Source organism: Rhipicephalus microplus, chromosome 1 (genome assembly GCF_043290135.1).
Source record: "Rhipicephalus microplus isolate Deutch F79 chromosome 1, USDA_Rmic, whole genome shotgun sequence".
Lineage (NCBI taxonomy): Eukaryota > Metazoa > Arthropoda > Arachnida > Ixodida > Ixodidae > Rhipicephalus > Rhipicephalus microplus.
The window spans coordinates 290,128,312-290,200,400 of NC_134700.1; the positions used below are offsets into that span (position 1 = coordinate 290,128,312).

At 43.3% G+C, this 72,089-nt stretch overlaps 3 protein-coding genes across 3 annotated transcripts; 2 read left to right on the forward strand and 1 right to left on the reverse strand.

Annotated features, from left to right (window-relative positions):
• Positions 1-15,689: 15,689 nt before the first annotated feature.
• On the forward strand, positions 15,690-34,543 carry LOC142762995 (junction-mediating and -regulatory protein-like). The gene is made up of 7 exons (XM_075865115.1): positions 15,690-16,108; positions 17,300-17,460; positions 20,857-20,943; positions 21,301-21,396; positions 23,582-23,875; positions 33,678-33,853; positions 33,946-34,543. Exons 1-6 carry the CDS (start codon positions 15,880-15,882, stop codon positions 33,762-33,764), a joined length of 954 nt encoding a protein of 317 aa, XP_075721230.1. The 5' UTR covers positions 15,690-15,879; the 3' UTR covers positions 33,765-33,853; positions 33,946-34,543.
• A 16,169-nt stretch (positions 34,544-50,712) lies between these two features.
• LOC142767360 (endothelin-converting enzyme 1-like) lies at positions 50,713-52,851 on the forward strand. Its single transcript, XM_075868870.1, has one exon. It carries the CDS (start codon positions 50,713-50,715, stop codon positions 52,849-52,851), a length of 2,139 nt encoding a protein of 712 aa, XP_075724985.1.
• A 2,078-nt stretch (positions 52,852-54,929) lies between these two features.
• On the reverse strand, positions 54,930-56,180 carry LOC119165670 (membrane metallo-endopeptidase-like 1). Its single transcript, XM_037417771.2, has one exon. The coding sequence runs from the start codon at positions 56,178-56,180 to the stop codon at positions 54,930-54,932; it is 1,251 nt and encodes a 416-aa protein (XP_037273668.2).
• Between the last annotated feature and the right edge of the window lie 15,909 nt (positions 56,181-72,089).

Sequence of the window (72,089 nt, forward strand, 5' to 3'; positions counted from 1 at the left end):
TGTCGCTCTATCTGATCAGAGACATAGAGCTAAGTTAGAGCTAACTGTAATTACTTTGTTTACGTCATACAAACGTTCAAAAGACGAGAGAAGCGTGACAATTCAAATAGCCACGAAATACTGAAGGTGCATATCGAAGGAGGTATATTACGACTGAGCATATGCCAAAGTTAAGTAAGCACTTTTCACAAAGCGCAGAATACTGCAACACGCAAGTATAAAAGTAATTGCACTGTCGTAATTGTGGAGAATGTTCAACTAAAAATTGGCCATCACGACAAAGCATATGTCATTGAGGTTAGTTTTGAATTATATACGTGCAAGATGCAACACTCTCTTTGCGCACCGACCAGAAACAGTGAGATTGCTTTCAAATAATAAGAATAAGCAAAGAAAACTGTGAAAGAATATTCCTTTACACCTGGACTCGTATTGACAAAACACACTTTCACTACCGGCAATACTCGCAAGAGAACTTTTCAGCCAATCCTGATGACTGACGTAATAATATGGTAGGCAGATTGCCAGTGAGGGATAACATGTGCGAAAGAAAGTTTCATGAATTCGGCCCCTGTTTGCTTTCTGCGCTAACAAGCTTGGATGGAGAAAATGTAATCACATGTCGAGCAAGAACTGCGACAAGATACAGGGAAATTTATGTTGGTCACTTCTTGAAATGTTAGAAGAAGGTGCTTATAGATTCGACATTTGAATTTATGTCTGGACTTATGATGGCATATTAGCGCAGCCTTCGCACTTTAATCAGCATTCTGCCTATATCACTGACTTGTGACGCACATGTTAGTAACCATCCATACTTTGTCTGATTATGGTTAGTGCCATTATAAGCTAAGAACCAGTTGAAAAGATTGAAATTCACAAAAGATGCTTATTTTGCATTGCCTGTTTCGTTTAATGTTGAGCGCGGTATCACGTGATATTTGAAATCCAGCTAGTTCTCGCAAGGTCCAACCATCCACAGCTTCGACTTGACGTTGTGGTCTTCGAGACGGAACTATAAGTTTGGCAATGTTAGATATACGCTATAAAATGGTCTAATACGTATCTTGCGGAAAACAATAGATCACAAACAACTTGCATGTAGCTTTATCAGGCGCCAATAAAATTCTTGCATCAGTGCATGCGGTAAGTTCTTTTATTTTTAAATTCCAAAATCTTGTACTCAGGCAAAGTAATTCATGGCACCACAAGCACACATGCAAATTGGCTTCATGTATAAATTTTATCAATAAATCCTTCAATGGTTAAACAGGCCGTGAATCGAGTGGTCAAAGTCCAATGGACGGCCAGACCTGAAGCCGGTGGTGAACAGAGGTGGCACAGATGGCTTAACTGTGAACCTGCACAGAGGTGGCGAAGATGGGTTAACTGTGAGCTTGCACGAAGGCTGGGAAAAAGGCTAAACTGGAGGCCTTGTAAGGAGTGGGGTTCGACGGGTCTCGTTACGGTAGCTGGCTCCCCCTTTCTGTCCTCATTCTAGCGAGGAGGACGTACTCTCACAAGAAGGAGCGTAGGTTTATTTACGCGGTGGAGGAATGAGTGAACGAACGTTTTTGTACACAAGTCTTCGGTTTTTATGGCCTCTCGTCTCCCAACACTGAGGCCTTCAGAAGGCGTTTACAAAGCTTCCACGAATCAGGTGTCGATGTCTCAGCGTTACAAGAAAGGGAGAGAAATTGGGCCGCATGATTGATTCCTTAGAGCGGAGAATGACCGAGATGTCCCATGGGGATGCACCACCAGCGCACCACAGATTGAAGATGTACCGGCCCACGTCTCGGAGACTCAATTCTGTAACGCAAGGCGAGGAGATATAGTCCAAACGAGGGGCGGGGAAAGGTTGGCGCTCTCGGAGCGGATGGTGACCGCTATCACAAACACCTGCAGGTTGCAACGCTGTGTTCAGGTGCTGGATCGATAAGAGCGTCTCCAGCTGTGTCATCTCATGCGGTCAGACATCGCGAAAGAAAGAGATGTTCATGATACCTCCGGGGGGGGGGGGGAGGGTCCCGTACCCCAACCACAGCGAAATGCTTGGCCCACTCGACCACGTGGGGGCAAGCACCACTCGGAAAACGTGCTGGTTCCATGCCTCCAACCAAGTACTGATACCGGGGAGGCAGTGTGCCGGCCGACAAATTCATTCACAATGGCGTCTGCCACCGTGAACCAAACTTCACAGCCTTTGCAAGTCTAGAGCTATCTATGCATTTATTTCCTCTGTTCTATTGGCGGCGTTTCATCTCTCTCGATGTGTATATTGTTGTACAGTACAACCATGTTTACATTGACGGCCATCACTTTGTTGTACTCCTAACATATAGACTATTGACAATATCTCATCTGACAGAACTCTGCCTGCTTTAAGTTGTCCGGTATTAAATACTGTTGTAGACTGCCTTGTACTAAATCCTTTTGGCGCTTTGATAAGCTGCATATCAAAGAGAACGTTTTTTTTACTACCACTTCTCCGTCACAATCGCTGGAGGAACTTTAGTCATCATTCAGTAAGCGCATATACACTGCGTGACTGAATAAAATATGGCAGCCCTAAATAACAAGAAGTAATAATTAAAAAAAGCATTTGTTAACAATGCTACCGTTGAAGTAAACGTGCGCCGTATCACAAGAACAAATAAAGATGAACATTTTCGTAAGAAAACTTTCCGGCCAATTACGATGTGGGACATGTCGTTAGTGAACCCGGCTGAACGGTTAGATTGCATTTACGCAATAAAAATGGGTAGTCTCGGTCCCATAACAGTAACAGCGGGAACATTTACTAACAATTTAGGAATAAACGATAACATAGAAAGTAATAAATTACCAAATTTTTTATTAATTATTGTCTTGCTCACAGAAAGAGCCCGAAAAACTAGGACTAAATATTACATAATTGCTTCGCAATACGCAGTCCGTACAAACACGAATATTTCGCTACCACGACGAGTCTTAATCATCTCAGCAATCTCTCAACGCTTCTGCTTGCTGCTCGAATATCCAAAGGCCTGGCGCTGTTCTTAGAGAGCGCCTCTGTTTCCACACAAGCTCCAGCAAACGTACTTGCGCTTCGTGTCTTCAAGGCACGCCCCCAAGCGTGTCATGCAGCGCCAAAGGATCCGCTTCGGCAAAAGGCGTTCATCTCTTTCCGCTGAAAGAGACCAAGGTCAGCGGAAGCACGCCTGTCATCGCGTCTCAACTTATAGCCGCTCCAGTTTCCCAACAGTACATATCTCTCTGTATATATACACGTCTGGTGCACTCTACAAACACTCATTTCGGTGACAGTCGACATCACACGCTTCACCGAGCACCTCCGCCGAGATTTTCGATTTCACCCACCGACACGATAAGTGTTTGCTGCTCGTTTCCAAAGGGCGGGGCGATAGAAGCCGCGCCGCGTTTGCTGGAGGTTCGTCCTCGAAAAGGCGCGAGTGGACATTGCGGAAGCACTGGTTAGACAAACGAAGAAGAAGCTGACAAAAGACAAAAGAATAGATGCGACCGAATCTGGAGGAAATGGAGTTGGCCGTGAACATTTCTCGAATTGAAATTTCGTTTCGGATGTCAGACGGAGGATTGCAATCATAGTAAAAAAATAGAGGACTCAATGTGAGCGACAAACAAGTCCAGATGATTCAATAAGGTTAGGCGTAGCTGTAGAAGGACGCAGTTCTATAGCAAAATTGACAAGAGTAATGTCGGAACGTTAAAGCGGGGGCCTTTTCTTGTAGCAACTTTCACTGGTTTCGTATGACTGCTGTTGCTAGCGGTTACCGGGTTGGTGCTTTTATCAATAGTTGTGTTCACAGTTTTCACACGAAGTTTTTAGGGACGTACATCAGACATTATCGGACGTGAAATGACACGTAAGTAAGGCTGTATGTTCGTCTTCCTTGACCGCCCTTAAACGTGTTGTTCTTCTTTCGTAGTGATGAACGCAATTGAACATCCCGTGCAAGAGCTATTCGCATACCCCGCAGTCGAACCCAATATTTGCACCCCTAGATTCTGATAGGTGACTTCTGACTGAATGCCAGTGTTGCTAGGTTGAGTTTTTTTACTACTTATGACAAAGAGAATCCTGTGAAAAATGAAAGAAAAAAGTAAATCTGATCCAGCGTGGACTGCTTCATCGGTTTACAAATACCTTTTTTTTCCCTGGCGCAGTCATCTGGCTAGGTCAAGGATGATGGAAGTTGCCATCACAAAATTTTAATGGTGCTTTACATCCCCCAATTTTTATGTTTATAGATCAGGTTTACTGAATTCGCCTTTGTGTTTTTTCTGTAATCAGGACAAAAGAATTGACTGGTCATTTTCTTATAGCTTGTCGTCGATTTGAATTATTGAGTAGGAGCATACTAGCACCACCTCTGCAAAAACTGGACCTGGTTTTTCCTTCGCTTTGCTTTCCTCGATACATGACACGTACCCACTTTGGGGGATTGGCCAAGAATGCAACGTAGAGACTGTTAAATGTTATTTTAGGTAAGCTATGAAATTTAAAAAAATAAAGAAACGAAATGGAAATAATACGTCAAATATTCAATTTAACTACAAGTAATATTCTTTTGAGCCTGTATTCCAGATTGCCGTAATGATCTGACAGGAATAATTTTGAGAACTTAAGTTTTAACTTAACAAAATGGCGAAGAATTTTACATGCTTGTTAAAAATGGTATTTGTTGAGTAGTTATAATGAAATTACACATGGCATCAAAGGCGTCCTTGTGGCTGTATCCCACACCTGAAGCACCGAAGCTTAAAACATTTTCCTTCGATAAGGTCAAGCCTATTTTTGTAAAAGGAGTAATTAGATTTCGAGTTGTGATACGAGAATATCTTGCACATGACAAAAAGTATTGTGCGATATTTTCCAGTTTTCCGCAGAATTGGCAGAGGGGTGATATCGTCGGACCAGCCCTGTACCACTGAAAGTTTAATAGGGGGCACATGACATTAAAATCTGGCGATGAGCTCTGATTGTCGAGAATGGCTCCACTGCGATTTCTGTGGATATTTTAGGTGATTATATCCCGCACACGTGGTTATTGTTTCCATTCTATCTGTAAGGATAGCTGATCTTCTAAACCTGATTGCGGTGAAGTATTCTACCACCGGTAGAACCTGATTTATTGGGAGTTCTAGCGATGAGCGAGCTAAGACGTCGGCTATTTCTTTTAAATGTTAACCCACAGTGACCTGGTACCCATACTAATTTCGGGTACCTCAGCTGAGATATAACTAAAGATCGTAACGTCCTGATGGCACGAGAGGTATGAGAATTTGTAAGAGCTGTGCATACTGAGAGTGAATCAGTAATTATTATTGCTCTGTTTTTATTCCTCGGATGTTTTCGCAGTGCCATGATGACTGCCATTAGCTCCGCCTCAAAAACAGGAGTGAAATCGGCAAGCCTCACAGCGAATGACCAGCCAAGTGATTGGGAGATTATTCCTACGCCTGCCCTTTCCTCATTGACGGAAGCATCTGTGACTATTATGTTACGTGTCTGTGTATGCTGCAGGAAATCTGCTAGGCTGTTCTCTAATAATTAGCGGGATTTAAATTTAGATTACAGAGGAAAGATCTCATCATATTCAATACTAAGAATATGGTTTTAGATATCAGATGCAATTACGTCACTAAGGTTGACATTTATACATGTCAGTTTCTTTTGTACATAGATTATCCGCGGTGTGTGAAAACGAGGCCAATGAGCCAGGAAGAACGAATCTGGGTCACTGATGAAAACGTGTTCAGCTCTTCTCACTGGTAAGCTGTAAAATTTTAGAAATGTCTGTACTGTTAACAAGCGGAATCGGCAGAGCAATGTAGGCAGACGCGCTTCCTGATGAATAGCATTAATTGCTGTAAACCTAGGGAGCCCCAGGCACAAGCGCAGATCTTCCGGTTCCAATAGAACCAGCGGCTTAGTTTTGTACGTAGGTCCTCCTGAAAACAAGACACATCCGAATTGTAATATTGGGCGCATATACATTTCTATACCATTAACATGGTGTCTCTACGTTGACCAAATTTGTGATTACTCATTCTACGCAGCAACCCTAAAGCCCATTGAGCCTTAGCCTGCAACAATTAGAACGTCTTCTCCTTTCGTTTGGGCCCCGCCGCGGTGGTCTAGTGGCTAAGGTACTCGGCTGCTGACCCGCAGGGCGCGGGTTCAAATCCCGGCTGCGGCGGCTGCATTTCCAATCGAGGCGGAAATGTTGTAGGCCCGTGTGCTCAGATTTGGGTGCACGTTAAAGAACCCCTGGTGGTCTAAATTTCCGGAGCCCTCCACTACGGCGTCTCTCATAATCATATAGTGGTTGGTTTTGGGACGTTAAACCCCACATATCAGTCATCAATCCTTTCGTTTGGGGCAACTTCTGTGGGGTACAGCCACAGAGATGTTTGCTTTGCCGTGCAGGACTGTTTCACTACGTCTAAACGAATCTCCGGCAAAGTTTGGCATAGATAATGTTTCTCATTACTAGAAATTGACACTTTAAATCAGCAACTAATTACAATTAATAAATTGTGGACGTAAGAATAACGTAATGCTGTTATTATGAGAAGAATTCAACTTTTACTCTGCCAATCTCCTCTTGTGTGTGTGTGCCATGTGCGGAGGACAAAATAAAGAAGAACTCACTTTATCATTAACATTGTTCTGATTATCTATTTAATTTAAAACTACAAGCTCTTGGCCTTTCCCCCAGAGGGGTATGTGTCATATTCTGTAAGGCTCGAACAAAACCAAACAAGGAGCAGACGTTAACAGCAGACACCTTCGAATTCTGCAGTTTAACGTCTTTGCGATGTGCGCTGGTATTGTCTTAACATTTTACAGTTCTGTCATTGGATATATGCGCGAAGACGACGTTGTAATCTAGGACCACAAAATAGTGCACTGAATATCGTCCATGTCGAGGTCTGCGGAGCAGCACAGCGATTATCGTTCTCAGCTGTCATAGCATCTTCTATCACAGTTATCTCAATTAGGTACTCCGTGAAAGAAGTGGGACAACATTTTGGTAAGTTTTAAATGCGGTGAGACCAATATAAAGAAGTGGGATTAACGATGGCGTGAAAGAAAGAGTGTACGACAAGAGCGAACCGAAGTTCGAGCTCTCAATCATTGTCTTTATAAAATAACAATACTTTTTGAAATAATTATAGGATCTAAAACACAGAAGCTGCCGGGCCACTGATACGCATAAAATAAAGCTTGGGTTAGCAGCGCGACAACGGAAGGAAGACACTCCTCCACAGATCCATCCATCGGTCATTATTCCAAAGCGTATGGAGGCCCGTGTGTCTTGTGCGTGCTATAGTTTCAAGAATATGCGGTTGGACGTTGATTGATCGTTCGCAGCTGCGACACTTCGATTTAAAGGACGGGATGTACGCATCTTTTATGACCGCGTGTCTAGAGTAAAGAAATGGAAGAGTGAGAAAAGATCAAAGGACACTTCTTTGTTTACTGTTGGGTTAGAGGAGTGACAGCATTTTTAGCCATGGTGAAAACCTCTTCCACCCACTCATAGTGTCAAGATTTCCATTAGCGACGAGCAAGAAAGTATAAATCTATGCTTATCATCTGTGGAGATTCACTCGCTGTAAGCAAACGTATGCGTCATTACACTGAGAACTGAAAATACTTGAATTGATGTGCAGGCGAGCTTGCATGTAAGAGGCAGCTACGAAATGCTCAGATAATCGCATTTCCAGCCAAATGCACATTTTACGGGAAGCGTGGTCGAAGACCAGAAGCAGTTGACAACCGACCCACTGGGGCCGCCTAATGCCCTTGCTTCAGTACATAAAGAGCGCTTCAACATTGTTATTCTTTTTGACAATCCACATGACGCGGTTTGTCTTGTACTGTGAAGGATTGCTTAGAGGTTGTTCTCTTTTTTTTATTCCAATATCATTGTCAAGCACTGTCGTTAACGGAGAGTGTTGGCTACCTCCTTCCTAAGCAAAACTTCATTGTTCTTCGATAAGGACTGTGGGGTCTTGCATCTCAAGAGTCACGGTATGGTTATTACAAAAGCCGCAGTGAAGGGCTTCGTGAATTTAAACCGCCAGATATTGTTAAACGTGCACGTAAATGTAATCACATGGGACGCTAGTATTTTGTCTACAGATACAAGCTTGGCCACAAATTTGGGCTTGATGGTTCTTTTTTTTAATCCAGTTCTGCGTGTGGTAGCTACGCTATCTTTTTACATTTAAATAGGCACCCGGCAATGGAGTTTAAGAGATCTGATGGTAGCACCAGAACGCACAGCCTAGCGAGTAGACGCAGGAAAACCGCATTTGCCTATGCATATTATTTTTTTTTAGTTGAGAGCAGGGGGGGGGGTCACGGCTTGTTATGTAAGCGCCCAGGAAGCCTTTTTTTGAAAACGTGCCAAAAGGTCATCGACACTTAAGCGTTCTCCAATTCTGATCGACTATAACATTAAAAAATATTCCTTTACATGAAAGTGTGGCTTAAGGCAAAGGGTTGCACTCATGAAACACAGTCGTTGAAAAAAACAAACTAGCATGACAAAACGAACATGCTGGTGGCTGTCACAAAACGAGCGCTCAAAAACGGGCGCACCACCGAATTCTCGTGACGAAGCGCCGAGAGGTCAACGACAAAGAAATGAAAACAAGCATACAGGGACTCCCCGGGCGCCCGTCCTTCTCCCCTCGGAAGCGTGGGTTCGCAGACGAACCTCCTCTCATCGGCGCCCGAGCAAGCCCTCAAATGTTCTAGATGGAAAGGGGCGGGGTGATGCCGGGTCGAGTCCGTCGCGGACGGCCTTCGAACCGTCTCGCCCTCTCCCCAGCCTTCGCTGCGTATCGCGCCGACGAAATGAAGAGAACTTTCTGGAATCTCGCGCGGAAGGTATTTAATGGAGCAGCCGAGGTGAGAGATCAGGAGAAGACGGAAGTTAGTGCCAGAGTGCGTAGGGTATCGCGCCGTGTAGTCGGCGAAGGTTTTGTCCGTAGTTACAAAGCAGGAGAAGATTTCCACATGAGGGGTGAAGGCTCGAGCTACAAGCAAGAGCGTGTGTCTACCGCTATCGAGCGAAGACGCGTGACAACAGCTGCGTGTGTGAAGCCGACGTCTTTCCGGCAAAGAAGTTTGAAGCTTGGAGAGTGGCCAATTGAAGACGCGAGGTTTCCTGGAAGAGAAACTTCGGCGAGGTTTCCTGGAAGAGAAACTTCGGGGACAGCGGAACGACAACAACGCTGGACTTTGAGTGAGTGATTCTCGGAAGAGTATCATCCAGACTTTTGTTCCAAGAACTTTGGACTGAATAGGTTTTCTATCTCTTTAGTCTTTAAGTGTCTTGGTTGTTCAATGCATGCGACTGCATTGTAGTGTGTATTGTTGTCTGTGTCCGTTGTTTCGAGTGTGGCTGATTGTAGTGTGTAGTACGTTGTTTGATTGGAGACATATTGTACTCAACTATTGTGGAGTGTGCATACTTGTGTATTGTTTTGATCTGTCATTATTGAGAATATAATTTTGTTTTGTTTATCAACTCTCGGCTCTGACTTGTTTTTTGAGCCACAGCCGGCGTCCGCTGGCGCGCCAAAAAGGACAACTTCTAAATTGTCCACGCTTTCGTGGTGCGGTTTTGGGGGCCGATACTTCGGCCCCTGGAATTAGCCCGGCGATCGCCTCCCTAATTAACAGGACTCGTGACAGTGGCCTCTTGGTCTGTCTGCGCTCTTTTCAAGCTTGGTAACCCCTTCAACTTTGTCATCCAATTTTATAGGTCAACCAGTGGTCAAAGTAAGCATTTGGTGTTTTCCCTTGGTGTGGCATGCTGCATCTCATAACGAGTTAAGCTTGCAGTTGGGGCCCTTTCTGGAACTTCGCGAGGTAGCAGCTGAACGTAGCCGTGCGTTGCGCCTCCGAGCTGACGACGGGCGGCTCGGCCCGCGTGTGCGAGCCGAAGCAACAAAGGAGCTCGAAGAGTGGGAAACTCGAGCGCAGTCAGCCAACGAGGCCACGCAACACCTTTACCAGGAGTATTATCGGCGCACCATTGATCTTGTTTCAGGTCAGGGGATTTTTAGGACATTTCACTAAAGTGACTGAATGCCTTATTTCAGGTGTAGGCGATATAGCTGATTTTATGCTGCTCAGTTAACACTCCTTCGGGCTAATTTGTGGATTTTATGCTACTATTAGTTTGTGTGTGCCTTCACCATGTGTCAGTGATGCCATTTAAAAAATGCTGTATAATAAATGCAAAGCCGGCATCCACACATGATGGCAGTCACTCTCATATAATTGTGCAGGGCCATTTGTAAACCCTCAAGTAATTTTTTTCGTGATATCTTTGTTACCCCGTATAATATTTTTATCTCTGTAGCTAAAAATTTGTACTGAAAACAAAGAAACAAAAAAAGATGCGCAAAGTTTGTACTAAGTTCCACAAAGCTTGGCAGAGCTGAAATGTGGTAATACATAGATTTGCTATCCTGACTCATTTGTTGTAATTGGGCAATTGCGATATTGCTTTTTTTAGTAAAAAACTTCCAATGTGTCACTTTTCTTGTCATTTAAAAAGTGGCTTTTTGTGTAACAGGAAACGAACCTTGAGATCTTGAGATAACTGGTATGGATATCACGTGCAACAATGTGCATAATGCAGATTGTTAAAACACAAAGGTCTAACCTTATCTGGAGATAATTCTCCAACACCCTCTGTGCACATGATGTAAGCAGTTTGTTGCATGCCACTAATGTGCATAAGGCTGTGTGGATATCGGAACAAAATGAGGTATGGCTTCAGCAAAAGATGTGCACGAAGGCTTGCTCATTGTATGAGCATTAAACTTTATCAACATTTTGGAGTGCTAGCTGACCTGGTGGATGCAACTGGCATTTTTTTGACATACTTGTCATTTTTAGTTAGTCTGGCTAGTCCACTTCATTTCTCGTTTTTTCGCAGAATGCTTTCTATAGCTTACGTGGCCTGCTGGCTTATGAGTAAAAATAACATAATTTTATCAGACAGGTGTACTGTTTGTTGGTGGGAGGACGTGGCAATGTCAATGGTAAATTTGGTCAAAATGTTTGCCCTTTTTTCAATAAATTTTTTTTCTCCAATTTTGATACCATGTTTTACCTTGGGGTTAATTATTAGACCAGTATACGTAAAAGAAGTTGGGAAACAATCATTTTACTGGTAGGCTGTCATCAGAAGGTATGTGAGAAATTGGGCTTTAGAAAATGCAAATCTCCAGCTTCCCTTGGCGCAGTGTCACCATATTGGCACCATCATAAAAAGGACAGATCGGAGCTTAAGATAGCTACAGAGGTGCATTGCACCAATGAAAAATAAAGCCAGCTTCCTTCTGAGTTCTTTTTCTTATCTTTAAGCTGCATTTTTTTTAGCTTCGTTTTCTCAGCTTTAATTTTTTGAGCAGTTGCTGTAAGTCATCCCTGTGCCATTTCGCAACAAATGAAGATATAGCAATTCCATTTTCTGCACTTAGATTCTGAGACATTTGTTAGTGCTGTGAAGCTAACCATATTTGTGTGCACATCATACAGATTTTTATTTTATTTGGCTTTTTGTAAAAGGTGTTAGTAAGACAATATGCCCAGGACATTTAAAAAATCTTTTTGTGTGCTCACACAATTATTGAAAAATAAACCAAATACAGTAGACTCTTAGTAAATGGAACCTGAAGGGACCGGGAAAATATTTACCGTTTAACAGGAGTTCCGTTTACTGAGAGGTGAATATGAGCGCAGAATACAAGCCCGAAACCAAGCATTGCAGAGGCAGCAGTTCCGTTTAACAGATTTCTGTTTACTGAGAATCTACTGTAAACCAACTAAAGACGTTTTGCATTACAGCACAGAATGGGCCCTTGTGAATATTTTATGCAAAAATTTTGATAAGCTCATCTCTAATTAATTAATTTTGGGATGACGATGAGAGTATAACAGGTGTTGTAACTAAAGAACTACACTGGTTTCAGTTATGATATCAGCTTAACAAATTACATCTGTATGGCAAATTTTGTCAGATAATCTGCATAGATAACAAGAGCAGTTTTTATTGCCACATCCCCACTTAATGCTATGATTGAGTAGCAATTGAGACCATGCCACAACAAGCATGAAAAAGGAGCTGAAGTTGCTTTGTTATATCTATTTGTACACTTTAGTTGTTGCTTGCCCTTTCAGCCAGTATTGCCCTTGTGGTGACACGTATCCCAAAGGAGTACGGCCACTAGCGTGGGTCCGGTCTAGCGAGCCGCAGGGCACGCGTGAACCGTCGCCGTGGCGAGAACACGATACTGCTCAATGTCGCAACACCTTATTGTCTGTGGCAACTCCAAACGCAGTACAGCCATTGCAAAGGTGCGGCGGGAAAGCAAATAGGCTTATTCACGCCACTGGCATAAAAGTACTACACAGGGTGCCATGAGCACGTCTTCGTTGTAAAGATTATCCACGGAAACACCGGGACCAAGGCCCCGTTGCTCGAGCGAGGGCAAAGGCGCTCTCATTGTCTTCGGAGAGATACGGGTCGGCGTAGCCTGGCCATGCACTAGGAACCCGCACCACTCTTCGGCCTAGCGTTCGGAAGGGGGGGGGGCGACATAGGGTAAGCGTTCACCGCGGGTGCAAGGCGCTGTTGGCGAAGTCCTAACGAGTTTCACAGGGAGCTGACGGACGGAAAAGAAACGCGTGCTTACCCCCTTGTCGTCCCCAGAGAGGTCTCTGCTCGCTCCCGACTCAGCGCGCGAAAACCTCTCGGGAGACTTCGTGCGCGACGCCACAGTCAACATCCGCTTCCGGGTGAGGGTGTTAAACGTCACTCTGCTCTCCCAACGTGGCAGACAGCGGAGAAGGGGAGACATGTCGGGACATCAGAATGGCAGAAAAGGCGGCAAAGCCCGCGCAAAGGCAGCGGGCTAGCCTCAGGGCAAGTGCTGTAATGTACGCGGATGACACAGCGCTAGTTTTCACCACCCCGTCACTTCATACTGCGGCACATATTTTAAACGACGAACTTTTAAAAATCAGCGAGTGGTTCACAACAAATAGGCTTACTTTAAACACCGATAAAACCAAATATATAGTTTTTAAATCCCCTTGCAAGCCTGTAGAATTCACTATGGGCAAGCTGAAGATCAATGATAAAGAAATAGAAAAAGTCGGTAGGATCTCATATTTAGGCGTAATGCTGGACGATGCGTTAAACTGGAAGCCCCATTTAGACACACTGGGGAAGAAACTTTCCTCTGTCTGTTTTAGCCTGACCAAAGCTCGACAGCATTTTGAAACTGATATCTTACGCAACATCTACTTCTCTCTGTTCCAATCTCAGATAACATATTGCATCAAGTGTTGGGGATTCACCCATCACACATACATCAAGCACATAATATGACTACAAAAGAGAGCCTTGAGAATAATAAACCATGTTACCCCTCGTACACCCTCTCAGACTCTATTTTCCAAAACCGCAATAATGCCCGTGCTTACGCTACGGGATTATTGTATAACTCTCTTGGTATATAAAATAATCTGTAACAACTTCCCCTTTCCTAGAACTATTTTTCAAACACCAGGTAAAAGTAGTCGCTCTGCCTCCGAAGGCAAATTTTTAACCCCCCTCTCTAATAACACATACGGACAACGCCGTCTTAAGTACGCCGGGGTTAAAGTTTGGGATGATCTCCCGTCATCCGTTTTACAATCAACCAGGGTAGATCAGGCGTTAAAAGACATCTTTTTGCATCACACAACATCCACCTTATCGAAGAACAAAAAAGTAGGAAAATAACATCAACTTATAATACCTTGTACATGTTTTTCCTACTGCTGCTGTTTTGGGGACGATGATAAAAATTGCAGCCTCTACCACTGACGATGTACTGCAGTCCTGACGTGTGGTCTTCTGTATGTGTGTTATTGCAATGAGAACTATACGCAGCTGTCTTATTTATAGTTTTTGTATAAAACGAGCGTTTGTTTTTAGCACTGTTTTATCTCGAATGTATCTTTCCTATTCATACACATGCTTTTTATGGACAATTATTGGAACACCTGTATATACTACATTTCCCCCCAAACATGTGATTGTACATACATAGCCCCTGATTCATTTGTATTATGTTTTGAATGGATCCATTACTAACCAATAGGCTAAGGATCCAGACATTTATGCATGTATTTGGTGAAAATGAAAAAGAGACAATAAACAATCTTGAATCTTGAATCTTGAATTCCCACACCCTCCAACAGGAGGAGTCAAAAGTTCTTGGTGAGTTAAGCGGCGCCACTTAAAAAATGTGCTCACATTTATAAGGCTGACAGCTTCCAACACTGCTGAACAGCGGAAGTAGTAGCAGTGGCACGCTACATGATTTCAGCCTATCTGGCACTAACTGTTCATTAAACCTTAATTATGTACTTTCTGTAATATTAATCTATAAGCACATTTGCTCCTGATTGTGCTTGTATTAGAATTTCAAGAAAAATGACATTTGCTGAATAAATCAATATTAGTTCATTATAACATTGGCCAATATAATTAGCATTAACAGTGTGCATAACATATTTTCTTGCATACAAGCCTGGTCAGAAAATGGAAAAATGTGCCTTAAAAGTGTGGTTGTAGGCTGTGCGTTGGGGTTATAGGCAGTTTTTTTTTGTTAAGTTTGGGGAGCCTAATATGTGCAGTGATAGGTTATATGCGAGAAAATATGTAATATTTGCTTGTTATGTTTTTCTTATGTCAAAAACTAAGTGATACTTAGATATAGGTTATTCACTTTCATGCCACTCAATGCTGCCATCGGAAATGCTGAAAACAAAGAAAAATGTGGAATAATTTTTGCTGCACAATTGCCTTAAGGCTGTTGCACTGACCGAGTTCCAGTTGTCTGAGCTGTGTTTGAAATTTCATTGTGTAAATTTTGTGCAGAGCCGAGAAACAGGATGCTTGAAGACCAGACAAAGTTCGGTCGGTCGACGTTTGAACTGTACGGTATGCAGCGCCTTCAGAAGCTGGAAGTGTTTGTCTGCCAGGAGCGGCTCAAACTGCTCGCTGCCATCAAGATCACCCGAGAGCTGCAGCATGGCAGAATCACCAAAAGGGTGAGCTGCAAAGAAAGGAGTTTTGTATTACATGTGCACTTCAGAGTTTCACATGCTTCTCAACATGCACGTGAAAGCACACTTGATCCATCACAGTGTCCATGATATCATGGAACAGTGCTTTCAAAGCAGGTGATACCTGTCATATATACCAAAAGCTTCAGTTTACATGCGTGAAAAAGTAAAGGTGAGGAAAAAAAGTGGAGAAAAACCAACTGTTGTGCTAGCAGCCTCCTGAAAATCTGCTAGCATTTATCTTTTTGCTACATCAAAGTTTTAGTCATGAATTTATAGTAGCTTTCTCTTTACAAACCTTTAGGGCTACAGAAATGACAACATTCGTAGAGCATGTTCGGAAACATCCCTTTTGACTGTTTGTTGTGTGGAACATCTTGCATAACCCCCTTTTTTTTTTCCTAATATAATATTGCCTTAGCATGCAAGTTGGAAACCACGGGAAATTTTCAAACATTTCCTGGGCTTTCTTTTAAACTTGTGAAAAAGAGGTGTGTATGCAGTAGATAATATGTTGCAAATCATTGTGAGTGTAATTGTAAAGCCAGTAATTAGTTCAAGAACTATGTACTCAAGACTAAGGGCTCAATTACAGCACTGCTGACTTGTTTAGGTGGTTGGTTACAACATGCAATTCTTTCACCTTTCATAGAAGGCCTTTTCATAGTAATTGGCTTGAAATTCTCCTCACATTAATGGCATGTGAGAAGTATAGCAGAAGAGGGAGTGTAGTAGAATGTGCAGCATGTCTTGTTCTGCTGCAGCTGGAACAGCAGGCATTGCGCGGTCAGTGCACGCTGGAGGAAATGGAAGAAGAGGTGTACCGTTCTCAGCTGGGCATATTCGATATAAGCTTGGAGATGCTCAAGGAGGAGGAGGACATACTGCGAAGACAGAAGGACATCCTCGATCGCGCTTGGCAAGGTAATAAATCCTCGCACTGCTCATGCGTTGTGTTAGTGTTGATCAGGTACTTCAAGAAAGCACAGTTGACGGTGTACCGAATTTTCCTTTCTGAATAAAATGATAAAACTGAGTCCTACGTAATCTTTTTCAGTTATTTGAGTGCCTCAGCTTTAACTGCATCAAAATGGCAGCAAACCAGTGCCCTTGTTTTGACTTTGGGCAATGTGGTGCGATGTCACAAAATGCACACATGTTGGAAACTGTTTAAAATGAAGAGCTTCAGCTGCGATGTTCATGCTGGCATAAAACTCGCTTGCTACTTTGTGATGAGTGAACGATCAATTGCCAGCCATTTTTTTGCTGGTGAAAAAATTGTGCACATTGTGGTGTTGGGATGGTAGTGCATATTAAGATATTTAATTGTTCAGAGCACGTTTTGATATTTAAGACATGGGTGTATTAAAATGTGGCCATATTGGAAACAAAGTCTCGAATTATTAAAATTCAGGCTTTTATGCTGCTCTTAAACGAAATCGGTACAATATTTACATGGTCGTAAAAAAATGCAATGATTTAATAGACACTTGCTTGTTGTTTTCTTGATACTTTTGATAATCTGGCATTTAGTTAATTTGGAAATTTTTTGACAGTACTGCATTTCAATGATGACCTCCCTTAAGTTTTTCTTGGCTTCATTGCTTGTTGGTTTCGTATGGTTATACATAGCTTGCCATAAATGGGCCGCTCAACCAATTTAAATTTTTATGTTCATAGGTAGCGTTGCGCCATTTACTATGCACCCCTCTTTTAAAAGAGAACTGCGACATTCTAGGCTGCACCTTCTTGAAAAGCATAGTTTTAGGCAGCTTATATATGCAGTAGCCTTTCTAAAATATTTTGCACCTGATATATGAAGGAATGCATCATGAAACATATCAAAAATTGACAAAAGAAATGTAATGGAAGCCAAGAAATTCAGCTGCTATAGTACTGCTAAAGATCAGATTGAGTCATGAACATGATAACCAGCATCGACTCAGCTATGTGAAGTTCCTTTTATGTCTAAACTACAAGATAGATTTTCAACCTGTGCGTGCAGACCTAGACATACAAGCTGTTAGTATTGTATAAGTTTTTCTGACAGTGCTATGTTATTTGGAATCTTCAATTTTTGACAATACTTTTGGTTTGGACTTTGGTTTGATGCAGAGGAGCTGGATGAGGGCATCTTTTATGATGCAGTCGAGGAACGAGATCAGATTGAGGATAAACTTGAGATGGAGAACAGTGGCCCCATGTCGAGGCGAGACCGACTCAAGCTTCGTCTCAACAGGCTTTACAGAAAGCGAGCCATCCTCAGAAACAAGCGGGTAGGTGGGCGTGCATTCCCCTTTAGGTATCTGCCTGCAATCAGCCGTTTGTAGTGGTAGAGAAGCAAGCTTTTCTTTGTATGTCAATAACACGGTTGGTCACAGTTGTTGCTCCAAGGAAACAGTGGGGAAACATGCTGAACTCATGGGTAGGAAGTGTGAAAATGAGAGAATAAATTGGTTTGACTCTTTCATTATCATGCAAAAATGGTAATCTTTCATGTGTAGTTTCGAAGGTAGTTTTTGTAGTTTGGAACATAGTCTAGCACGCATCGCAGCATATCAAGTTATGCAAAATTAAATGCTTTTTCCCAAAAAATGTAAGTGTTAGCACAACAAATATATTTTGGAATGAATAAAAACATAAAGAGTGAATAATTTTTGGTTGCCAGCTGGTAAACAGTGTAATGAAGAACACTATATATGCAAAAATATTCAAAACGGAAAATTCAGAATATACATTTTCAAGATAAATGACCCAGGAACTGTAGAAAAGATATTAAATATTGTACAACATGTTTCTATTGACATAGACTAAGAAAAATCAGAACCGAAGTGCTGCTACATTTCTCATGCCAGGCAGTGAAGCATTGCTTGGTTTTTTTGTGAGACACAAGTGACATCGTACACGTTTCTCAGTAAATGTATTTATTTATTTTTTTTGCGATGAGAGTTTGCAGGTGTTCGGCTATAAATGGATACCCGTGATGCAAAAAAATTTGATGTCCAATAAACTTCACTTTTTCGTGTAGCATCACCTCTTCCCATGAGCCACCTCACTTCGCATAGGTTGGCTTTCCAATATATGCATCCAAGCATATTTCTTTGAATTTCTGCACATCGTATTAAAAAAAAATATACATGTATATCGTGCGCGGTCCTGGAACGTCTCATACTGCTCCGTAGTCAGGGCTAAAATGTACTCTGGTGGCCCTGTCGTGAGGAGAAGCTCTACAGCCGACGCCAGCGTATCGCGCCCCAGCGGCATGTGGACCTCACACGTAACCAGAGTAGCTATGAGATTCTGCGCAAAGGTCAGCAGCTACACACTTGCGGCAGAGGAGACAACTTGAAGCCGTAAAGAAAAACCCACGGACAGCTGCGGATGTCTCAGGCTGATGCAAAACATCATTGCCATAAAACTTGAAGCTGAGGTGCTGTCATCCTCGAACTCTTCGTCCTCACTCAATTCAGGTGCACTTGCAAGACAGTTTAAAGTGACACGTGCTTTTTATAGCACAGTTGCACACGCAAGTGAGCGTGACTACAATGCCATTGGAGCGACTAGAGACACTAGATGCAACCCTGTGTCTGATATAACAATTTAAACGAAATCAAAGGTGTTGAAAACTGTATGAGAAGGCCACCTCCACACTTTATACATGCGGTGGACCTTCGGGAATATTTTTTGTATAACAAATTTTCCAACTCCCAGCAAGAGCTTTCCATAAAAAAGTTGGCATAAATGTCTGGCAATTATTAACGCTCAACACTGTCAGATTGCGAAGCTGACACCTTAATTTGATATGCGACTTGCAAAGGCTCTTTTGATTACATAACCTTGATGTTACAGTTGCATAAAAATGAGGGGCACACACTTCTGTCAAGTGCGCTAGTCAAGTGCATTTTCCCAAGACACCTCCATTGGTATGTGCAAAAGTCTGTCAAAAATCACTATGTTGCCAGAACAGGCAGATTGAAGTTGATTCTGAAAGGCAATTAGAAGGACTAATTACTAGGAAGTTTTTGATGCTCGAGAAACAAATTAAAATGCCAAAATTGGCAATCCAAAGCATCGATCACCAGTGATCGATCTGAATAGGCATGATAACGAGAGAGTTAATTTCTAACTTATCAACTATAAATGTGTACAATAAAACAGCCTTGTATTGTGTGGTCTGGGTGGACAAGTGTAATTTGTCTTTGTTCTTGGTCTCTTCCTATGTTCTTGACTGTTAACAGATTAGTCTTCCTCCTCTCATTTTGTATTTTAAGCACTTCATTAGGGCAGAGTTGAGAAACAACTTGTGTGTAGTGCTTCACACATGTGCCTTTAGCAAGTGTAATGTATTTAAAATGAGAACAATGTGCCTAGCAAGACTTCCACGATGACTGGCGTGAGTTAGGGGATATTCTGTGGATGAATTGCAGTTTGCCGAGTTGCGTTTATGAATTTCCATTGCAGTTGCTCAAGTGGTGTTGTAATTGCAATCCTTTCTTTGCATCTCAGACCCTTTGGGCAGTCCTAGTAACCTGCACTGGCAGAAAACAACAGAAAAAACTTCATGTTTGTCAGGGCTTCTAGCATCGCCCGTACTTTCCAAATCTCAGGCTTAACTGTACATGACTGCCTTTCATAGTCATGGCCACTGATGTCTGAGGCTGTGTCATATGTGACCTCTCCTATCTGCTATGGGTCTTCATGTGTGAAACAAACAGTACTTCAAGATAAGATCAGATAAAGTATGAAGAATGGTGAACTTTGAAGGAAAGTTGGGCAAACCATAGTGCAGGGTCTTGGCAGGTCACATGCTTGAAGCTACTGCATCAGAGTGTTACATGTGTGACATAAGCGATTGAATTGTACAGCCCAGAATACAGGACGAAAGGCAAGAAGCATGCAGTCCTGTATTCTGTGTCGTACAATTTATTACATTATAAACAAAAGCAACTAGCCTGACTTCCTGCTCTGCTATGCATGTGACATCTTAAGGCAAGAAAGTAAACTAAGCGTATATTTGGTTTATTTTTCCCCTTACTAATATAAACTCAGTCAGGTAGGCCAGTCACCTGTTCGTCATTTATGGTTTGCAAGTTTGGACACCCAGCTACCAAATGTTAAGCGTTGTTAGACATTTTACTGATAAATTAATATTTTCAGAGCTATGAAATATAGTAGAAATTTCTACAGAATATAAATTCAGCTTGTTCCTCATCTTTCTTCACTTCTAGACATATCTTTGCATGCTTTGGAGCAGTTATGAGAAAATTTTTATGTCTCAATTATGAAATAGCTCATTTGTAAGAAAGGCGTAATATAGGGGGTATCCTTGATCCGCAAGAGGGCAACACCATTGCCACGCCATTTTGAAGGTCCGTTCATGTGCACCGTGCTGCTGTCCATGTTTTGGCATGCAGAAAGTGTTCCGGAGGTTTCAAGCATCCATGTTGCTGTGCAGATTTGGAACACAGCGTATGCAGCGAATTTTATGCGTGTGTGGCAAACATGCAGACCTTAAAATGGCGACCCCCAACGCTAGCGATCCTCGTAGATGACGTCAAGTGCATAACCCCTATACCAACATTCCTTTCATCGGTTAAAAATACCAGGTAGTCAGAGTAGAGATTGTTAGTAATTTCCTAGTATCTCTTCCCATTTTGTATTTTTTATTATAGAAAGCCTGCATTGCTGAACACCAGAAAAAGGTAAAGAGAAAGGGAGAAAAGAAGAATCGTATCAAGCAGCATCACGCTGTCCATATGGTAAGTTTGAAACATATAATTTGTAGAGATTTAAGTTGCTATGTGCATGTTATGTTCTGCTTATGCATGATGCGATGCAATTTGACAAATGAGTATTAAAACAGATATATTTTTTGTAGGTTAAGGTTAACTTTATGTCTGTTATTGTGGCTTTGCTTAGTTTGTTTTCGGTCATCAGCCTTGAATTTTCTAGTAAAAGTGTACATTTATTTGTCTTGCCTTTATTGTGTCATTAGTTTTTTTTTTGGGTGTGTGTGTGCATGGGTGTATCTGTCCAGCTTGACTGCTTTGTTCTTGTAGTTTGCCTGTTCACGGGCCGGTATTTGTTGATGACTGACATGAATGGGCATTTTGCAGAGACGAGAAGAGATACGCAAGACGTTGGAGATGAATCACGAACGCATTGATAGTGAGCGCAGGAAGACACTGGAAAGGCTCAGGGAATACAAAAAGGTATGTCAGCAGGTGTTACAGCTGAAGCAGTGCAGGTGTAAAATGTGGAGAGCTGCGAAATCAATGTAGAATATTTTTTTTTCATTTTTATTGGTGTATGTAGTTGAGAAAATTGGTGAACATTCAAGCTTCATCAGAAAGATTTGGAACGGAATAGCGTTTTCTGCAATACACGCTCTTCATCGCAAAATCATAGGAGGGCAGTGTCATCTTCCCATAATGCTCATAACCGCAGGTTGCAGTGGTTGCGAAGTGCTCTAAGAGCAGCGACAATGTCAGCGGAACCCTCAAGGTCTTAAAATACTAGTGCATATGCTCATTTGCTAGGTTCTCTTTGATTCAGCTTTAACTGCTGAGTCATTGTGGCTGTTAGGCCTGTATGGGATTTCACCTTCGCCCTGTAGGCCTAAGCTCAACTTCCATCCACACCCAAAATTTTTTCAGTTTAATTACCTTGCTTGCAGGAGCTCCGCCAAGTAATATGCCATCAGTCTGAGCATGTCTGTTATAAGAGTTGTCAGTTCCGCTTGGGGGATTCTTTTTTTCACTGGGTCGCTTGTCGAATTTTCCAGTCGCTTGTCACATTTTTTGGGATTATTTGCACTTTCCTGCAAATATAGTATAGTTAATTTAGTCATAATCTCATCACCAATGTGTGCATTTGTTGTTGACTAATAGTATGTTTGTTGATGACTGAGCAGATGAGTGCATAGGCAAACGCAGGGTTCCCCATTGAGAGGGGCGAAAATTCATCGCAGCCCCCTCCCCCCCACTCGTCCAGCGGGTGCGGCTGCCCCCCCTGAGCCCATGGTTGAGTGTTTGACCATACATTAGGGGCAATTCATGTAAACATTCAGTCAAACAAACGTTGAGGAAAATCACAAGTAAGGTTAGTCATGCGCTGGCAAATGTGCCTTCAACCAAATGGAGAAACTACTCAAGCAACAACGTTTAGTAGTAGCTACACTATATGCTTTTGTTCATGGTACATAGTTTTTTTTCAGCACAAGGCAATTAGGTGATTTTTCAAACTACCCTTTGTGAGTGACATTTAAAGAAATAATGATTAGAATTATTCTGAATAATGGGAAAATACATTGCGTCTACTCTTTTGGGCTTCTTTTAGGGGTGAAGCACCTTAGTCTCGACCCCTGTTTGGTGTCCATTGTCACGGCTACATTATTTGGGACAACCCTCAAGTATAGTGTACAATATAGTTGAAACATATGTGAGACACAAAAAAAGATTTAATAATAGTCTTATATTAATCATAATTGCGAAAGAACAATATAAACACCTACAAGCGCAAACCCTTTATACTAGTCAGCGACTCCGACGTATGGAGCTCGAGAGCTGGCTTCGCCTACTTGTCATGATTCACTTCGCGAGATGCGGGGATTTTTTGTGATGAGTATTCACTTATTTGCTTGGTAGCATATGGCAAAACTGCCTGTTGCTATTTTTAGCATCCATAAGAATTTTTTGCTCATTTTGACTATGGCAGATCTTCTGCATCTTAACACTCTAGCGGTAATTTGATACTTGCGCTTAATATTGAAAAACGATTTCCTGTAGCGTACACTTGAGTAGTGTATATTCATACGTGATCAGCACAACTTAAGTGCAACAGCCTACACTAGTTGTTAAGGAAGCAGTTTAGAAAAAATTAAGGCAGCAGTTTAGGAATGTTGGGATCCTTAGATGTTCATCAGTGAGAAATATGAAGCTAAGCTGAATTTATGTGTTGGATTTCTGGATTTGAATGTCGTTGATCTCGCTGGGTTTCGGACTTTAGGAATGTCACTTAATGTAGTGCATTTGGTGAGCCGATAAAATTCGAGACACACAAGACTGGCTGGCTATGGTGCACTGAGTGCGTGTGCTACCTACTTGTGAATTCATGGATAAAGACACTCATTTGGGACTACTGAAAAAGTTAATGTTGCATACTAGAGCAATTATAGATGCAACCTAGTGCAACCTTGCAATCACCAACTGCTGTGCTGCACTCACTGTGTTTAGTTGCATAGCAAGCATACGTCTTTTATAATCTTGTCATCTAATACATTCATTGCAAAAAGCAAGTGGCATAGTACGGTAGTGAGATTAGTTTCCGACATTGTTACAGCAACTGCTTTTGTGCCGTTAACTACGCATGACTTCATATGTGCTCCAACTGATGCAGAAATATCAAAATGGCAAAAGAAATGCTGATGGCACTCTGCTGGAGCCTAGTGAAGAGCGGATATCGAGGTCACCATCTCCGAGGAGCCCAAGGCAGAGCTCAAAACTCCAGAATGGCACTGCAGCGGACAAAAGAAAAGCATTCAAAAACTCCTCCGAAAACACCAAGACCAAGAAGGATGACCTGTCTCTGCCTGTACCCCCTTCATTACCACCGCCTGCTGTGCAACTCCCACCGCCACCACCGCCTCCTCCTCCACCGCCTCCGCCACCACCACTGATGCCAGCATTAACGGTGAGTCCGTATTGCAGTGTATCTGAAAAACAGTTAGGCCTGGGAGAGCATAGGTATTATTTGTAGTCTTCAGCGTTAATGTTGCAGTAAGAATGTAAATGGAAATGAATTAAAGAAAACAAAATGTCTCCCTTTCTCTTGGTGGGATTCGAACGCACAATTGGCAAAACGTGTCCAGTCTTGTACCAACTGAGCTACAATAGAAGGCGCTTCTATATCCATTTCCTTGGGTAAAGAATTTTTGTATATGTAACCGCTTGAAGGGTTAGACAATGCCTCCCGTTGCCAAGGCAACAAGTGGGGGACCTTCTTTGTGGGAAAGGGTACCATGGGTCACATGATTTTTGCATGAGGTGGAAGCTGACCAATGAACCCTTACTAACCTAAGGCCGGCCTGGGTGAGGCCCTTTCTGTGAAGGAAGAAGGGGAAATTTTTTCGGTGGTCTGATTTCTTCTGCGATTTGTCGTTAACGTCAGTGGCGGGAACTCTCCTGCAGAAGATCAAAAGCAGTAAGCAATCGGTGGTAGCAAGCACGGGTACTTGCATCGTAGGACTTGCAGTGGTATTTTATTTTCATAAGGTGACCCAGAACCTCAAAAAGGTGGCAAGCAGGTATGATCTCCTTGTTCTTTCTGCCCCCGTAAAGCCATCTCAGCTCTGCCCTCGCACCACTGCTGAAGGATCCTCAGGCTGTGGTGTTAAACATGCTTCGGCTTACTCTAAATGTGAGGCCGGAGTTATCTACCAATTCCCCTGACTTGTGGCAGGTATTACGTTGAACGTATGAGCCATGCAATATGACCGTATTCTAGTGAAAAGAAAAGAACTCTCACGTGTTCCTGCAAACTGCAACGTCTGCAAATGCTAACCACAATTTTATGAGGTGATGATCCTGGGTTAGAGCAAGTATTACACAGCATGTGAGTAACTAGAAGCCTTTCATACAGGAAAACCCCCGTTGATTCAGACTTCACGGGACCGGAGAGAAAGTCCGAATTACCCGTGGGCACCAACTATCACGAGTACGAACAAACCACTTGAAGAATGTCTCCTACACCATCAGACTTTCATTTCTTAAAAAGTCTGTGATAGCAGTTTGCTTCACGAACGCAATGTGCGACGCAGTCACAATTTTGCGAAGTTCCTGCAGGTGGCTTAGTCTGCGCACACTGTCTGAGGAAAACATGCACATGTCCTCCAAAACGGCGAACGCATGCGCAGCCTCTGTCATTATGTGGCGTCGACGCTCGTCAGCATCACTTACATCCTCGTCAGCCGATTCCACTTCGCTGTCCAAGACTTCTTCAACGATATCGCTGTCGGTCACTGTGCCGGCCACGGCAACCAAGGGGCACATGAGCTGGCATGATGCTCACATAGCGGCCATCTTGCTCTTCGCCACTTTCCTCACCGGCCACCACACCCGGATTAGCAGCGTCGTGCACGAAGGTCATGCCTAAAGCAGTTTGCGACTACTGCAGGCTGTGTGTTGTTCCACATGTATGTCAGCATTTAGATTGCGCTTAGCAGGCTTACTTCGTACTGCTTGCCTGACTCCATGCAGAGCAACATCCGCTCGAGTACCTATCGTTGATAGCAGCTTTTCACGAACTGTATGATTCCCTGGTCCATCGGCTGCAAGGGAAGCCGTTGTGTTCAGAGGCAGAAATAGCAGTTCAATGTTCTCGAGCCCAGACACATTTGTGTGCGTACTACAGTTGTCTAGCACGAACAACACCTTCCGAGCCTTGGCCGCAAAGCGGCGGTCGAGCTGATGCAGCCAGGCTTGAAAGAGTTCGGCAGTCATCCAAGCCTTTCTGTTGAACCGGTAGTCGACAGGCAGCTGCTTAATATTCTTAAAACATCTTGGCTTCGCAGCCTTCCCGATCACTAGCAGCGGCAGCCGCTCTGTACCGGTCATGTCAGCAGCCAAAAGAACTGTCACGCGCTCTTTACTTCGTTTTTCATTGACGCACAGGTTCCCCTTAAACACAATTGTCTTAAATAAATAATAATAATATTTATTTGATCTTGACAACTTCAAGAAAGGTACAGGAGCTAAAGGCGAGCAACGCCTGACAGGGGCCCCGGTACCCGTAACATGTTACAACATCATATTACATGGCATAATAGTAGTTCATTGGCAGTAAACAAAAATATAAAAAATCGTTACACATTTGATATACAATGCATTAGGAATACAAAGTCTTTCGCATTCGTACGTCCACATAGTTACTGTGCTATTTTTTTTCTTTTTTTTTTTTTAATAGACAGAGGCATAAGATAACAAAAGGAGTATTGATATCAGCACACAATCAAGCTCAATCATACGCATGGAATGCAATAGTATACATAGATACATACACATACACCCATATATATATATATATATATATACATACATATATACACACACATATATATACACATACACACACATATACATACACATATACACATACATACACACACATATACACACACATATATACACACATATATACACCTACATACACATATACATACACATATATATACACACATATACATACACATATATACACATACACATATATACACACATACACACACATATACCCACACACACATGTGTTGCAATAGTCATTCTCTCAAAGCCTGTGCAAGTAACAGTTCCTTCACTTTATTTTTGAATGCATTTCTAGTCGTGAAGAATTCAATATGACCTTCTAGCTTATTCAGGATCATTAGTACTTGGTGGCTGGTTGTTTGTGTACCATAGTTAGTCCTGGTTTTTAATGTTCGTCTTCTCTTCAGTCTCATGTCGTATGGGACTTCATTACTGCTGCTGTCGTCTAGATATAGTGCATTGGAATGTATATACTGCAGTAGTTTGAAGTCATAAACTTTGTTTGCTTGAAGCATTTGATATTTTAAAAATAACGGTGACGTGCTTAATTGGTACCATGGCCCCTGATAACTTTCATAAATGCGCAATATCATTTTTTGTAGACGAATAATCCTATTGTAGTTGGTTTTTGTAGTGGTACCCCAGACCAGTATTCCGTAGCATAGTCTAGAGTAGAACAATGAATTATATAAGTTTTGCTTCAACCAGATAGGTATCAAGGGTGCAATTTTATACAAGCAGCCAACAGCTCGGGAGAGTTCAACAACTAAATTATTAACATGAACGTTCCACGAAAGATGCTCTTGGAACCAGACACCAAGAAACTTTTGCTCTTTAACCCTGGTTAACTCATGCCCTTGGAAAGTTAGAACTATTTCCCGGCTAAGTTGTTTGTTCAGAGCACGAAATATGACATAGTTTGTCTTTGCTATATTAAGCTGCAGTCTATTTTGGCCTAGCCAAGTCGAGAGCAACGCAAGGTACTCGTTGGCCTTAGTTTCCAAATCAGTTAAGTCTGTGGATTTAAAAAAAAACATTAGTGTCGTCGGCATACATAATAATTTCAGGAGAGTTTGCTATAGTTACAATATCGTTAATATAAACAAGAAATAAAAATGGCCCCAGTATGGACCCCTGAGGAACTCCTTGTGTTAGCTTTAGTTTCGATGATTTTGCGTTTTGTATTTGCACAATTTGAGAACGGTGACTCAGATAGTTTTTAATGAGCTCTAATGCTACTCCCCGCACCCCATACCTAGATAGTTTGTCGTATAAAATATTATATTTTATGGAATCGAAAGCTTTCTTCAAATCTAGAAATAAACCAAGTGTGAAATTTTTGCTATCTATGTTCGTAAGTATACTATCTTTGATGTAGCACAATGCTTTTTCAGTTGATCTGTTTTTCCGAAAACCATATTGGCTATTAGAAAGAATTTTGTGTTTGTCAAAGAAAGAAACCAGTCTTTGGTTAATCACACTTTCAAATATTTTCGACATAATGGGGAGGACCGATATCGGTCGGTAATTTGATAAATTATTTCTAAGGCCACCTTTAAATATAGCTGTCACCCGTGCTACTTTGAGTTTTTGTGGGAAAACACCAGTTGACAACATGAGATTAACAATGTGAGCAACTGCCTCCGAAATAAGGTGGGATACTTGTTTTAATTCTTTCGCACCAATCTCATCAATGCCTGGTGCGACATTACTTTTCAGTAGCCTTATTGACGCCTCCACTTCAGCAGGAGATGTTGGTTGTAAGAATATTGTGTGTTCTATCATAGGTGTATCCGGGATATTAGTATCACGGTCAATGTCATTTGGCTCTTCATAACAACCGGCATTTATGAAATGTGCATTTATTGAGTTAGCCAAATCTTCACCATATATAGTTGTACCGTTTATAGTCATTTCTTTTATATCACTGCACTGTTCCATTCTATTAGTTAGAGCATTTACCATTTGCCATACCTTCTTTGGGTTATCGTAAATGCTCTCAAACTTTGCTGTGTAGTAATTTTTCTTGGCTTTTCTTAAATCAGCATTCAGAGTATTTCGAATTTTTTTGTATCTACAAAACACTTCAGGGTCCCGACAACTAATAAATTCGTGGTATAATTTATTCTTAGCCTTTATGCGTTGATATAGACCTTTGTTTATCCATGGTTTCCTATATTTTTTATTTCGCTGCACCATGATTTTCTTGAGCGGAAATGCATTGTCAAAACATTTATGGATCATCTCGAAAAACATGTCATAGGCAGTGTTGGCGTCTGTCTGGTCTAATATAATGCTCCAGTCAAGCCCTTGGACTAAGTTTCTAAATACTTCGCGCGAGATGTCATTTAGGTTACGTCGAGAACACATTTGCTCTTGAGGCTTATTTTCATATAAGGTGGCCAGTAAAAATACCGGCAGGTGGTCACTAATATCGGAAGAGAAAACGCCCGTTTTTATGTGGTCTGTGCAAAGGTTTGTAATGCAGACGTCCAGTAACGTGGCACTGTGTGTTGTGATTCTAGTGGGTATATCTACGTAATTTTTACAGGCATACGTGTCCAACATGGTAGTGAATTCCCTAGAGTACGTGTGTGATGATTTCAGATCAATGTTTATGTCACCCATAATAACAAATGAACCCAAAGTGAAAGAATTATCACACAGTAGCGTCTCGAAGAAATGAAGAAAGTTTACTTCCTTTCCAAGAGGTGGCCTATACACAACCACTGCGAGCACCTTGCCAATGCGTAGAGCTAAGCACTCGACGTCATCATTTATGACGGAAAGGTGAGGCAACTTTTCACAAGTAAGCGTGTCTTTGAAGTATATAGCAACGCCCCCTCCCTTCTTAGCGCTGCGGCACAGGTGCTCAGAATGGTACCCAGATATATAGGGCACTTCATTTCCGTGAATCCAAGTTTCTGAGAACATTATCACGTCAAATGATACGGTACAAGAGTGAAGAAAATTGGTAATCGCGTCAACTTTGTTCTTAAGGCTTCTGCTATTGATATGTAGAAGCGAAAAACGTTTTGCAGGAAGTGAGAATTCAGAATTGAAGGCACCAGTCGTGTAATAGTTTGTACCATGTTCTAGCTCAGGCATGGTGAAATGAGGGCAAAGATGTTAAAATAGATGTTGCGCTAGGAAGTATGTCACTAGGCATTCAAAGCAGTATCAGCGCATATCTGAATAAGATCGGCCTGTGTGGCGATACGAACTGCAGATGAGCCTTCATCCTTTCTAGCCAAAATTTTTCCGCTGTTCATCCAGACGAATTTCCAGTTGGCAGCTTTCTTTTTTTGAATTGCGGCTGAAAGCAGTGCTTTATTAGCCTGTGTGAGATTCTCGTTTACGTAGATAGGCGTCTTCGCCTCACTTCCAAGCACTGAACTGTCTATCTTTTGTTTTCTGCATTTTGACAGAAACGCATTTCGTTTGCTTCGTCGCACAAAACGAGCGATAATGCTTTGCGCATTCTGCTTTGAGCTACGTACCCAGTGACACGTGTCGAGGTCAGCTGCTTCTACAGCCTCACCCACGCTTTTCCCAATTTTTTGTATTGTAAGTACTGGATCGTCTCCAGCTGGCACTCCCTTTATTTCTACATTATTGAGGCGCTGGTATTGCTCTAATTCTTCACACTTCTGCGCAAGCCTTTCATTTTCTGCTTTGAGTGCTTTGTTCTCGTTTACAATGCCATGCATTTCCTGTCTGAGCTGTTTTATGTTTTCTGCTATTCCCTTTACGTCATTACAAATGTCCGTACAGAACGACACGCTGTCTTTTAGTTCCCTCATGTCCGATCGGTAGTCTCGCTTGAAAGTGTCGAACGCTCTAATTAATTCCCGAAGGTCTTTACCATCCAACATATCCTTATCAGCATCACCACCAGTGTCTTTTGCAGCCCCCTTTGGCATCACAAACACTTTGCGCTGAGTTCGGCAGCAGTGCTAAAAAACTAACACTAAAAAACTCCGTGATACAAAAGGTCTCACCTGTAAGACAAAGTGAATTTCCTTAACGTGTGCGTCTTTCGAAGCACCGCTGCCGAACTGAGCGATAGACGAGTTGCTGCAGGTATATATCACAGACGGTTCCCTGGTGGCGTTTGTGTCCGTTGGGTCTGCGCAGATCCGTCACGCAGGTTCGCTAGTCGCTTGGGCTGGTACCGTCCTTGATGTCCGGCAATGGCCACACGAAGCCCACCTCCCGCTGCAAGATGCTGCGGAAACCACACCAGTCGTCTTGCGATAGCTGTAAGACAAAGTGAATTTCCTTAACGTGTGCGTCTTTCGAAGCACCGCTGCCGAACTGAGCGATAGACGAGTTGCTGCAGGTATATATCGCAGACGGTTCCCTGGTGGCGTTTGTGTCCGTTGGGTCTGCGCAGATCCGTCACGCAGGTTCGCTAGTCGCTTGGGCTGGTACCGTCCTTGATGTCCGGCAATGGCCACACGAAGCCCACCTCCCGCTGCAAGATGCTGCGGAAACCACACCAGTCGTCTTGCGATAGCTGTAAGACAAAGTGAATTTCCTTAACGTGTGCGTCTTTCGAAGCACCGCTGCCGAACTCAGGCACAGCCTTATAGAACACCGCTGTCTCATCATTGTTGATAATGTTGCACGGCTCGTACGTAGAAAGGCGCGTGGATAGTCCAGACCACCAGTCTTGCACTACACTTTCATCAACTGCACCTCTTTCACCACACACGTTGCGGAACACCAGCCCATGTCGCTTCTTGAAGTGGTCGAGCCAGCCTTCCAACGCACTGAAAAAGTCAATGTTCATGATCACCGCAAACTTCCCTGCTTGTGCGCAGATAAGGAGGCCGCTCAAGGGCAAACGCGCATTGCGCGAGACGGCGAACCAGCGCAACAGTGCTTCTAGCTTGAAATGCGCTGCCGTTCAAAGCCTCTTCTTTTGGTCGCCAAGCATGTACCCATCATATGCTTTCATAATCTGCTCTTCGTTCTTCACGCAAGTGCTCAGTGTGCTTTTCTTCACATTAAACTTTTCCATCACTTCTTTTCGAGATGCTCCCGCTTACAACGGCTTCAATATTTTCACCTTCGCAGCCAAATCCTTTGCTTCGTACTTCTCCCTCTTCGCTGCGGGAGTTGGGGCGGTTGGGGCCGCAGGAGACGGAGGGGAAGCCTTCCAGGCGTCGCTTGCGCGGTGGTCACGTGCACGCGAACGAAGTAGACAACACACACACACCCACACACGCACACACACGTGCATGCGCTCGCGCGAAAAAAAAGCACTGTGATAAAAATGAAATAAAAACCGGCGAACTCTTTAAAGAACAGCAAATAGTAAGACGGCAGATAGAACTGATCATGTACAGACAAATAGTTTAAAGCCCACTAGAGGTGAGCAATTCAACTCAACCGTCACGCAAACGGGTTCGACGCGCAAGAAAAAACGAAACTCAAATCCGTGGGTTGCTAGTAGCTGATGACAGTAGCGATGCACTGCCTTCCATTTTGGTTGTTTAAACCACCCTGTGTTTTTTTTTGTGCCTTCGAGATGTACTACCCATGAACGAAGTTTTGAATCAGACCGCAATCCGGTCCTAAATTTGTCTAGGTACACGGTCGATTTGGCCGATAGAATCCGCTGCTGCTTCCCCGTCACGACTCGACCGCAGTCGGGTGTTCGAATTAACCAAAGTGCGGTCGAATTTGTCCGAATTAATGAGAGTTTTCAGTCATAGAACAATGTAAATTTTGTACGTGACCAGTTGCCATGGCCGAAATAACCAAAATTCCAAATTAATGGGGGTAGAATTAACGAGATTTTACTGTATCAGTAAATTGGGGGATGAATGTATGAGTGACACGTAGATAAAATTGCTATCTTCTGAGATTAGATTGTTTGAGAGGTGGGTAGGTTAAGGAGTGTTGCTAATCTGTGCATGTGTGGGTCATTTATATATATCGCTCTGCTTCATACTTGGAATAAACCAGCTGGAAGTGCCACCCATGTTGCCGTGTTTGTGTCTTTCTTGTGTCTGGGGTTTTTACTAGCGGGAGAATATTATGCAGTGACTTGTTCTGCCATCTAGTAACATAGTACAGTAGACTCTCAGTAAGTGAAACCTGAAGGAAACGGGAAAATATGTTCTATTTAACAGGAGTTCCGTTTACTGAGAGAAGAACATTGGTGCAGAATACAAGCTCGAAACCAGGCATAGCAGAGGAAATAGTTGCATTTAAGCAGTAGTTCCGTTTCACAGAATTCATTTTACTGAGAGTGTACTGTATAACACTTTTGTACTTGTAAACTCTCCCAATTTATGCAGAAGACACCTGGATCTTGAGTAATGTTTCCGATTGTTTGGGCACAACCACAGATCTCCCCGAAAAGAAGTGTAGCCCTATCGTGAAAAGGAAATAATGTCAAAAAAATTCCGCCTACATCTTCCCAGGGGGAACTCGAGTAAATGCGTCGCAAAGGTGGGGGGGGGGGTATCCAATGAGTCTTGCATAATTGAGTATGGCTTGGGAATTCTTAAATCCTTATTATGTTCATTTATTAAATGAAGAAGAAGCATTATCTTCAACGACTGGTGGGATGCTGATGTGCAATCCAGCGCCTACATATATGGGGTGGCCAGGGAATGGTTGTGCAGCTCGAGCAGTCTGTTTTTACTAGCAGACGCTGCCTGCGTCGGCCTTTCGAGGTGAGAGAGGCATGTGGCACGATACGCAAGGCACAAGCATGCGTAGTGGGGGTTGGACATCACTGCCAACCGACGCACAACGCAAGACATCGTGCGACTAAGAAATGCTCCGCATATTAATGCAGTGTTCTGCAGTTTTCTTGGCTTGGTCTTTCACACCCGACATGCTCAGGTCACCTCGCTGCAGTACATTGGTGACATGTAGGGAAGCTTATTAAAACTGAAAGAGGCCTACTAGTGGTCACGAGACGTTGCAAATTTCCTGCTTTATTACACACACTTGTGCGCCCCATATAATCATGACTACCTGTATGATTACTGATGTCTAAGAACTTCACTGAACTATACTGGCTATCATTCAGAGTTTTGTGTAATGTTGCTGCAGCCTTTAGAAACAATACATAAAAACATAAGCCAGGTTTTTTTGTCGTATATTTTACCCCTCCTCACACTTTACCGATATCCAAAGCTTTGAGATGCCCAAGTTGGCAGGTATGAACTTTGCAACAGTTTGTAAAACCTCGAATGAGGCTACATTGCTCAATACCTGCAAAGTGCTTGACACTGCATTCATTTCTGCAGTGCATGGGGGGATCATTGCAAATTTTATGAGTTTTAATATTATTACATTGTGCTCCAAGTGATAGGGTTATATAGCTGAATACTGCTTGCAGGCAGTTGCATATTGAGAGGTTTACTGGATCTGATTGTCCATTGCAGCCAGCTGCCCTAAATCCCATTCCACTGACAGCACTCAAGAAGCCTGGACCAAAGCAAGATCTGTCAAAGCCTAACCAAGCACTCTAGCAAGACTATCAACCTCGCAGAAATTCTTGCTGCTCGTGGCAAACTCAAGAAAGCCGCTAACTCTGACGATGACAAAAATAGAAATTCAGGTAGTCATCTTTGTTATAATTTCACGCAACGCCATCATTGAAGAGCACCTTTACAATTGTAATTCATTCATGCTTTTTTGTTTTTTTTTCAGCAACTGGAGGTCAGTCCAAGGACTTCAATGCAGTTCTTAAAGCAGCTCTTACAAAGATTAACATTGCCTCTCATGGACCTGATAACTCCGACCATGAGAGTGAAAACAGTGATTTTGAGTAGGTTGCACCCCATAAAATTTTAAAATGCTGAAGTTTGCACTTCAATTTCCGTCCTTAACAGGTCTTGAATGCATTGCAATGCAGATTATGCGCAGCTTTTATATTTGTGAGTGCTTTTGTGGTGCTGTGTTCGTGCACATAAGCAGTCTGCAGTAGTCAAAACACTTCTTTCCTCGAGCATTGAAAACTGGGTGAGCTAGTAAGGGTTCATCTTCTGCACACTTTCCTAGAAGATGAACAGCTTTCCTCATTGTGAATGCTCAATGCATCAGATCGTCTGCAGCATTTTGCTTCATTAGGTGGAGTTATTGCTGTAAAGGTGTGCTCGTAATATTTGCTTCACAGAAATTAATCACTCATAAATCTCTGCATGAAACGCGTGTAGCTGTCTGTGAGGGTCTTCATTTTACGACGGAAAGGGGGCAAAGTTATGTTTGATTTTGTGCTTGTTTAACTGTGATCAGCGCTTTAAAAAAATTAGGGCAGACCCTGAACTTCTTGAGATTATAGTCATTGCAAGAATTCACATTTTTTTGCAAAGCTATTTATAATAGGGCTTGCTGCTACATGCCTGTCAAGGGAGTGAAAAAATTTTTGCTTCCCATTTGCCATGTAACATTTTCATGCGTTAGGCTGGTAACAAGTATACACTGGCAGTCTTCTCATGCCTTGTTAGGTGAGAAGGTGTACATCAGCTATTCTCTGCGCTTACTTTGATTTACAAACTCCTCTAATCAATGTTTGAAATTTTTCTGGTATTTCAAAAAAATTGTGCATGTGAATAAACCGCCGGTCTCGTCGCTCTTGTGCTTCTCCACTTCAAGGCGCAACTAGTGTTACCTCTGGCCTATAGAGCTTCAGAGGCAAGCTAATCTCCTCTACAACTTGTCTCCGAAAATTCTCTTTGGGGGTTAGGTGCTGTTGTTGTGGTTGGAGGGCTAATGCTTTGGGCAAGGAAGGGCACATAGGGAGTCATTATGTGGTGTACAGTTATGTCGTTCACCTCTTCAGAGCCTAGACAGGGCTGCTGGAGATAAAAAGAGTGAACTAGTGTGTGTTTTTTCTTTGTGCTAGCCTTTGTACAAAATGGTGACCAAACTGATTTCAGTGCATATGCGAATCTGTTTGAGTGCGATGGGGTGGAGATATGTGAAGACGCGAGGGTGAGGAGCGGAAAAACAGGTGATGGCCCGTTCTACAATCGCCGTGCTTATGATTTCAAGTGCAGCTGTGTGGTTTGGACTCTTGGGCCAGTGCACTATGTTCCTGTTAAAACGTGTTGGTGTGATATGACATACAGCCTATTAACGACTGCTTGCAGCTTTGTGAAGCATCCTGTCTGTGTGGCTGGTCATGGCACTGGTATGCATCACCTTGGAAGATTATGTATGTGACACTGTTGTCGAATGCCAAGAACTGCTCTATTTGCAAAAATGTAGTGGCATTGCACTATTGATGTTTCTTATTGTTTTAGGCACACAGTGTCTGTTGGCATAAAAAGTGCAAGATTACGGCATAACCTAATTTCACAGTGTCAGTGGTATTCAGTGAACAATGTTGGCTGTGTTCTGACGAGCGTGATACCTCTGTTGAAAGAGAAAAGCTAGTTATAAATTATTTGTAGTGGTAAGAAGTTATTATATGTGGTGAGATCATTTATATATTACATGTTAGCTTGATCAAGTAATATAGAATCGAAGAGTTCTTGTGTGGTTGTTTTTTGAACACCAGTTTTACGAGACCGAGTTGTTATATGTAAATACCTTTGCGTTTAGCATCATACTCGGAGTGTGTCAAGATATAGTTGTACATTTTCTATTCTGTAATTTTGTGTACATTGAGTCTTGATGCATCTCTACTCTTGTGTGGCTGCTATTTTGGCGGCAGTTCTGAAATAATTGGTTCCACCGAAAGGAAGAAACAACTTTCATGTGACCTTTTTATCATGCATGAACTTGGCTTTGTGCTGTCTATACTTGTGGTTTTAGTCTGAAATGGTCTCGTGAACATTCATTTCATGAGTGCACTGTTATGTGTTGTGTTTCCACTGGTGTGTCTGAAAATATCTTAAGAGTTTGCAGGCTGAATGTTGACTCCCCTTCCCGCAAGATAACTTGAGATATCTTTTTTGTAATTTAATGCCTAAATAACAAAAATACCCTTACTATCTCTTTTATAACTTGTCAAGGTGGGGGCTGCATCTTAATGTGAAATAGTTTCTACTTTATGAGTGTGCACTAACCCAATTTCTTTTTACTCCATGCTTTCAGCTTTTTACATAAAGTGTAGCATATTTTTTTGTGTGCATGCACAAAAATGCCACTGCTATGCCTCACCTCCCCCTCCCCCCTCCCTTAATCAGTTGTTCAAATGCAGTCATTTGCACAGCGGTCTTGTAAATCTATAAACCATAGAGTATAGTTAAGTTGAAAATGTCTTAAATTGATGTAGCATATATTTTTTTTCTGTCAAAATTCGAATTAAAATTTCATTTACTGTATTGTTTTTGTTTTCGTGGTGTACTGCAAAATGCAGGTTTTGGATACAATTAAGGCAGATTCTTCAAAGAATCTGGAAACTTTAAGGTTAGAAACTTTGGTTGAAATATTTGTCTCAAGCTTTAGCAAACACATCTGCAGGAAAATTTCTCTTGGTTTATTGATTACTACAAAGTTTTGTTCAACATGCTGGCAAAAAATATTGGCTTTGTGCTTTGTAACCTGTGTTTGTGTACCAGGGCTTGCTGGGTACAAGTGCTTTAAGAGTCTTGGAGTTTATAGTGGGTTACAGCCTAAGAATAAATGCAAGCTCCATTGCCATCCCCCCCCTACAGGCAGAATTTTCATAAATGTCGCACTAATTGCAGTCGCTTAATTATGTGATGTTGGGACCTTTTACGTATTTCAGGCAAATGACTTGGCTGTAGAGGCACGTGTTGTTCATTGCGACAGTTTTCGATTGCAAAACATTGCTTTTTCGCTAATTTCATAAAAAATTACAAGTTCACTGCTCAGCCAAATGCAACATTTTAACAATAAACGATGAATCTTTAATTTATTATATGCATAGTATTTGAATTAAAAGCAAAAAAGTTGTTATGGTTTGAACAGAAATCGCCAATCATTGCTCTGTTGCACAGGTAAATGACAGGGGAACTGCAGTACTGGGGGCAGATCGGGTATTTATTCTTAGATTGTAACCGACTATAGTAAAACAGCACTCACTTATTTTTATTACAGTGCATGCCTTCTTTTTCTGTGATCTCAACTCAAATTCTTGCTGAATTTTTCTCTGTTGCATTATGTTGACATTCATATTATATGCATGGTTTTGATCCCAGTTGCTTTAACTAAAATGTTGCATATTTTTCAATATTTAGAACTGTGCCTCGAGCCTTCCTGAAGGTATCGCTCAAATATCTCACCTGCTCTTTCTTCATTTCAGACACTTCAGGTGACATATAAATTGCTCCATGAGGCGCCTTTTTTTTGGTATATGTACTGTATTGATGACTGCTGTCTATTGTCTCTTTCCAACTATTTCAAGATCTTGACATATATCTGTACTCGTTGTTTTTGTTGAACTCGGTTTCTACTGGCCTATTCTAATGTGCGAGTAGTTGCCCAGTCAATTTATGCAGCATCTGTTCCTTTGATAAGTGTATAAACTTGAGTGCTCTACAACCTGAATGTCTAATATTAGCACAGGGCTATGTTTTGCTGGCACCTTTTAAGTGCCAGCAAAAAAGTAAACAAAACTCAGAAAATTACTTTTTTGTTGTTGTATATTTAACAAGTGTTCCGTTCTTTGCTGCATCAAAATTTGTTTAGCATGCTGGTAGTAATCTTGCAACCCATCTTTGAAACTCTAAATCACGGAGTTTATCACAAAAATACCTAGAGGGCAATCTGGCGCCGCCTTCTATTCGAAGATCTTAAGGGGCGCCGTTGGAATGCTGGGAATGACGGTACAGGTGCCTGCGAGGCTTGTGTTCGCCGATGTGAAGAGAGGTTTTAACTTAAAAGTGGATACGACTCCCCAAATAAAGCTTCTCAAAAACAAAAGTTTTATAAGTGGATATCATTTAGGCATAATATATTCCAAAATGGAAGTCCACTGAGCTCTGCGGTATAACCAAGCGGCGAAATAAAGAAACACACAACTAGCAGTGACAGAATTAATCCTGGCTTTTTCGTCTGCCTGCCAAGTTTAGCACCCATTCATTACCTTCTACGCTTCGTGAAATTGAGCATCAATGCAGAAGTTCTCAATGTTAAATAAAATTTGTTTTTGTGAAACGATAAAAAATAAAGAGCTTACTTTGTGCTCCTTTAGTAAGAAATCAACCATTTTAACACAAGGAACGCATTGAAGCTAGATGCGTCTTAGAGGTGTTCAGACTCTTCGTGAACGATACAAATCATAGTCAAGTTCGAAGCTCACATTTCCCGGCATTCCCATGCATCCAACAGCTTGCAGCGCCACTTTTCCTTCTAGGTAAGTGTAACAAACTCTGTGCACTAAATAGCCGTGCGCATTAATTGACATATGAGTGCTTATGATGGGCAGTCTACTGCTGCCTTTCATCCCTGGACACTGCAGTCATTGGAAATGCTTTCATGAAGAGTACACCTGCGTTTCAGCGAATTGAAACCCATTGCTTTGTTACATAAGCAAATATAGCTTGAAACTGCCGCTTTTACTTCTGTGGTATGAATGAACTCACTAGGCGGTATAGTGGCCAAACAGCAGGCTATCCAGAATGCTAAATTGGTGTGATAGGACTGGTCTCATCTTTGGCACCTTTTGCAGAAGATATTGTGAACATGCAAGACATGACATAAGACATGACAAGCATCACATATTATGGGTTAATCAATTGCATTTTTTAATATTAGAAAGACAACTTCGAATACTTTTATGCCTTGAGCATAACTTCATTTGCTTGTCATTGCCAAGCGGTGCAAAGTGCCTGAGTGTGCTTGGAGTTCCTGCCTAATGTGAATTCCAAAGTATTGGTGGACCATGTACTGGTGCAATAAGCCTGTGTCCTTCTAGGCAGTGCAGATACTTTTTCACAAAGTCAGGCTGCTTGCTGGAACTGATGAACATGCTTTTGGTCACAACACAATCAAGAATAAAGCACAAACAATGACAGGAATTTGTGGCCAGCTACCATTGATGGAACGCTTGGGAGAGCTTTTGTATCACAAGCATTTGCAGATTGCATTGTGCTTACGCAGCAACTTGCTTGTTTCCCCTCTTTATATATGTGTATAATATATGCCTGTATACAAGCTAGTGAGCTTGTCGGAATTGTGTGGCTGTGTGCTAGTTTCTTGTAAATTTCTTAGTACGGCAACAATCTGTTAGTCATTTCCATAAAGAATGAAAAAGAAAAGTGAAAGTAGCGCAGACAAATATGTAAATGAAAAACACAAATTGTTGTGTTCATCATTTTTTTGCCTGTACAATACCTTCACATTGTTTTATTTGAGATGTGTACACTTCAACCTGCCCGCCTCTCAGTTTTGAAGCAAATCTGTTGACAGGCTTGAATTCCATTCTTTTCCATTCATTCAACAGGTGTTAATGCAGGCTAGCACTTGCCATATTTTGTGGATCAGTGCTAATATTCGGTTTATGTTATGATTTGATGTTTACATTTCTGTGTACCACACTTCTGCATGACTAATTAACAATGCAAGTTTTGTAGCATCGATGAACCAACCTGTACCTAGCATGTTACTTCTGTACAATACAGCACCTGACAGTTGTGCGTTGAAAACAAGCTAGCTTCTCTGTGCTTTAACATTGATGTTTATGATATGCTACGCTTGAGGTGTTGACAACAAAACTTCAGTTGCGTGATTTTGAACATCTCGCTATATTTGTACCATGGCTTCAGTTTTGGTGAAGTTTCTGTGAATGTGCTAGGTGATGAAACAAGAGTTGAGCTGTGAGTAACAGTGGCCGTTGATAACAAATTGTGGCTGCACAGTTTGCAGGAGCAATAGCATAAATTGAGACACTATTGATAGAAGAAAAGAATTGCAATTTGCTAGCTTCATGGACTGAACGTGCAGTGAATATACTCTTTCTTTTTATCTCATAATAAAGCTGTTCTGTTTTTACAGGCATTGCCTCTGCTATACATGAGTGTTTGATGGCATGTGCTGGCATTATTGTCAAGCTGGTGCTTCGGAGCACCAAATTACAAGGCTATGAAGGCTGTCATCCGAAACTGTTGCAGTGCAGTTGCTATGCTTTGTCCTCACACTGGCTGCAGTGAACTGTATGCCCTTTTAAAATGTATATGTTCTAGGAAGCATATTTTTGCCTTTGTTGTGCATAATAAAGCATCTATCGCTTATTGCCCTTATTTGTGTTGCGTGCCTAACGTTCAATATCGATAGCATTGTTGCAATGTAATATTAACATGTAGATGTTGGGGTGGAACGAGCTTATTGAATTAGCTCTATAGATCCTAAAAAAATCTCATCCCAGTAAGATAGAATCACAAAGAGAACTGGTACCTGTAATTTAAACATCAGGCCGCCATTTTGGGGTGGTCTAAATATTTAAAATTTTGTATACAAAGCAAAATTTTTATAGGAATACTTGACTCAAGAATTCACTATTTGGAATTGCTGCGTAAATACTGGTTTCATTTGTATTTTTAAAACGACACTGAAATGAAAGAACGAATGTCTTTATATCGATAATTTCTGTACAACGAAACTATAGTGAGATTAATTTGACTGTGTCTTGAAAAACGGAGAAAAAAATTAAAATGGGAGTTTACTATTAAGGTTCGCGTTGAAATCTCCACACCTGACGTCACAGATTTCAGTCTTTTTGTCGCATTTCGGCGGCACTGCAGTGTCTTCTTTAAAATAGGCTACTGGCACCATTTTTCGGAAGTGTGTATATTCTGTGATACAAATTTCCTGGTGGCGCACCTACAAACATCGACGCTAACATGACAACAGGCTAGTGATTCTGGTGACTTCGCGCGCAGGTCTGACTAGTTGCGATGATGTCGGCTACCAAAGCCCTCAAAATTGCCGCTTGCATGTCATCAAGACATTCAAAATTGCCTCTTCTGCGTCATCAGCGGAGCCATGGTGCGAAGCGGCCGTGGAAACGTCCCGGTATCTTGCACGAGCACGTGACGAAAAGCTCATACTGTGTTGTGACGTCAGCATACAGTAGCAACCACCAATAACTTTTGAAAACATGCTGTAGTTACTTTTACAGGGTGCACACACAGCTGTACATCGTCCGGGCTCTTGAGGGCTCGGCCTTTCATTAAACGCAAGAAGCGACAGCTCAAAAGTTCCGCGTCACTACCCATTTAAGCATTGATTGAGGGAAGAAGAATGATGGAAGGACTGCCCTGAATATCCGCTTGTAAAGGGAAATCCCTAATTACTCGCGAATTACTTTCCCGGAGCGTGGCGTATCCATATCCCCCGCCTTTATACACTTTTTCCACGGGGGCCATCTGTTCTGTAGAGGGTGCTTCACTGCAGTGTTATTGTGTATGCGGCGGAGATTGTTATACAGGTTGTCAAAGCAGTGATTCTTAATCTTACCGTCTCATTGACATTAGTTCGCAGAAATCAAATCAACCTCGCCGTGGAAAACTTTCATACACTGCCGAAATTCGGTTAAATAAAATTTCAATAAAGATTACAACACTACCTAATGCGAGAGTTGGGCGCAGTTCTGCACGTGCTTTCGTTTCGCGATTTACTGGCAGACGCGGGCAGTGTCTCTTACGGCAGGTTGCAAACGTAGCGAAATGTAACGCGAGTGCCTTGCTGATCGTCGACTTCGAGATCTCGAGAGCCTGCGCGTGGGCGCGATTCACAACAGCCTCCCGCGCCGACAGACGGCGCACCGATCGGGCGGCGGTTCACGCCACTTAGGCGTAGCTCGTGATGAAGCGCTAACCATATCTCGCTCGGTCCCAGAGTGCCCAATTGTGTACCGCTGCTTGAAAGGCTGCAGACCACCACAATTCGATATCCGCGTGTCCAAGTGTGTCTTGTAACAATAAGCATGAGTTGCTTTCGCTAAGCGCCGTGAAGTGGCGCCTTGTGTCCAGTCATATTCAGAAAGCGAGTGAACCAAAATGGCTGCGTACCGCACGAGCGCTTGACTGTGTCCTCGTTATAAGTGAAAACTTTTTTTTATTAGTTTTAGCGTGAACGACAACGTCTATAGTGCATCTCTTTAACTGTGCATGCCCTGAATATCATATTGATTGTAATTTCGGTCTGATACGTTTGTTGCACGCAGTTATAAAGACTTCAACAAAAATTCAGGAGTACCCAAATGGGTACCATCACATTTTGATACAACTGTTCAATTTTCTGAGTTCATAATACTTCTGTGTTGATTTTTAAGGGCACGAAGCCAAATAATCCAGTCGGCCGACAGCTTTTTTCACTAGTGCAATCTCGGAACTAAGGAGGCTATAAAGTCAAAGGCTAAATATCACTCCTGCTTTGATTTTAGACACCAGTCATAACCTCTGCTAGGTTAATTCTGAATGGGTCTATTTTATCTTCACCGTCTCCAAACCTCAATGTAGTTCAGCCTCATTTTTTATAGCTGTAGGGTGAATGCCTTTACAGAGAAATACCAGTAGTTGAACCGTTCATTCCTCCTCTCCACACGCACCACGCTGTGTCTCTTCGTACTTGCCTTGGTACAAGTTGTTATGGTTGAATTAACTTTATTATGCTCCAGAGTACGCGTCATTTTTCGTAGATCTTTTCTTTGCCAATTTTCTGGTTTTCGTTGGCTAAGCGACGCGCCCGACTCTGGCCTCAATTTGGGGTCTCGCGCGGCACTCTGGCTTCCTCTTCGCCGTTTTACCGTCCTTTAACTTCGTTCGCTGCCACTTTTCACTGTGTCCTCCGAGTAACGACGGACGAGACGCACCGACAATGCAAGAACTGTTTTTCACAATTCCAGTTTACAAATCCGTTAGAGCGAAAAAAGAAAAAAAAGAAATGAAGAAAGAAGGAGAAGAAGAACAAGAGAGAGAGAGAGAAAAGAAAACCGGATATAGTAGCTATGGAAATTGCCGACGTTAGTTCACTAATTTCATAAGTTTACAGCTTGTATAAGAATGTTACCTCGTCAATGACAGTGTTCAAAAACTCCTCACAAATAACAGCTGAGCCATTGAAGGATATCAAATAATTTTCCCGCTTATGACCTATCGCGATATATTTATCGCATTTCTTGTTGACAAATTATAGAATTGTTAGCTTGATAGTGTAGGTTTTCCATTAAATTTAGCAGTTCCAAAGAACAAAAAGATAAGCGGTTAAAATAAAAAGAATGAGAACTCCCGCGCCATGTAAAGACTACATATGAAAACCGTTTTTCTACACCCAGCAACGCCACAAGCCAAACTTGTCAAATCGGTGCGCTATAAAGGAAAATTTTGCCCACGCAACACCTTTTGGACCTTTCGTTTGTGTATTCATGGTACGTGCGCAAATTTTTCATTATGCAGCCAAACCAACTAGCCCGCCATTATCGGCGCGCTATGGCACTGAGACCGGTTGTGCTCCAATTACTGTCTGCGGAATAAAGCGACAGAAATATGCAAGTGCATGCAGATAGCGGGCAGACTAGTTGTCGCCTGGCTGTCATATATTTTGCAGCCGCGCCATCATGACGTCGCGCTGCTCGCCGGAACGATCACTAATAGGCATGTCATGAATACGTCCTATTGTCGTCAGCTGCACTCTAGCGTGGTAAATATACAACTTGGAAAAATTGCGATTGAATGACACGGAACAGTGTGATAATGCGAGTTTGTTTCTAAAAGGGAGGGCCTATAAACATATCGCGAAAATAGGACTGTTGACGAGAACACTCGACAACGCGAAGATATGTAAGCAAGGTTACTAGCGTGGCATAAAATGTGAACTGATATAATCAAGGGAGTTTACGGTGCATGCACTACAAAGTCAGTATACGCGTTCGAGAACCATCCGTGAGGCCTTGTATATGTACCGCAGAGAGACAGACAGGCAGACAATGAACATTATTGAGGTTAAAATTAACACTTAAGAGCAGTAGAGTGAACGGCGGAAAAATTGTCCGATACTTTTTAAAATATATGCATGCGAATACTTTTAGCAAAAGCTTTGATTTATTTGTTGGAATGTATTAACGCGTACCTTGGCCAACTAACTATTCAAGGTATGCCTTAGTATCTCAGCTTGATTGTGATAATGATTAGCAATAAGCAAATTATCAACATTTGAAGTATTAATTTTTTGAAAATTTCAAAGCCCGTTGAGATATATCTAACGGTGTACTCGCAGAAATGAAAAAAAATATGATAGCAGTGACTGTAGTGGTTGAGTTTTCGTAAAACATATCTGGGACAGTTTTTTTTACATGTTCCTCTCACGCTAGACTTATCCGTCGTTGTATACATCCACCTAAGTATCATAAGATGGCTGTAAGGCGAAAACTGTCCTTACTTTCTTCACACGTCACGAAAATGCGGTGGTGCTATTGTCGGGTGTTCCGCGCGGTGGGCAAAGGCCGCCGTGCCTACTGCTGTTGCTGCTGTGTTTTCGCTGGCGCGTGCGCTGTTTGTCGTGTACCGATGCGTTGTCACGGTTATTTGCGCGGGAAGGAAAGAAAGATGAATTAGGCATTTTTTTCTTTCTTGGGGTACTTCGATGTGAAGATTTTGGTCTGTCTGTCTGTCTGCACATTTGTTTGTTTGTCCACCGTAACGATACCCCAAATGGCACCAAGCGATACCCGTAACGGCTAACCCCATCCGCAGCGCCCACCAATATTGCTCAAGTTTCAGCGTTCATACTTGTGCGATTATCAATTGAAAAGCAATTATTGTATATATCTGAGCCAACACAACACGCCAATACTTTGTATATGTGTCTTTATATTAGAGAAGGCACACATAAGTAAATCTAAGGACCCTAGCGTTAATCACGCAGCACTGACAGTGCAACGCGGAGCTCAAAAAGGCAAGCTGGAAACATTTGCCTTTTTGTGCATCGTGTTGCACCTGCATCGCGTTGGAAACACGCTTTGCTATGGCGACACAGTGATGAACCTACCCATCGCTTTGCGTTCTACACCTTATTGCCTCCGAGACAGGCGCGCATCTTTCTCCGTGCGTGCGCACGTCTTCCTTCGTTTTCTAAGATAACTGCCAGATAGCGCTCGTGTATAACGTGCCTCGATACACTCGTTCTCCTTCGCTGCATGAATCGATACTCTCTAACGCAGTGCTTCCAGAATACAATTCACCGATTTTCTCGCGCAGAACATCAAACAACCGTTTTGTTAACTCTCTACATACGCAAGACAATCGTCTTTAGACGACATTTGCAGTGAAACGTGCAGATACGGGGCCAATTTTTATGTCTACATTTTAGGGGCGATGCTCCTTAGGGCGTGGGCTGTGCGTCCCCTGTATGTAGCCACCTCTAGTTTAGTTCTTGCAGTGTTCACTAGATGGCGGTACCGTCCCCTGTATGTAGCCACCTCTAGTTTAGTTCTTGCAGTGTTCACTAGATGGCAGTACCGTCCCCTGTATGTAGCCACCTCTAGTTTAGTTCTTGCAGTGTTCACTAGATGGCGGTACCGTCTCCTGTATGTAGCCACCTCTCGTTTAGTTCTTGTAGTGTTTACTAGATGGTGGTACTTGTAGCTGATGATGAAAAGATGCAAGATGTTATAAACTAGAAAGCGGTACTTGTAGTTGATGAAAGACGCGAGATCTTATAAAATAGGAATGATGTCACATATGGCGCGTGTCATTGGTTGAAGGCAATCGTTCGATTTAGTGCGGCGACGTACGCTAGGGGGAGCGATGTAATAAAATCGAGTGGGCAAAATGTACAGAGGATTCATGGTTTACCAGATTTACCTCCGGAGCTTCGCCCACTCATCATCATTCACTTCGTGGATATGGCGGCACTTTTTCTGTTTACGAAGACCGTCGCAAGAAAATTAGCCACGGCTGTAATACGCGCGAACTTGCCTCGTCGGTTATGTTATAGAGCGGCTTGCCTAGCAAAAATTATTCGCTTTGTCATCGTATTGTGGCGCATGGCATTTAAAAAAAATAAGCATTGCATGGAGGCAGAAAGAACACGTTTACCACGAAGCACGTTAACGTTGTGGATGTATTATTGTCATAAGCGAATTCTTCAAGGCTGCTATTGTTGATATAACTTCTAAGAGCCTTAGACGTGTCAAAAAGATTTCATTATACTCGCGTGAACTAAAGGTGTCACTCTGTCATCGAGCATGTGTTTTTTTCTGCGTGGGCGTGGTTCATTAAAGCTACTTCGAACAAAACTTTAAAACGCTTCATGAAAGAGAAGCAAAATGCAAATGCGACACCGCGAAATGATTCAAAACTCTGTGAGATGCACTCCCCTATCAGTAAAGCACCCTGCTCAGCAAACACTCACAGAGTTCTCGTTGAATGCGTGTTTTGGGGGCATTTGAAATCTGAAGCGTTGTTCCGAGAAGAAATCCTACGGCTTATTGATCGTTCCGAGTGATGTATACTGAGGAACGCTGATAGAAGGAGACTCGTTCGTTTGGTTTCTGTATGCTACACGAAATCGTTCCTGTGCTATTCTTCACGAAATCAAGCTTTTATCTAAGGCTTCTCATTCGAGAACCATTTTTGAATTTTGGCGCGAGAAGCCATTTGTTCAAGTGTCGCTTTCGGGCAGGTCTGATCATCCCTCTTGGCATTTTCACTTGAACAACTTGCGTAGGTAGAAGATGAATCTCTTAGGCCGGGCTTCTTGGTTCATTTGCATAGTTATGAACATCTACGTGAGCCTACGTTCAGTGTGTAGCTCAATTCAACACGTTCAGTGTCTTTGCTCTACTCAAAAAGACAAAAAATGAAGTAAGACTGGGGCATCTGGGATTGCAAGCATTGATCGGTATGGTTTATTTAAGGAGAGCTTTTTAATTAAATGTGGGAGTCAATTATACAGCTACTTTCTGGCTCAGAAACGGGGAACAGTTCTATGCGTGTAGTTTGGATCGTGTTTTCGCTTATGAAATAAATTTTTTCACACTGAACTCGTCGCACATTCGCACAACGGATTCAACAATGCAGAAATTGTGCACATAAGTGAAGATATTGCTTGCGCAATTGCTGTTTGAGGTTTGTTGATTAGTTTGGCTGATATGATAAGTAAGTAAACCAGAGAAAGGGCCTTTTCTGCTTGCTACCACAAAGGACTTGTTTCTCTTCAAAAAAAAAAAAACTATCACCCCCATGGCGTCAAGCGCAAAGACCGTTCGGTAGATACAATATGCAAATATCGTTTCATATGATTCGCATGAATTTATGTAATGCCTTTTATATGCAATGTAATTCTTGCCTGTCTCCTTACACACTGTTTTATTGCATAAGTGCACTGCGACTGTTTTATTGCATAAGCGCACAACGACCCCTTCTCTTGCACTGCTATGCGTACTCCGCCCGTAACGCAACAGCAAGTAAGCCGATATTAGGGAGTTTTAGAATACCATTTGCAAGCGCTGCGGGCGTTGTGGGCGTTGCGGGCGTAGCGGGCGCCGTATGAGATTTAGTATAGCGTTTGCCCTGCTGCGAACCGGAACGCACGATCGCAGCGACACCGTAGCCTCGAAACCTGCGCTTGCGGGCCACATGCGGGCCGCCATCACCGCACGCAATTTCGGATTTTTCGCGTGCGGTCCGTGAACGCGAACGCCGACTCGCGTTACGACGCATGCGCAGTGGTAGCGACCACACCGCAAGGGCTCGCGGTGCGCTATTCTAAAACTCCCCATGGTGTATAAAGAAGTAGGTTCTTACATTTGCCCCCAGCAAAGCTAGTATATGCTTAAAGTAGGCACTTTAAGCTCCCGTTACTAATTGCAGCTTTTATTGACTGTTCATCGTCGCAACCCACTTGTGATATAATTCACTTCAGCTCAATACCAAGCTGGCAAGGAGTTGGCAACAGAGACAATGGACGTACCAGAACAAGCCTACGGAGGGTTGAACGTGTGGGATGTGTGAATCGTATGCCTAGCAGCTAAGTCGAAGGCAAACTTGAAAGAGGGAAAATTTCGTTACCAGCTAGAACCGAACTATGGCTAAATGAAACGACAGAGGGCGAATGATTGTGCGCAACGAATCTCTTTACACCGAACTCTCACAGTTCATTATTATAGTATTTTCGAAACTGCATTACTGAAACAATGCTAGTTTGCGATATGTTTTGTTGACGTGGTATTGAATAAAAAAAGTATATTTAAATTACAAAATCAATTATTGCCTAATCTCCCTGAGTGGGTATGAGCCATGTTTGTGAATTCATCATAATCATCGTCATCATCAGCGCGAGGCATGCTTTGTCTCGCGGTGAACGCGCTACTGAGGGCAGCTGCATCACATATCCAAGAGACGATCATTTCAAGGCGCTCACAGCCAATCGCTTTTGCAACAGGCTGCCACTTTGACGCTTCTGCTGAAACGGCCTTCACGCCATGAGCAGCACTACCGAATAAGCATCATCCAGTACTGACGAAGACAAGTCAAAGGCCGACCCTGAACATGGCACGTCCGGAGTGAAGTCGTTGGCCGCACACAGCGAAGCTCGACCCGAGACGGCGTCCAGCGCGACACCTGGGAGCCACGACGCGCAAGTACGCGAAGCGTCTAATTCTGCCAGCGGGGGAACTACATCGAGTTTGCCGCAATCCGCTTCTGGACTTAATCCTGTTCCGTGGAACAAAAGAGCGCAGGCACCTCATCAAAGGCCGAGGAGAATCGGGGCGCTATGGAACAAAAGGCCAGACCGAAAGGCGGGAACGGTAAAGCAGAGCCGGGCTCCCGCAAGCCAGACGTTGAAGCAAGCCGTGGTCAGCTTGGTTCAGGTGCACCACAGAACAAAGAGGTGAACCGTAGTTCCCCAAAGCCTACTGAAGAAAATGTTTCAGCTGCGGTGAAATCATCGGTGGGAGAGCATGCTGGTTCCTTGGCCTCTGGCAGTTCCACCACCCCTGAGAGCAGAACGCAAGCTATGCCACAAAGGAAAAGCGAGGATCCCTCAGGAAGCGAACCTTCAAGTTCCAGCACCGAGCCAGGCACGTCTAATAGACTGACTTCAACGAATGGAGAAAACGCAGGTGCGCTATCGGCGGATAAAGTCCGAATTAATACCGTGAAAGAGAAACAGTTGGAATTCAAGCCCGTGGCCCGTGTGGGAGACAGCTTGGGAATCAGAGGCGAAGGCTCTGGTCCGGCACAGCCGCGTGAAGTTCCGAGACAGGACGCAGTAGCAAGTCACTCATTCACATTCGACACAAACAAAAGCCTGTCGACAGCACATAAGACCGAAGAAATCCCAGGCACTGAAGGCGAAGACAGATTGGTGAGAAACAAAACGGGTGCTCGTGTTTTTGATTTTAAGAGTCCTATCAGGACCACAAGCCGAAAAGGAGGTGATCGTGACACGTCGACTGATTCGACCCTTTCATCCAGCCGAGAAGCGACGAGCGCAACCAATGCGGAGAAAAGCTCCACGGTGAAGGAACACGGGCAGCATAGTTCTTTTAAGCCTAATAATACCGATGAAGTTTCCCATGCTGAAAGGCACCATCGGCTTACCGAGGCAGCGTTAAAAGGCGGGCGATTGGATGATTTATCAGTTGATTCTACAAGACAATTGAGTGTGAGCTTTGATCCTCAGTCAGTTAGAGAAAATGTGTATGAGAACACCGTGGAGAAATGCGAAGTGAAAAGCTCCACGGTGGAGGAACACGGGCCGCATAGTTCTTTTAAGCCTAAGGATACCGATGAAGTTTCCCATGCTGAAAGGCACCATCGGCTTACCGAGGCAGCGTTGAAACGCAAGCGATTGGATGATTTATCAGTTGATTCTACAAGACAATTAAGCGTGAGCTTTCATCCTCAGTCAGTTAGAGAAAATGTGTCTGAGAACGCCGTGGAGAAATGCGAAGTGAGGTCAGGAATGAATGTTCAAGAAGGATTATGTAAGGAGAGCAGCAACCAGAGGACACCCTCTCAAACTTCGAACATGATGCCGTCACCATCTTCGGCGCATCTTCCTTTTGGTAAAAGTAGTACGTTTTCTGTAACTAAAATACCTAGGTCTGATCTACATTACAATGCACCGGCAGCTGCTACTTCTACGAAAAGAAGAATTTCGGCTGCGTCGATCTTTACCCCCGACAAGGGTTCACCAAACACTGTCAAGTCGAAGTTGGTTCTCGATGACCTGCCTGTGACAGCGCTGAGCGCTGACCGTGTAGATTGTACAGGAGAAGGGGCGAGCAAGACAGACAACAATGAAAGCAAAATCACAGCCGAGAGGACTAGTTCGAATGAGCTACTGCACGAAAATCATCATTCTAACAAGAAGCTCTCCTCAAAATATCATCATAAGGGAAGCAAAGCATCACCGGAGGGTGACGTAGAACACGTTAAATCAACTGCTTGCTTCGGTGTGAGCGCCAAGTCGGAGTCGAACAAAGAATCAAGCCTATTAGGTCGAAGAGCATCGCGCGCGTCGACTGCAAGGAGCTCGCGCAGCCACAAGATTACGATGCCTCCTATGCTGCCAGACATGGCACACGGAGACAATATTGCGATCGCCGAGCCAGGCATTCCTAGAGTGAACCAACCAGCGCCCTCAGAACGCTACCTGTATTCGATGGCTATATGCCTGGCCTTCGCGCTGGTGTTGTTCCTCGGCTTTCTCTTCTGGCCGTCAAGTAAGCATCCAACTCGAGACGAAGATAGTGCGCTTGGCCGGCACAGCGTGAGCTGCAGCTCCTCCAGCTGCGTACAAAACGCCGTATATCTCAGCAACCTGCTGTCCTGGCGGGACGTCAACCCATGTAACGATTTCTACGCGTTCGTTTGCCGGCGCTGGAAAAGCCGCTTCGCTACGCCTTTGAAGGACACATCGGTTTCGACGGACGATGATTACGCCGCCTTCCTCGAGGACGTACTGTACACGTCGATTCGTAATGACTCCGGAAGCTCGAAGATACTGCGGCCACTAAGATATCTCCACGACAAGTGTATGAATGTCAAGTTAATCGAGGATGGGGGCTGGAACGCACTTTTCGAGCTGATGTCAGATCTGTCTCTGGACGGCTTCCCGCTGACGCCACCTGTGCGGGACAGCCTTTCTGTGTGGTCGACAGCCGCGAATATATTGCGCATGTCAGGTTCCGCTGCGTTGCTCAGCGTAGGCGTCGCGTCTCATGCTGCATCTTCTAAAACAAACATCGTCTCGGTAGGACCTCCCGAGCTTCTGACGACTGCAGCGAACGTGGACGCCAACGAAGCGATCAGGTTGTACACAGCTGCTGTCTTCGCTGCAATCAAGGCGCTCAAGAAGGACTACGTACCTCCCGTGGAGATCCTTGCCATAGTGAAATTCGCCAGCGATCTTGAGAAACTGGGTCAGTCCAGGATGAACACAGATGCTTCAAAGATCGATATCCTGGACTCACGGTCGGATATGTTTGAATTTCTGACTGCAGTATTTCGAGGACGCGAGAAGTCCATTTTTACCGGTGCGAGGTCATACATCGCAATCCATTCGCCCGAATTCTTCAGTGACGTCATAGACATGGTTGCAAACTCAGAACCTCACACCGTCATGAATTACTTGGGAGTTCGGTTGATGATTCAAATCGCTCCGTTTATACCGGAAGCTGGGCTGACCAACTTCTACACTACAATGGTCTTTGGCAAGCACCAAATGGATCTGCCTCGTTGGCAGCTGTGCGTGCGTGCTACGGAAAAAGCCCTGTACCCGCTTGTTCACAGCGTCTTATTCCACGACACCCGGCTTAAAGCATCCATGCCATCCATTGTCGAAGTCGTCAGCAAAGCAATCGTAGCATTTATTGCGGAGGTAGACGCTTCGTCATTATTCGAAGACAGTTCCAAGGCTGCGATTCATCGCATCCTGTCGAAAGTCGCAGTAAATATCGTCAGCCCTAGCTGGATCAACGACACTGCTTCTATAGCGAACTACATCGATGGTCTTCCTGATCTGAAGGCGACGCGGCGCGGGCTGGAGACGTACGTGGCGTTCTTCCAGCACACATTCTTCGATACCTTGAGCAGGGGAACGCGCACACGATGGAGCCGTTCCATCTTCAGCGCTACTTGCTGGTACGAATCGTACCCGAGGACCGTCTACGTCCCTCTAGTCGCCTTCAACGTGACACAGGCGTTTCAAGGGAGCGACGATGACTACGTGCAGCTGTCGCGCTTGGCCCCGCGACTGAGCAGATGCTTGCTGGATATGCTTATGGAGGAGAGCAACTCGACGGATGGCACCGTTCGTTGGCTCACAGAAACGTCCCAGTCGAGGCTGGCTGATGCCGAGAAGTGCCTGCGGGGTCGCGCGAACAGTGAGGGCTTGCGGCGGCTCCGCGATGTTCTCGCCGCGGGCGTTGCCCTCCGACTTTTTCGGAAAAGCGACGCTGCCAAGCAGGACCTCGTGACGTCGCTGATGAACGGCCGCGTCATGACCATCACCCAAGTGTTTTTCGTCTACCTCATGCTACAGTCTTGTGAAACGGTTGACGGACCTGAGCGCTCTTGGCCGGCAGGCGTTGACGACTGGAGTATCGCGCTTCGCGATAGCGGCGACTTTAGCAAAGCGTTCAATTGCACAACTGGGTCGCCTATGAGCACGAAGCAAGGGTGCGTTGGTTGAACGTGCACTTGTCGGCTCTGCGATGGGGCTCGCGAATGCGACCACTTCGTTTGAACCTTGACGCTATTTTTCGTGACTACGTCTATTATTTCAAGTTAGGGCGACAAAATCTAATCTGCAACGATCGGCTACAACTTGTTCGTGCTTTTTTGAACTCTGTAAAGTTTTATTTTCCCCTCATACTTTTTCAAAACTTTGTCTATTCTATATATAGCGCGAATGCACTATAGCATCACTAGTCCCACGGCGAGAGTAGCCTATACCGCGAGGTCATGTCTTCTATCCAGTACGTACGTAACAGTACGTACCAGCCATGAATCGATTGTGATGACTTCGTACTTAGCCGAGTCATTGAAAGCAGTCCCGTGCGATACCCAACCCGAGTGAACAGTAGCCCAAGAGAATGTGAACTGACGTATATACTTTCTTAGCAAGCTTTGAGTGCAAGTTTCATTTCTTGACATAATTTCATTAAACAAGAGTGCTGAGATGGTGTTTGTGGCGGCACATATACTCTGTTTCCGTGACTGTCCCTTGAGTGTTATGTACTGCTGGGTGGTCATACTTCGAGCGGGCGACCAGGCAGTACATAACCTGCCTTTAACTCAATTGAACGAATGGCGAAGATGTGTTCCCCGCTCGACGTGCCAAGTCCATACGACCGTGAAACGAATCTCTAAGTGCATGCACATGAAAAAAAAGAAAGCTAGGAAGATGATTCAGACTGTAAAACCAATTATTACACCTAAAATACTTGTTTCCCAATTGCTTTCTATAGTCATTCATTTATTTATTGTTGTCGCTGAAACTATTTGCTTCATTCCATATATCCGTAATCGCCGACGCCTTTTCGTCTTCGTTAACATGAAATGTCGTTCCATCACGCACTCGAACATTGTGTTTCAATGCAATGCATGTGAAATATCCGCAATCAACATACATAACGCAGCCAATAGGCACTTCGAGGTGTCAAGCCTGGCATAATAGAGACACATTCTATGCTACTCGTTTCATCAAAAGCGACTTTTATCGTTTTATACGTCTCATGATACCATTAATAGAGCTGTAGTTTTGTCCCGTGCGCCTTTTACGCGCCAGTTGTTTCCATAAATATTACGGACAGTTGGCGATGCAGAATATGCAATGTAAACACACTATAGCTTCGTACTTGATCGAGCAGAGTACGCCTACTTATGTTGTCATCCTACGTATCTTAACATTTGGCACCAGGTGGCCATACATGGGAGTTATTTTGAAGTGGTCAGCGTTTGTGCGTGAAAATACCAAATCGAGGTGGATCTGCAAATTATTACCGCATCTTTCAAAGTATAACCACATGTTGCGCTCTAAACTCGCCTCTTACCGTTCTTCGCGTTTGCCCATTTCCACTACTCGCTTCATTCTCTGAAATGCGTTAAGTATCATCTATTGATTCGCAAAAGGATTGACGAACACAATCACTGAACAAGCTGACACAAACGCGTCACAAATTGCGTGTTTTTTTCTCCTCGATTACACTGCGCAGCAGGCGACTTGAAGCCGCAAAGGGATGGGCCTCGAACCAGAAGTATCCGTAGCAGACGACGCGCCGTCTTGCTATCCACATATTTAGTCAAGGTCGCCTTTAATTGGCTTTCGCTGAACGTGGAAGGGAACGCTTCTACTTCATTCAATATACAAAAATAAAATAAAGACGAAATAATAATTAAGCCTTCCCAAACATTCACGCGATACCCCCCACCACTTTTTGACGCCTTTACTCGAGTTCTTTCCGTGGAAATATGCGGGTGGCATTTTTTTTACTAGCAGACGCTGCCTGTGTCGGAATTGCGAGGTGAGAGAGGGGGAACGGAGTGAAAGTTTTGAGGGTGTCTTTCTGGGCCGGCACGAGACGCCATCATGCACAGCATAGAGTTTCATACAATTATTGTATCAAACTGTATGATGCACAGTAAAAGTGTTAAGGATAACCGCCGACGCCTAAGCGCGACATCGTGCGACAAAGAAATGCTCCTCATTTAAAAGTATTCAGGTGCTGAACCTTTAATGCATTCGCGAATCACAAAGTCATTGGCCACTTATACGCCACACTTCCTCGCCGGGTTCATCGTGGAACCACGGGGACAACCGAATGCCACTGACAGTTCGGGATCGTTTCCAAGTGCGGCGTTCCACTCGAGTTCCGAGCTTGGAGCGGCGTCTTCAGCGGGCCTGCTTTCGCAGGACTGCAGCACCAGCAGGACGAAGAAAAGTTGCGTGTCGGTAAGCAGTTTGCCGTTGGGAAGGCTAAGCGTAAGCCTGCTTCCGGACGCATTCACGCTTCTCTGAAACTGCTCGTACGCGAGACGAACCGACAAGCTACGCTTGACAATGGCGAGAGGCTCCCTTATGTTGCCTCGCCTTGCAATTCTACTGAGGCAAGCCTCACTACTTTCTAGCTTATGCTTGGTCGCTTCGTCCAGCCACCACTGCAGATGGTCGTTCGCGAAGGCGGTATGTCCTAAGAGCATCTCCAGAATGCACTCTTGCACACGAAAGCCGGCCCGGGAGACTTGCAGAGACTGGGTATCAGGGTGGGACCAAAGAGTCGCGTTGAATGTCAGCAGCGGAACGTACAGAGTGCGAGGGTTCAGCTCGTGCCAGCAATCGGTCGCGAAGATAGACCGCGTCCATTGCTGCGAAAAGCCACGAGACAGGGAGTAGAGAAAGCTGGCTTCGTATACGCCCGTGTATGACTGCAGAGCCGTGTGTGCTGGACGTATGGCCGGTAGAGTTTGAATGTAGGCTTCCATAGCAGCGCTTTCACTCACCCACGGGGGTCCGAGTACTCTAAAATGCGTCTTGCTCAATACGTCTCGGAAAGCTGCCTTAGAGAAGGCAGTGAAGTACGACGAATCATCCACGCCGCGGAGAAATTCCTGCGCTGCTTCGCCGACGAAATCAGCAAACTGTGACGATGACGCGTGCAGGTTCTGGTACGTAAAATACGAAGCGTACATGAGGGGAGCTAGCGCTTGTTCCACAGCTCGAAGACAGATTTTCCAACGGGGTGATGTCATCGTAGGCCGGGCGGTAAGAAAAGTGTAGAACACCTGCGCCAGGCCTGTGTTGGGAATGAACGCCGATACCTGTATCATAAATCGTAGCGCGAGATAGTTTATGGCCGTGTGTAGTTCGGTGCTTTCCACGAGTTGGATAATCCGTCTTATAATATTCGGTGACGATACCAATACGTCCGAGGCCAGTTTGTCTGTATATCCGGGCCAACGATCGTAAAAGACACTGGACATAAACTGGGCAATGGGCGATGAGGAGTTCGTTGTGGACATGGTTATTGCCACACTTACTGCGCTGTGACTCATGGCGTTCTCATAGCTAGCGGCAAATCTCGTGATTTCTAACAGGTTCTCAACTGGAACGAATCTTTTTTTCAAAGCCTTGACTGCAGAAAATATGGCGTTTGTGTATAGTTTGACGACACTGTCGGTACTCATAGCACCGTGCCGAGGCATTTCCGGAGGGCCTACCGCTAGGATACTATTTGGCGAACCTGATGGAACAGCGCCGACAGTTATAGCGAATAAAGCGGTGGTTCCTGTCTTCCTCAGAAGCCGTCCAGCAGACTTCCACACTGACAGGCTCCTTCGAACCGGTGGCGTCATGGGAAATGGTCCAACCGACGCATCTGACATTATTTCTAGCATTGAGTCCCAACCGTCACCTTCTATTTGCTTCTCGTCCATGCACTTATCCATCAGATCTCTCAGCCATGTAACGCTTTTCAAATTTTCCGCCTTGGTTTGCAACATAGCGTACACACTCCGTTCGAGACTTGCGATGCTGTCATCGTCTTGGGTGAAAAAGGACGAAGGAGGCACCTCCAGGTGCTGACTCTTCCACCGGTGGCACACGAACATGTAGAAGTTGCCACAGGGTGGATCGTCTTCCCAAGAAAGCAGCTGGCCGAGGTATTCAGCGTCTTTTACACAATAGTCGGAGACACAGACAAGTGAATCATGCGAGCCAGCTTTGTTTCTACCATGTGTCGATGCCAAAAGGTAGAAAACAACGAACAGAAGCACTACGAAAACGCCAAGCAGAAGGAACGCCACGAGGTATTCTTTGTAATCAGGTTCACCTTCTCTGCTGACTACCCTGAGGTCTATGTCTGCAATGTTGTTAGCAGCTAATGATTCGTTCTTCCGTCTTGTCGCCGCCGTGGATCGCCGCGCGGATCGAGTAGATGCCGTGACAGGTGGTACCGCTACTGCTTGGACAGGTTGTCGATCATCAAGAGATTCATTTTCGGTCTCCGAAGGCAGAACAACCGCGGCACTCCCGACGTTTTGCTTCGTCATCGAGCCTTGATCTCCCGTACCTAAGAATTGTGCCACAAGCTTAGATATTGCTTCGGCCATATCAGATGTGACAGCGGGAAGCTCTCTAAGATCATCATCTTCGGATAACTGTTCTATGTCTTCCCGGTTCGGCAGCTCTCTGCTCGTAGCCTGCGTGCCTGTAACTGCTGGCCCTGTCTCATGCTTAAAGGAGTGGACGTCTCTTGTGTTCAGCACAGGCTTCCGAGTCGCGTGGATGACAAGGTTGCCATCACGACTTGACAGGCAGAAGTTCTGCGGTGAGCAAACGTCTTTGGGCACGCTGGGTGTTGTTCTAGTGGCTGTCAAGCGAGTTGTCGAGAACGTAAGACCTTCAGATGGCGTCGCATACCCGGACTCAGGGATCTTGTCGCTTCTTGCGTGGGCGTGCTTTGGCGCCGTTGACTTGGGTGGTGGTTTAGACTCTGTAGAATGGAAAGTGTCCAGCAACGAACTTATTGCTGTGCTCTTACTTTGTTTCGGCTCTCTGAGTCTAGCCTGGTGACGCACTCCTCGTCGACTCATAACTGCGGTTAAATATTGAAGTAAAACTGCCTATACGTAGAGCGCCGCTGTTCAAGCCTCGACAATGGTGCCAACTTGTTGTTGTTGTTGTTGCCCCTTCGCACTGGCACATACCCACTATGGGGGATTGGCCATGAAATCTAGAAGTAGCCTATATGAGATATACTAAAAGGTTTATCCTAAATGAAAAACTAATGATATAATAGAAAAGAATAATTAACTAGAAAAAGAATATTAAACTAAACAAATAATTGAAGATTGAATCAAGAAGAGAAAAGGTGAGGTAATACTACAGTGTAAGACAGAAATTTTGAGTAGACCAGACAATCGAGCTTATCTCACCCGGTCACAATCAAATGAATATGCAAATTTCATTCAAAATTAGACAAGTGTCGTCAGAAATATATTTAAGCAGGCATTATTATGACATGCGCTTTGATTCTCGAATGAAATTGCATACAGCATCGAATACGCTCCTGTGGCAATGTCCCAAGCTAAAGGCACCGAAACTTAGAACATTATCTGCAGTTAAATTTAATCCTACTGCGTGAAACGGAACAATTAAAAGTCTTTTCCTAATTAATGAATAGTTTTTACATGTTATAAAGTAATGCTCTATTGTTTCCGTTTCTTCACAGAATGGACACAGGGGGGATATCGCCAGACCAGCTCTGTGCAAGTAAAAGTTTAATGGAGGGACACGACATCGAAATTTGGTTAAAATAACTTCTAACTTTTTAGATTGACTCCACTGAGGTTTCCAGGGATATGTAAGGTGCTGATAGTCCGTATATTTAGTAATATTTTCCATCATATCCGTATAAATAGCCAATTTTCTATATCTGATCGACACTATGTGTTCCGATTCTGGTAGTACCGAGATCACAGGGCCATCAAGTGTGGCTCGAGATAGTGAATCGGCCATTTCATTCAACCGTATGCCACAGTGACCCGGGACCCAGACTAACTTCAGGAACTTCACATGAGGTGGAACTAATGTTTGTAATGTCGCTAGAGCTCTTGATTGTTCTGAAGCTGTGAGAGTAGTACACAGCGAAAGAGAATCAGTAATTATCATTGCACTCTCTTCGTTTGAAGGAAGTTTTCGTAGCGCTAAAATAATAGCCAAGAGCTCAGCTTCGAAAACCGGAGTGAAGTCTGGTAGTCTTACCGAGAATGACCAACCGAGGTAATCTGAGACGATTCCTACTGCTGCCTTTTCTTTATTCACAGAAGCGTCTGTGGCTATTATGTTCTTTATTTCCGCATGAGCTATGTAGTCTTCTAACCTGTCATTTAAGTAACTCGAAGATTGAAACTTAGATAGTGGGGGAAAAATTTCATCACATTCTATCGTAATATTGTGATTTAATGCTTTGGTTCCAATTACCGATCTGATATCCACCTTTATGCTTTCCAGTTTCTTTTGTACAAAAATAATCTGGGGAGTACGAAAGCGTGGCCAGTGAGCGAGGAAGAAGGCGTCGGGTTCACTAATAAAGGCATATGCAGACCGTCTCGCTGATAAGCCGTAAAATTTCAAGTATGTTTGTACAGTTAGGATACGGAATCGGCAAAGAATAGTTGGTATGCGAGCTTCCTGATATAGTACATTAATAGCGACATACCTGGGGAGTCGCAAACACAAACGTAACGCTTCTCGCTCTAATAGAACTAACGGTTTAATTTTGTACGTAGGGCCACCCGAAAATAATATACACCCAAATTCTAGTATTGGGCGCATGTACATTTTATATATCATTAATAAGGTGTGTCTACGTAACCCATATTTTCTGTTGCTCAACCTTCGCAATAAGCCTGATGCTCGTTGTGCCTTTGCCACGATATAGTCTATGTGAGGGCTCCAGTTAAGTTTCTCGTTATAAATAATGCCCAAATATTTGATAGACTCTACTTGTGGAATCGGTTCCTGATTATAAAGTACTGAAATTTGAATAGAATCTGCTATAGGGAACACCAGGAGCGCACTTTTACTGATGTTTAGAGACAATGAAATTGAATGCAGCCAAATTTCAAGAGAATACATGTACTTTTGCAATTTTTGATGCAAAGAATAAATGTCACTGTCTGCAACGAAAAATGCAATGTCGTCTGCATAAATGTAGACAGTGATATCTGGTTCAATGGGAATTGAGCTCATCAACACATTGAATAACAGCGGAGATAGGACCGCCCCTTGAGGTACTCCACGTTGCTGTTTGAATTTAGATGAGTGACATCCATCCTTTGCACAATAAAATTCTCTCGATTTTAGAAACTCTGCTACCCAATCAACAATATATCGCGGAAAGTCACATTCGTGTAACGAGTTCAATAAAATTGAGTGCTCAACGCTATCATAAGCTTTAGCTATGTCTAGTGTTACTAGTACCGCGTATTGTCGTCTTTTTCGGGCAAGCTGTATTCGGCTCTCTAAGTCGGCATGAGCACACCAAATTGAGCATTCGCTACGAAAACCTATTTGAAATGGTTTCAATATTAGCTTGTCAGCCATCCAAACTTTTATTCTATTATTGAGAACTCTCTCTATAATTTTGATCAGGTGAGATGTTAGAGAGATTGGTCTGATGTTGTCAATGTTAAAACCTGACCCTTGTTTTTTTAATATGGGAATCACTCTAGCTATTTTCCAGTCATGTGGTATCCAGGCATTGCTTAAGGAATAGTTTATAAGGTTGAGGACGTCGCCGGGTGATATCTGGAATAAAATTTTAATCATAGGAACTGTTATACCGTCAGGACCAGGAGCCGAAGAGGGTAAGTTTCTAATTACGCTTGACATTTCGGACAATGTCACTTTTTCGTAGTCAGTCTTTATAGAGGACTTTTGCCAGTTGATTGTCAAAGTCGACGAAAATCTGTTAGCTAGACCTCTTCCGATTGCCTCCAACGAATTAGTCATTTCTTCCGTCGATAACCTGTCATAATCAGAGTTAGCTAGAGACGGCAGAATTTTGCGCGATCTCATATATCGGAATAACGCTTTCTTATTTCTAGGTTTGGAAAGAAAGTCGAAATGTTTTTTGTCATAGTCTTCTTTAGCTTTAGCCACGGTGCGCTTAAATGTAGCAGCAATAAACTTGTAATCTGCCCAATTTTTGGGGGACTGATTATGAATTAGCTGCTTCCAAGCTGCTTGTCGTCGTCTATGATCACGAGAGCACTCAGAATTCCACCACTGGCTACAAGGCTTTCTCGTATCAGACTCAATAGAAAATTCTGCTTTTTTGAACGTTCTTTTAATTACCGCACTTAATTTCATGGCTTTATTTTCATCGTTGTCTTCAGTGGGAGTAGTCAAAGCAACTTCTAGGTCATTTTTAAATTTGGAATAATTGATAAAGGTTCGAGCTTGGGAGCAAGATGGAATAATGGGGCAAGAAATTTCAAACAGTACTGGTAAATGGTCACTGTTGGTGGCGCAGTCTAGAGAAGTCCAAGATACGCTAGAAATACCCGAGCTTATAAAACTCAAATCTAAGGCAGAGCGGGATCGGTCTCGGATAAATGTGGGAGTTCTAGCGTTGAGGCATGATAAATTATGGTCTATAGACCAGTCCCACAAGCGTTGTCCACATTGATCAGTCCTAAAACCCCAACTAGTGTGGTGAGAATTAAAATCTCCAACCATAATTTTTTCTGTGCACCACGAATTAACAGCCATGTCTAAACATCGCGTGTCTTGTACACCCAGAGGAAAGTAAAGATTTACTAGAGAGAAGGGAGAGCATCCAGGCAAGGTGATGTCTAAGGCGAAAATTTCACATTCGGGGGATATACGTTTGTACGAAGTTTTGATCTTTGAACTAATTTTATTATTGACAAAGAACGCTAAACCTCCACCTTTGGATGGGCGATCCAGGCGAAAAGACCGGAAATTAGGTAGGTAAAACGAATTATGTGCTGACAGCCACGTTTCTTGCAGTGCAATAATGTCTGGATTGAATTTACAAGATAAATACAATAAATCTGTACTAGCTGAATGAATAGATCGGCAGTTCCAATGAAGAATTTTGATAGAACCTATCATTTTGACAGAATTGTTTCGGCAACTACCTTATCTAAAATGCTGTCTTTAAGAAAATCGCTCTTCGATAGGTTCTCCTTCTGGTATTTTTTGTTTTTTGAATGTTTTGAAGAGCCAGTGTTTTTGGAGACAGGTGATCGAGTGCGCTTTAGGGATTTGATGTCCATGTCCATATCTTCAGAATCCTGACCATCCTCTAGGATGTCTTCACTTATCCTCTGGTTGTCTGTACAAGAGGGCCCTGCAGCCTGTACTTCTGAAGGAGATGACTCTGCGTCTGCTTCACTTGGTGGGAGAGTTACGTTGTCTTGGGAAGTATCCTTCATATCTCTTTGTGGCCCATATATTTGCGTCAACTGAGTGGCTACAATATGAGATAAGGAGTCACAAAGGGTGGTGGCCAGGCGATCTATAGCTTTCTCCATCGCTTTTTCAATCATGTCTGCAATGGACACTGAAAGAGAAGCTTCTAAAGTTGCATTATGTCGGGCTGCAACACCAGCATATCCCTGGGTTCTTGCCTGAATTTCAGCGATGGCGTCTTTTCGTGAACAGCGTCTGCGATCAACAATTTCCATAATTTGAGTCTCCCGCGCTTTGGCTGAGCAATTAGCGTTATCTGCGCAGTGCTGCTCATGACAAAGACAACACTTTTCTTCAGTACAATTGCATTCATTTGCAGTATGTGCCTCACCACATTTTCGGCATCTGGGAGCTGACCTACATCCTTTTAAAGTGTGTCCATAGCGCCAACATTTCTGACACTGGAGGGGACGAGGTGACAGCTGTTCGACTCTGAATATTAAAGGCCACGCCTTGATTTCAGTGGGGCGAATCGACCCGGCAAATGTGACAATTACAGACTCAGTAGGGATCTTTGTCTGTTCTACAACTCGTGAGCATCTATAAACTGCAATTGCACCTGCCTCAGAGAACATCTCTAGGACCTCAGCTGGAGTCATGTTAATGTCTACGCCTCGGACAATACCTCTGACGCATGCTAGGTGAGGAGGAATGAAGGCGCTCACCGGATTGGTAGCAAACATCGAGCATTTAAGTAAGTCTTTGACACAGAGCTGGTCAGGAGAAAAGCAGACAATGCCTCCCTTGCCAAACTGCCGGACCTCTGTGATGGTGTGATAGTGAGTTGTCGCTGCTTTGAGTTCCGACTGGATCACTTTAGGGTTTTTCATCTTAATGACTCCGTCGTTGCTTGGGACTAGGGCCACAGGAACGGAAGCGACGCCATTGCGTAGGAACTGGTCCACTGGTAGCTCCTGCGGTGAAAGAGAAGCAGACCAGAGATAAGTCCCTGGTCCAGGCGAAGAAAGCGGCATCTGTCTGGATTGACTAGCCAGAAGGGTACTAGCTAATCAATGCTAAGGCTTTAGATACGCCTATCCAAGAAGAAATTCAGTAGTGGCTACTCAGATTTCAGCCAAACCCCCAGAGTAAGCAAGCGAGCGTCTTCTGAAGTGTTGTTCGTTTTCTTCTACGTAACACCACGTGCGCCAACTTCTTCTTCTTCTTCTTCTTCTTCTTCTTCTTCTTCTTCTTCTTCTTCTTCTTCTTCTTCTTCTTCTTCTTCTTCTTCTTCTTCTTCTTCTTCTTCTTCTTCTTCTTCTTCTTCTTCTTCTTCTTCTTCTTCTTTAACAATTACGCAGCGTTGAGAATAATCAAATGTAACGTTCAGTAAGAACACATCCACGCACAACATCACACATTTTACATTATCAAAGAATTTAGGCTGCGATGAATTCCAAACAGTGGCGTAGACAGAAGTTTCTTTCGGAGGGGGGGGGGGGGCACTACCCTGGTGTGAAGTGGGGGTCGGGCAGGCAGATGTGGTCGAGTGTTACTTTGGGCTCTATATGCAATGGCAATAACATTTGGGGGGGGGGTTAATGCCTCTTATAGACACCATGTTGTTAATCAAGTGTAACAAATGAGTGGTAGAACTTGTAGAGGATTGCTTAAAAAGTTCGGCAGATCCCACGTACCTTGGGAATCGACGTTATGAGATACATGCCGAGGGAAGGTGAGCAATTTTTTTTTATTGAACGACACGCCATGAAATGATGCTAAATATATGTACAAACGTCGCACTCACAGACATATGTGAAAAAGTTGCAGATGTTTATATTACCAGTAGTTTGCACTTGCGCAACGATACAAACAGGAAAATGCGTATTAGGAACACCAGAAGCTGACATATGAAGGGCTAATGCTGATTGATTGATTCCTATATGGGGTTTAACGTCCCAAAACCACTATATGATTATGAGAGACGCCGTAGTGGAGGGCTCCGGAAATTTAGACCACCTGGGGTTCTTTAACGTGCACCCAAATCTGAGCACATGGGCCGACATCATTTCCGCCTCCATCGAAAATGCAGCCACCACAGCTGAGATTCGATGCCGCGACCTGTAGGTAAGCAGCCGAGTACCTTAGCCACTAGACCACCGCGGCGGGGCTTCATCGTGTTCTACTTTTGAAGGTGAAGGACAAGCGTCCTCTCTTTTTTCCTTCAAGGTTATGTACCAACCAGTCCAGTGACAATTAAATCTTACCTACATTTCTTTGATAGTGCCCAGATTTTCATCCCATTTTTTTCTAGCACGACGCCGGGGCTACAAGTCACACATTTATTGCCCCTGCTTCATGTTGTGCAAGATGTTTGGCCTTCTGCATTAAAAATGACCTGGTGCCGGTATAGAAGTGCGAGTATTGTTTGTATCAGTCAAGCTTCCAATAAGCCATGCGACGAAGATACGCTCTTTTCCTGTGCATCGTTTATTTTCTGGCGGTGCTTAGGTGTATCATTATTTCTCTCATATTTATGTACCACTCAACCCAGCCCAATATTCGCTATAGCAAACTCACGACAGTCGGAGCATCTGGTGTCCATCTTCAGAGTAGTGGAAGGGTCCTTCATATTTCTTCCTTCAATCGGGTTTATATTATTGCGGAAATGTTCCAAAAATAGTCACAAGGACGCAGCACAAGTGAGCGTGCTAATAGAGTTTATCGGAAATGTTGTGTACGAGTGAAATTGTCTGAAGATTCGCGCTTTTTTTCGTTTCCTAAAAAAGAAAAAAAATACTCTTGTTTGGATATACATTTCCCAGAAGAATGTTAAAAATATCACTGCATATACACGGAGTGAATGATGATGAGTGGGGCGAAGTGCTGGAGGGTTTCATCGCAAAACCGTTGACAGTCCGCGGATATCACCCACTACATCACAAAAGACGTGACAATCACTGTATATACGAAACATTTTATTAATCAGAAGTGGTAGCTCTACGTCACTTTCGTTCTCCCTTCAATATAACGGCTTTATGGTCGGTGAAGTGGTGGATCGGTGATGGAGCGTAGTGGGATGTTTGCAAGGACGAAGTAATCGGCACTTTGCAAAGGTGGTACTATAGACGGTCACGTACAAACAAGATATGGGCACAGTCTGGGGCAATCTATGGTTCTTTAACGCGTACATACAAGTACACAACCATCTTGCATTTCATATTGGCTACTTCTCAACAGTATTTGCTTTATGGTCGGTGAAGTGGTGGATCGGTAATTGGGCGTAGTGGGATGTTTGCAAGGACGAAGTAGTGGGCAGTTGGCATAGGTGGAACTAAAGGCGGTCACGTACATACAAGCAAGTGATGGACAGACCAAAGCCTTTAGGAGCTTCACCCCTAAAAAAACTTGGCTGATCTCGCCGTCATAGGAATCAGTATAAGACTATATGGAAGGTTTCTTCATAGAAGTATAGCCTATTGTGTAGTGACGTATGAGAGTTCGTACGATGCATGTTCGACATGGACGAACCCATACTTGACGCTTATAGAGGCACCTCTCAGCCGCGGGGACTAACACCCGCGATCTCGACTTAACCATTCTGTGTGCTATGCCCAGAAAAAGAATATCGTGAACCCTGTGCAAAGATGACATCAACAAGCACGCATTAAACACCGGTAAACAGCACGAAAAACCACATGGATACACAGAGTGCACGTGGCGTTGATTCCGAACAATTATATAGAGTTGCTGAGAGTCAGCGCTGTGTGCGTATACACTTTTTGCGTATCTTGTGGTTTTTCGCGCTGTTTTCTGATCGTGCACAACCGACAAACCCAGCTCTCCGCACTTTTGAAACACTTGTACTCGATATGAGTGTCTTCCCGGCGTCGTCGGTTGAGGAGAGAAACGGAACGTTCTGCACTGCTGTGCAGTACAGGGTAATGATTCTACGCCTCCGCTTATGCATACGCTACCGCCTTCAGCAACGGGGCAGGCAGATGCTCGTAGCTTGAGCCGCGAGCGCGTACAGGCGTCACACGTCTTGCTGGCCTCTGCCTCTCTCCACCAAGGCTCTACCACACAGTGACCATGCCATATTCAAATGAAGGCCTCGCGTACGCAGGAGCTGTATTAAGGTGTAGTCGCTTGGGAGGTATAAAATTACTAAACATTCGGTGAACGCTTGTTGAAGAAAAGCTGTGCATTAATGGCGGCCACAATCCGTAGCTTGCTCGTTTTAATAAAGTTATCAGGCACCGATGCTTGTATGGTAAAGTACGACGCTAGTATCATCACTCACATCTTTTCTTTTTTTAGTCGTCCTGTTCGGTTAATTTTACGTTGACGTCATCTCCCCCAAATCTTTAAGCGTTCTTCACATGCTCCACGTCTTAATTAGGCTGCCCCTTGATGCTTCTTTAAAAGCATTTTCGATAGCGTACAGTCGTCAATATTGCAACATGCAGAGGAGGCGCTGGTCACACTGGCTCCTTTCTTTTACATTGTCATTTTAACGCCCTATTACTATGTAACTGCTACCTCACGCAAAGCGTGTCCGAATGATTGCGATCTATCGAGATAATGTTGGAATGTTCCAAATCAGATTGCATGCTCCGCGCAAGCATTACACTTAGTTCTTCAACTTACGCGGTCGCTAGCGATAACACTGGAATCTTCAATGATTTGGTATGAAAATCAACGCGCTTGACAGTCAATCGATGATCGACGGCCGACGTTCTGTTCAACACTATTAGTGCAAGTGTGTATTGCTGTAACCTTACTTTACGTTTACCAGCCACCAAGTTCGGTGAAATAAACAGTTGAATTTTGGACATACAGACTGTGAGCTTCGCCAACGTCATGACCACATGAAAATATACTTTCAGTTAAGTTAAATCTGTGCTTTGGTTTTACTTATACAACATGCTAGAGAAAGTATTGTAGTAATGGCTGTTGACCATGTTATCACAAGGCTTCGCCTACAAGTGTGCTCGAGGAACTTAATGTATGGCCACATCCTCGTATAGCCTTCGATAATAATCTCTTCCGCCCCTATTCAATAAACTGACTCTTTCATAGGGGTCCACTCCATTGCTGTTATAAGCTTGCGCACACTTAGCGAAAGCAGACGGCTATTTCTCACAAGGATATTGGTTGAATTTGTCGCAAACGGCAAGCCTTGAAATCCGCGAGAAAAAAGGCGCACTTTTACTTTCACAAGTATTATTTATTAACCTATTTATTTATTTACAATACTGTAGCCCTCGCGGGCTATTAAAAGGGCGGGAATGTAGATTATACAATATCAAAATACAGTACTACGTAAAAATTGACTCGAAATGACGCTCAAAAACTTCAGCTGGCTCCCAAATAATAAATACACTGGTATTAGGCTTGTTTCAATAATCATATACGAGGCAGAAAGGAAAACTTGAACTCGTCAGTTATCGAGGCATTACAAAATATATACCACGCTGCTGAGCCTGAGGAATATTGGTTGACGTGACGTGGTTGCAAGGCCAATTGTGTGTTGGTGCGTTTATTTAAAAAAAAAAACTGTCCTAGCGGATATATGGAACAGCCTTTATTGCAGACTGTTAATTATAAAAAAAAACTGGGGAGCAGCGAAACATGTAGGGAAGTTTGTGTCAGCATCACTTATAAAGTGGTCGGGCTAACTGTAACCTTCTTTATTTTCAGTGAAACGTGGGTGAGCAGTGGTATTTACCCAAATTTTGTGGCGCACTCCTGTTTATGTAAAAAACCGTGACTGCATGACATGCTGTGACGATGTTATGCGCCGGCAAGCCGAGACTACGCCATAATTGCGTCACAAGCTGTGTCGATCTGGTATTTTTTGATGATGGGATTAAACGAAGACGTCATCACGCCAAGTTAGCATTATGATTGATAATGATTGCATGACACACAATGACGACAGGGGACGCCGACAAGTTGAGCCGCGAAGGTCGTGTAACAACTGAATTGCAACGTACATGGAAGAATCAACTGCTACTCGTAAGTGGGGGGACTGAAGTGACAGAAAGGTGCCCCACTTGGGCTCACCGATAAGCGTATCAGAATGGGTATCTGAATTTTAACGGAACCTTTTTCATAATTCAAAAGTGTGTTTTCCAGCACAGCGTATTCACCCATATAATCCACGAATGGACCTTCCTTATTAGCTCATCACCCCTGTCTTATTATGTTATACTATCGTAATCTTTGTATCATATTCTTATTTATATTAGCGTATGTATCTCTTGGCATTATGTTGCACTTCTTGTTTACATACTAGGGTTATTTCTGCGTTATGTTTGATGTTTTGTATTGGACTTCATGTTTTGTATGTAAAATCTGTGCAAGGATCATATGGTGGTCTGCTGTATGTTAACAACAACAACAACAACAACAACAACAACAACAACAACAACAACAACAACAACAACTACTACTACTACTACTACTACTACTACTACTACAACAACAACAACAACAACAACAACAACAACAATAATAATAATAATAATAATAATAATAATAATAATAATAATAATAATAATGGTGGCACCTGACATGTTTTAGGTGGAGAGGGGGTAGGCTAGTTGCACTGGCTGGGCCTCTTCTATTATGTGTCATTAAGTCAAGAGATCTAAGTCTACATCCACCACGTACGTCGTATAGTGCAAGAAAACTGCGCCTAAAAACGCCGTTTAAATCAAGTGGCTGGACGCCATTAGTTAAGCAAACTGCCTAGCAGTAAAAATGGTTTTACAATTGAGAACATGGCAGGAATTGTGGGTTGTGCTTACAAATCCTGTTACGCGGACGATAACCATCGTCGTCACCGACGACATTAACGACCAGGTTTCTCGGTAGTTCTAGCTTCAACATTACCGCATAACAAACAAACAAACAAACAAACAAACAAACAAACACAACATAAATGTGTTTATCTAACGCTGGCGCAAGAGTCGACCGGTAGTTTGATCAACGAGAGCGCGGGACGTCCACGAGCAATGAGTGATAGAGATGAATCTACTAGATGTGACAGAGAGAGTGCCGCACTATACCGTTCGTTGCTCTTAGCTACAAAACAAACAAGCAAACAAACAAACAATAGATAAAAATTTTGCAACACTTGTTGATAAGATCAGGCAGCGTGATACAATAAAAGCTCATTGATTCGAACTTGGTAAATTAAAAAATCGGATAATTTGGCATTGTTAACCAGTTCCGGGCAGCATATGCATTGTTCAATGGCATATACTTTCTACTGTGGCATCCCTCGTACACGAATTGTGGTTTTGGGACACGAAACCGAAAGAATGATCAATCAACCTGTGCACTGGAAACCCATCGTTCCTGCCAAATCTCCTATTTAAGCGTTGTTTCCTCGCACAACATGTTTCCGAAATTCGAGTACCTATTAAAGCTCCAACGTACAATGACCTTCCACGAATAATAATAATAATAATAATAATAATAATAATAATAATAATAATAATAATAATAATAATAATAATAATAATAATAATAATAATAATAATAATAATAATAATAAAAATAAAAATAAAAAAAATAATAATAATAATATATAAAATAATAATTTATTGTACACATTCATAAGAAATACTAAGAAACGGGCCTGTCTAAAGTCCCAAGTACTTATGCGACTAGGCCCGGCAGAGCCGGTTACAGCGATGTGGATACAAGGTAAAAAAAAAAAAACTATTGTTGGTTCTTTGCCAACGAACAGACAAATGATTGACACCGCTGCTTTTTTACAGGCAGTAAATAAAAAAGAGGAACAAAGGAGGGACCCAGAGCATACTTGGCTTACAAGTAGACCATCTGATTTTACAGCTCAGCCAGTAATTTCTTTAATTGCTTTTTTGAACTCGCTGAAAAACAAAACAATTCAGGTAGTTCGTTGAAAATGCTCTGAATATACACACTTATACATGCTTCTTCATATCTGGTAGAAAACCTGGTTACTATAAAACGCTTTTTTTCTCTCAGGGGTCGACGCTTTAGATAGGGCACTTTAAAGTCATCACACCAATTGTATCTCAGCACAACTGTTTCGTGCCGCTTCAACGCCGCACGAAACGTTCTCGCTTGAACAGTGCGAATAGATGGACCTGTGGTGAGCGTCGGAACACGCGCCTCCACGTAACACAAACTACGTTCGCTGAGCTCTGCGTGTTATCTCTTACACAGTGTTTTTGTATATGCGTAAAACATCCTCCCTTGTACGCTTTCCTCCTCCTCTTCTCCTTTCTCTACTTTTGCGGCGGCGGCCCGCACTCGCTGGCGCCACAGCTTGGCAGACGGAGAATACACAACTATACCGCACGGACGTCTTGTCTCGCGGTCAGTCAATCCGCCGCATGCCCTATACAGACCACCGCATCAATTTCTACGATGCTTGGGTCATCGACACGGAGAGTGGTCACACAAAAACACAGTTCTTAGAGTCCTGGCACATCCAAACAACGCCTGGAAATGTTAACCGCTCAACGGAAACCTTACCCAGTGTATACGTGCGTGCACGGTCGACAGAATTAGTGGTAAAAAACACCACAGCAACAACAACGGCGGAAAAAAGGACGATGGAGTGGGCGACACCACCAAGAAAAATCGCTAGCTTCGGAGCCGGCCGAGCAGTCACCCCTGAAGAAGGGACCGAATCGGTCCTGAAACTTCGAGTCTGTTTACAGTCTTTAAGTCTCATCTTTGGCTGGAGAGTTCATGTTAATGGTATGAAAGTTCATCTAGCTGGACAGATATCTGTCGAAGATGTTCACATATAAGTGTTATATATGTACCTACTCTTGTGACTATTGAAGTACAAAAACCTGTGTTTATGTTCCAATATAGGATACTGATGTCACCAGTACTGCTCTTTTTATCTCTTGTGTTTATTTGCTTTGCAATGATACGCCTATGTAATATTACGCACTTTCTAAACCTTGTTGTAATCTTTTTTTTTCAGTGTTTCTCTTAGTCCTTCTTAATGTGATTGTGTACTTATGCTTCTTTTTTTTGCCAATGCAGTCGCTCTGTGTGAAGAATGTACGGTGTGGTGCTAGAGGCCTTGTCAGGTGACTCATGATGTCGCCTTTCATCTCCTGCCCCACAGCAATCATGTATTGTTAAATAAATAAATAAATAAATAAATAAATAAATAAATAAATAAATAAATAAATAAATAGTCATATTGGGGTTTTCGCACGTAAAACCTTGATGTTATTACTAATACAACGACGTGCTAGCACGGGTATAAATTTCCCGGCAAATCACTTGATTGCAGCAACTGATACGGTGAATGACGCCAGCATGAGATCTTTGAAGTATTTCCGTACGTAAATAAGAAACAGATGATTGTGCCAGCGTGCCGTGATTATTACTACGCCGAAATGAAACGTTGCATTTATACAACAGATAATGCTGTTTGCTACATCATGATTCAACTTTGGTTCATGAAATTCTTGGCTTTTGCATGCAAAAACACGAGGCGATTATGAGGTATGAGGCAGTAGGGCACTATGAAATAAGTCTGATGATCTACGTTTCTTAAGTGAGCACACACACCTGAGCACACAGATGTCCTTGTGGTTCACGTCTATCGAAATGCATCTGCCGTTTCCTGGAATCGAACACGACTGTCGTGAGCGATATGAGCTCGAATACGTCACCGCGTGGCAAGTAGCCTCAATACCAAGATAACGTGATACGTGGATGGCACTGCCGAAACCATACGAGAACAGGGGGGGTGCTCTTCCACTGTCTGTTGGCGCTCCCGCTTCGCTATAGCGTTGCAAGCAAATGGCAGATGATTGCGTGCAATCTGCCGCTAACGACGATACTACGAATAAAATGCACGAAAAGCAAAGTAGGTGAAAGACGCGCACCCCATGCGTATCCAACACGGCCTACATATAATACAGGCATGGTATCACGGCAGCCTGCGTCACAGC

Excerpts from the sequence above, each read along its gene's own strand:
- LOC142762995 (XM_075865115.1), top strand. The coding sequence starts at position 15,880 with ATGGCATGTGAGAAGTATAGCAGAAGAGGGAGTGTAGTAGAATGTGCA. Across the intron at positions 16,109-17,299 it reads CCTCGATCGCGCTTGGCAAG|AGGAGCTGGATGAGGGCATC; the intron begins GTAATAAATCCT and ends GGTTTGATGCAG. Across the intron at positions 23,876-33,677 it reads CACTGATGCCAGCATTAACG|CCAGCTGCCCTAAATCCCAT; the intron begins GTGAGTCCGTAT and ends TGTCCATTGCAG.
- LOC142767360 (XM_075868870.1), top strand. The coding sequence starts at position 50,713 with ATGCCTCCTATGCTGCCAGACATGGCACACGGAGACAATATTGCGATC.
- LOC119165670 (XM_037417771.2), bottom strand. The coding sequence starts at position 56,180 with ATGTCCACAACGAACTCCTCATCGCCCATTGCCCAGTTTATGTCCAGT.